The following is a 65,531-nucleotide window of genomic DNA, read 5'->3' on the forward strand; positions in this document are numbered from 1 at the left end:
ACCCTTTAATCCTAGCGCTAGGGGTCTGGGCACAAGGCTGGCCACTCGAGCTGGAGTACCTGCGCTCCCCCCACCCCATGTAAAAAGCCAAAAGCCACAGCAAACATCATAAACCCAGTACTCAGAAGGCTGAGATAGGAGAATCACTGTGAGTTCAAGGACAGCTTGGGTTAGAGTGACATCCTGCCTCAAAAACCAAAGACAGAGTGAAAGAGAGAGAAGAAATAAATATAAGTGTGTGATGGTTAAGTTTGTGTCAACTTGATCTGTTTAGGAATCCACAGACAGATATTCCTCATAAGTGGGTCTCTGAGGTTGCTTCCAGGAAGGATTAACTAAAGGAGGAATCCTTCCCCCAAGGTGAGCCCTTCCCTCAGAGTGGGCGGCTCCTCTCTGAGGGGAGGCTTTATCAAAAGAAGCTCTGACAAAATGTCAAATAGGCAAACTGAGTCAAGGTATTTGATCAGGTTACAAACTCCTCACATAAGACAAGCATCAGGCTTACTTAATGTGTATATCAGGGTAAGGGCCCTTTCATTGAAATATTTAATTGGATTAAATCTAATGTTTACCTGATGCCAAGGTTTTAATCAGTGGAGAAACTGAGTCTTATGATAAGGCCTCAGTCATTAACAGGTCACTGATGCTAATTTGTTATAACTTAAGGGTTATAAAATTGGCTTTAAAACTCTCTTAGTAAAGTAAATTTGGTTCCTCTTATCATCAAGGTTTTAACTATTCTTAAGATAAAGGCTCACATAGAAGTGGTTAATTTCCAGAGGTGAAGTACTCATACCTAAAGACCTTGTGACTTTAAAGATAGCTTCTGTCTTATTTATGCTAATTCTATTGAATGGTCATAACTAGGTTTAATCACTTAGGTTTAGGTGATTTAATTTCAGTAATGATAATCTTTATCTTCCTGGGATATGTTGGGATAGCTTGCTTAAGCTTTACCAATTTAAGTCATGGATAAAACCTAAAATTGTTTTATGTTAGTAAAAATTTCTGTGGTACTAAAATCAATAGCTATCAAGTTTAAGCCAAACTCATGGGTTGTCAAATAATGTTTTTTTTTTTTCTTTCAAAAAGATTTATCAAGGGTTATATTAGAATTTACTGAGGTGTTTTGGTTTAAAATAAAAATTCAAGCTCTGTGGAAAAAAAAAAAAAAAAGAAGCTCTGGGAAGAAAGGTATTCTCCTCTCCTCCCTAGTGCTGCTTGCTGTTTGCTGTTTTGCTGCTTTCCAGTGTGGACAGAAGAGCAGCGTCTCTCCAGGATGTCTCTGGGCCTTCAGTGCCAGATTGGGATGGCTGAGGCATCCAGCCTCTTGGACTGAGCAGCTGCCAGGTTCCTTGACTCTCAGGCCTGTAATCTGCTATTGTGGACTCTCATAAACTAATCCAATAAAATTAAATAAATTTTAATACAATTCATTCTATGGTTCTGTTCCTCTAGAGAACCTAATAAAAAGTGCATGTCTGTAATCCTGGCAGTAGGTAGAAAAAAGCAGGAGGATTGACTGGAGTCAAATCCAGCTTGGGCTACACAGAGATCTTGTGGAGAGAAAGCGAGACCAAGACATGGTGGCACATGATACCCTATCATTTGTGAGATAGAGGCAGGAGGATCAGAAGTTTAAGATATCCTTGGCTATATAGACAGGTGGTTTTTTGTTTTGTTTTGGTTTTTGGTTTTTCAAGGCAGGGTCTCACTCTGGCTCAGGCTGACCTGGAATTCATATGTAGTCTCAGGGTGGCCTCGAACTCACAGCGATCCTCCTACCTCTGCCTCCTGAGTGCTGGGATTAAAGGCATGTGCCACCACGCCCGGCCTATTTTTTTTCTTTTATATTTTTTAAATATATTTTATTTATTTATTTACTTATTTGAGAGAGAAAGAGGCAGAGAGTGAGACAGAGGAAGAGAAAATGGGCACACCAGGGCCTCCAGCCATTGCAAATGAACCCCAGATGCATGTGCCGCCTTGTGCATCTGGCTTACGTGGGTCCTGGAGAATTGAACCCGGGATCCTTTGGCTTTGCAGGCTAACGCCTTAACCACTAAACCATCTCTCCAGCCCTTCATTTCTTTCTTTTTTTTTCTTCCTTTTTTTTTTTTTTTCGAAGTAGAGTCTCACTCTGGTCCACGCTGACCTGGAATTAACTATGTAGTCTCAGGGAGACCTCAAACTCTCAGCGATCCTCCTACCTCTGCCTCCCAACTGCTGGGATTAAAGGCATGCGCCACCATGCCCAGCTCCTTCTTTCCTTTTTAATGCAAGAAAGAGAATTGGTGTGCCAGGGCCTCCACCCACTATAATTGAACTCCAGATGTGTGTGCCATCTTGTGCACATGTGCAATCTTTTTTTCTTTTTTTTTTTTTTTTTTTGGTTTTTCGAGGTAGGGTCTGGTCCAGGCTGACCTGGAATTAACTCTGTCATCTCAGGGTGGCCTTGAACTCACGGCAATCCTCCCACCTCTGCCTCCTGAGTGCTGGGATTAAAGGAGTGTGCCACCACGCCCGGTTTACAATGTGCAATCTTGCATGCTTGTTTCACCTTGTGTGTCTGGCTTACATGGGACCTGGAGAGTGGAACCTGAGTCCTTAGGCTTTGCAGGAAAATGCTTTCACCGTAACACCGTAAGCCACCTCTCCTGCTCCTTTTTTTTTTTTTTTTTTTTTTTTTTTGAGATAGGCTCTCATTTAGCCCAGGTTGGCTTCAAACTTACTACATAGCTAAGAATTTTGAACTCCTAATCTTCCTGCCTCCACCTCCCCAGTTGAGGATAACAGACATATGCCATCATGGCTGGTTCATGCAGTTCTGGGGATGGGACCTAGGGCCTTGTGCATGCTAGGCAAGCACTCTACCCACTGAGCCACAAACCAACCCCCTAATATATCGTGTTTCTCTCAGAGGTTCTAGTATGCTCCAGGAATGGGATTTCATGAGGGAGAGGAAGGCTCTGAGTGGGTTTGCAGCAGGGCTATCCTTCTCTTGCCTGCTGCCCCTCAGGACAGAATTCTTCAGAGGAAAATCTGACCTCATTCATCCACAAGCACCTGAATAAAGTTTAGGTTAAACAGTAGCCAAGGAGTCTTGTCAGTTCCAAATACTGTGGAAACCAAGTCCTCAGAAGGGAGAGGAGATGGGGGCCCCGATTGCCTGCCATCAAGAGACCCTGTTGAAGCCGAGCGTGGTGGCACACGCCTTTAACCCCAGCACTCGGGAGGCAGAGGTAGGAGGATCGCCATGAGTTCGAGACCACCCTGAAACTACATAGTGAATTCCAGGTCAGCCTGAGCCACAGTGAGACCCTACCTCGAAAAACCAAAAAAAAAAAAAAGAGACCCTGTTGAATTCCTTCCCTTCCAGGATGGAGATTTGGAATTCTGTAGCCAGCCCCTCCTCCTGCCCCCCTTTCCCTCTCACACTTACGACATTCATTTCACAGGCTAGGTAGGAAAGAACAGCGAAGCAGAGAGCTTGGATCAGCACAACAAAGGCCTGGAAGCTGGAAAGAATATGAGTCACTGACATCAGGTCAGCTTGACATGAGCTTGGTAAGGGAAACAGAGAAACTGCGGTGGGAGGTGGGGTAAGAGCCAGTTCTGGTGGGGCTTTGAATGCCAGGCCCGGGCAGTCAGTCTAGCCACCTCTTTCTTATAGCGCTCTGAGTAGTTGTGACCATTGATGTAAAAAGTTGCCAGTGGGCTGGAGAGATGGCTTAGTGGTTAAGGTGCTGGTCTGCGAAGCCTGAGGACCCATGTTCCATTCCCTAGGACTCACATAAAACTTGATAAACAGGGTGGCACATGTTTGGAGATCCTTTGCAGTGGCTAGAGGCCCTGGCTTGCCTATTCTCTGTCTCTCTCCCAAATAAATAAATAAAGTTTTGCTTTTTTTTTTCCAAAGAGAACATTTATTAAAATTTTAACTGATAACATTGAAATTGTACATTAATGTGACACCTTGATACTTCAATACATGTATCATACAGTTATTATATTATATATATTATATGCAATGTTAATCAGGTTAAAAATATCTCCTGAAACTTGCTGTGCATAGTGTCAGCCTGGGCTAGTATGAAACCCTACCTTGAAAACCAACACAAAACAAACAAAAAAGAGAGAGAGAGAGGTAGAGAGAGAGAATGGGCATGACAGGGCCTTTCAGCTGCTATGAACAAATTGAACAAACTGCGTGTACCCTCTTGTGGGCATGCACAACTCTGTATGCTTGTGTCACTGTTGCCTCTGGCTTACATGGGTCCTAAGGAATCAAACCTAAGGTGCTTTGCAGGCAAGCACCTTAACCGATATGCAATCTCTCCAGCCCAAGTTGTCTTTTAAGTAAAACAGGGTTGGTGCCGGGTATGGTGGCTCATGCCTTCAATCCCAGCACTTGGGAGATAGTGGTAGGAGGATTGCCATGAGTTCGAGGCCACCCTGAGACTCCATAGTTAATTCCAGGTCAGCCTGGGCCAGAGTGAGACCCTACCTCGAAAAACCAACAACAACAACAACAAAAAAAACCAGGGTTGGTGATGTTAGCTTAATGGTAGAGCACTTTGTAACTTTGTACAAGGCCATGGGTTCAATCCCCAGTACTGGGGAGAAAAGGTTAACATTGATGATGACTGCACATGAAAATACTTGGAGCTGCTGAGGCCATCGGTTTTCCACCAGGAATAAGATGGTAAGACCCCATTGCTGAAGACTCCACATGCGTGGGCTGAGAATAAATAAAGTTTTTTTGTTGCTTGTTTGTTTGTTTTAAGTTGCCAGAAGGTCAGGCATGGTGGTGCACATCTTTAATCCCAGCACTCGGGAGGTAGAGGTAGGAGGATCACCATGAGTTCAAAGCCACCCTGAGATTACAGAGTGAATTCCAGAGTGAGACCTTACTTGAAGGAAAAAAAAAAAAAAAAGTTGCCAATATCCAGTTCTGTAGGTGTCAGTCAGTATTCACACAGTTGTAGAAATCACCACAATCCATGTTATGATGTGTCCATCATCCCAATCTAAGTACTCAGTATTTTCACTTTTCTTCTCCCCTCATCCAAGCCTCTGGGAACCTCTCATGGACTTGCTTATTTTCAGCCCTTCATTTTCTTTGTGCAATGCTTGGATGGAACCCAGGTCCTCACACATACTAGGCGAGCACCACTGTAGAGCTACATTGCACATGCAACAGGTTGAGTACCTCTCTCTCTCTCTCTAAAATTTGAGAGTGAAAGAGAGAGAGAGGCAGAGAGAGAGAGAAACAGATAGAGAATGGGCACGCCAGGGTCTCCAGCCACTGCAAACGAACTCTAGACGCATGCAACACCTTGTGCATCTGGTTTACATGGGTCTTGGGGAATCAAATCTAGATCCTTTGGCTTTCCAAACAAATGCCTTAACTGCTAAGCCATCTCTCCAGCCTGACTACCTCTCATTTGAAATGCTTGACCTATGCAGTGTTTCAGATTCAGCATTAATTTTTAAATTGGGGAGGTATTTTATTTATTTATTTATTTTTGTTTTATTTTTATTTTTTCTCAATCTTTATTAAAATTTTCCATGATTACAAAAAATATCCCATGGTAATACCCTCCCTCCCCACACTTTCCCCTTTGAAATTCCATTCTCCATCATATCCCCTCCCCATCTCAATCAGTCTCTCTTTTATTTTGATGTCATGATCTTTTCCTCCTATTATGATGGTCTTGTGTAGGTAGTGTCAGGCACTGTGAGGTCATGGATATCCAGGTCATTTTGTGTCTGGAGGGAGCACATTGTAAGGAGTCCTACCCTTCCTTTGGCTCTTACAATCTTTCTGCCACCTCTTCCACATCAGACCCTAAGCCTTGGAAGGTGTGATCAAGGTATTATTCAGCACTCCAGTCACTTCTTTCCATCACTATGATACCTTCTGAGTCATCCCAAGGTCACTGCCATCTGAAAAGAGAAGATTCTCTACCCAAAGTGAGAGTAGCATTAATATAAGGGTATGAATATTAAGAAAAGTGCTTACTGGGCTGGAGAGATAGCTTAGTGATTAAGTGCTTGCCTGTGAAGGCTAAGGACCCCAGTTCGAGACTTAGTTCCCCAGGACCCACGTTAGCCAGATGCATAAGAGGGCACACATTTGCAGTGTCTGGAGACCCTGGTATGCCCATTCTCTCTCTCTCTCTCTCTCTCTCTCTGCCTCTATCTCTGTCTGTCACTCTCAAATGAATATATTAAAAAAAATTTTTTAAGTGCTTACTGAGCAGTTTGATAAGCATAGTATATACATTTATCCTAGGGCTCATGACTACCCCTGTTTTAAGTTTTCAGTATCAGGGATGTATTCCTTCCCATGGAGCAGACCTTCTGTCCAATTAGAGGGCAGTTGGTTTCCACCATGACAGATGTGCCACTATTGCAACTGTTGGCTCATTTGGCCTGACTGGCCAAATATAAGGCTTGCAGTGTCCACTGTTGAGTATCTTCACTGGTGATTTCTCTCTCTCCCATTGAACTGCATGTAGAATGGCTTCTTCCAGCTTTCTGTCAGCAATTTTTAAATTTTTGAATATTTGATATGCATGATGAAATATTTTGGGGAATGACACTGTCATAGTCAGCTTCATGTTGCTGGGATAAATCTCCAAACCAGACACAGTTTATGGGAGAAAGGAATTTATTTGAAGCTTATAGATCCAAGGGAAGTTCCATAATGGCAGAAGCTGGCCCCCTTATACAGATCCATGCAGAGAGAGAAGAAACCGGCACCAGCACCACCAGAAGCAAGCACCAACTCAGCAGCAGGGAGCCCCAGGCAGAGCTCCGCAGGCTGCACACCTGAGGCTGGAATTCAGATCCACCCCCAGTAAACCTTAGGGCTGGACTCATAGTGATACCTCTTCTAGCCAAGTGGCTGGAAATCCAAGTTATGCTTAATAACACATTTGAGCCTATTAGGGGACATAAATTCAAACTACCACATTCTGTCCCTGGCCCCTAATAGACTCATAACCATCTCACATTATTAACTGTATTCAGTCCAAGTTTAAGGGTCCTATAGTCTTTACCAACTTAAGATAGTTCTAAAGTCCCAAGTCTCATATGGGATCTAAGACTGTTTCTTAACTGTGAGTCCTGTAAAATCAAAACAAGTTAATACTTCCAATATATAATGACACAGAACAGACATTTTCAAGTGCTATAAGGTATAGCAAGGAGAGACTGGACCAGTGCAAAATCAATAGCCATTAGGCAAACATCTGCATGCACTTCAAGTCTCATATGTGTAACAAGGGATTAGTGACGACTCTCTGAATTTTCCAATTCTGCCCCTCAGCTGAACTGAGTAGCCAGGGAATACTTCCCTTCTGAGCCAACAGCACTCCATGGTAGCCGCTGCACAGTCCTGGTCTATCCAAAACATCTTTGAGTCTCCACACAAACCATGGCCCATCCTCCAGTGGCTTCACTGGCCTCTTTATCAGAGTCATCATGGTCATCATACTCGGCCTCATGCCACTCCTCAGCAGTGGCTCCTGGAAGTATGTGCACTTCATGCTCCACTCCATGCATTTCTTTTTAATGCTTCTGAAACCAATACCAGGTGTGCAGGACACAGACATGTTGTTAATTCTGGGACAAAATAAATTGTGACCTTGAAGAGCAGGTTTCTTCTTTTCTGCGAGTTTGCATTCCTATCATTCAGTCTTTCCCCCAGCCATTGTTTCAATATAAAAGTATTTGTGTGTGCCGGGCGTGGTGGCGCATGCCTTTAATCCCAGCACTTGGGAGGCAGAGGTAGGAGGATTGTCGTGAGTTCGAAGCCACCTGAGACTACATAGTGAATTCCAGGTCAGCCTGGGCTAGAGTGAGACTCTACCTCAAAAAAAAAAAAAAAAGTATTTGTGTGGGCTGGAGAGATGGCTTAGCAGTTAAGGTGCCTGTGAAGCCTAAGGACGTTGGTTTGATTCTCCAGGTCCTACGTAAGCCAGATACACTTTGTGGCACATGCATCTGGAGTTCGTTTGCAGTGGCTAGAGGCCCTGGCATGCCCATTCTCACTCTCTCTCTCCCTCTCTCTGTCTCAAATAATAAATAAAAATAAAATCTTAAAAAAAAAAAAGAGAGAAGCTTCTATAACCAAAAGTTATAGGTTAAAAAAGTAGTTGTGTCATCTTCCTTAAGATTTCTAAGGTGGGGCTGGAGAGATGGCTTAGTGGTTAAGGTGTTTGCCTGTGAAGCCTAAGGACCCAGTTTGACTCCCCAGAGCCCACATAAGCTACATACACAAGGTGACACATACACACAAGGTCATTTATGTGCACTAGGTGGCTCACATGTCTAGAGTTCTTCACTTTCAGTAGCTAGAGGCCCCAGCACACCAATTGTTTCTCTTACTCTCTCATTAAAAGAAATTTAAAAAGTCAACCTCTGGCAAAAGGGTTGAAGAAATAAAATAAAACATTGCTAATGTGTTTGACAATAGCAACTTCAGTAACCTAAAACCAGTCTCTGTGCCTGTTAATTTTAAAACTTGTTTGAATTTCTCCAATTTTAAATCTTAAATTTCTCAGTCCTGTATCTTTAGCCAAGCACATCAGTCCATTACAAACTTAACCTTGATCACACTCTCTGGACATGGGCAGCAGAACGCAGACAGCCCATATGCCAGTAGCCTAGTTTAACAAAATTCTCTTCAGTCTTTCCTTTCCTTTAGAAATTTCATAAGCAAAGTCTACAAATACAATTCTCTCTGCACTTAGCATTTTCAAACTGTCATCAGAATAGCCCATAAACCTTGGTTTACCACTCTGGAAGTTGTCTTCAGTTGCAAGTACAAAGTCCATGCCCATTCCTCCAAAACAAAAATTCCAAAAGACCAAACTCCACATGGTCAGATTAATCATGCAGTAACACCCCACTTCTGATACTAATTTCTGTTATAGTCAGCTTCACATTGCTAGGATGAACCTCCAGACAAGACATAGCTCATGGGAGGATGGGAATTTATTTGACGCTTACAGATCCAGAGGAAGTTCCATAACAGAGGTAGCTGACCTCCTTTTGTAGATCCATGCAGGTAGAGAAGGAACCACCAGCAGCACCACAAACAAGAACACTCTGGGAGCCCAGGCCGAGCTCAAGCACCCTGCATGTGTTTAGGCTGGAACTCAGATCCACTCCTAATAATGCTTTAGGGCTGGTCGCAGGGATCTGCCCATAATGATACCTCTTCCAGCCAGGTAACTGGAAATTCAAGATACGGCTTTCATAAAACATTTCAGAACTGGGTGTGGTGGTGCATGCACTCGGGTGGCAGAGGTAGGAGGATTGCTATGAGTTCAAGGCCACCCTGAGACTACATAGTAAATTCCAGGTCAGCCTGATTAGAGCAAGACACCAGGTACTGGGGAATTGAACCTAGGTTGTTAGGCTTTGCAGGCAAGCACCTTAACCTCTGAGCCATCTCTTTAGCTCCGTTGAGACTTTATATTCTCTCTCTATTTCTCACTTCTTCCTCCAAACTAATGTATTCTTGTGGCACTAGCTTCAGGCTGCTGCATGTTTTCCCTACCATACCAGACTCCACCTTCTGGAACAATAAGCTGAAGTAAACTCCTTCATCTGCTGAACTGCTTCTGGGTAAGTATTTGTCCCAATAACAAGCAACTAACTGATACATCTTATTTACTTGTTTATTTATCTTTATAACTTTATTTATTTATTTGCAAGCCAAGAGAAAGGGGGAGATGCAGAGAGAAAAAGAAAGAGAGCACACATGGGGCTGGAGAGATGGTTTAGTGGTTAAGGCACTTGACTGCAAAGCCAAAGGATCCTGGTTGGACTCTCTACGACCCATATAAGCCAGATGTACAAGAGGGCTCATGGCTGGAGGCCCTGGCACACACATTCTCTCTCTCTCTTTCAGCCTCTTTTTCTCTCTCAAATAAATAAATAAAATATATTTTAAAAAAGAAGAAAGAGAGTCGGGTATGGTGGTACACACTCCCAGCACTTGGGAGGTAGAGGAAGGAGGATCGCTGTGAGTTTAAGGCCAGCCTGAGACTGCAGAGTGAATTCCAGGTCAGCCTGAGCTAGAGTGGAATCCTACCTCGAAAAAAAAAAAAAAAGAAGAAGAAGAAAGAAAGCACACAAATGGGTACCGCAGGGCCTCCAGCCATTGCAAATGAGCTCCAGAAACATGCACCATGTTGCTCATGTGTTTTTACACGGGTACTGGGGAATTGAACCTGGGCTGTTGGGCTTTGCAAGCAAGTGCCTTTAACCTCTGAGCCATCTCTCCAGCCCTACTTACTTAGTTTTTTAAAATATTTTAATTTTTTGCTAGGCATTGTGGTTCATGCCTTTAATCCCAGCACTCTTGAGGCAGAGGTAGGAGGATCACAGTGAGTTCGAGGCCAACCTGAGATTACAGAGTGAATTCCAGGTCAGCCTGGGCTAGAGCAAGACCCTATCTCCAAAAAAAAAAACAAAAATGAAATTATTTTTATTTATTTATTTGAGAAAGGGAGGGAAAGAGGCAGATAGAGAGAATGGACGTACCAGGGCTTCCAGCCACTGCAAAACAACTCCAGACGCATGTGCCACCTTATGCATCTGGCCTACATGGGTCCTGGAGAATCAAGCCTAGGTCATTTGACTTTGCAAGCAAGTGCCTTAACACTAAGCCATCTTTTTTTTTTTCAAGGAAGGATTTCACTCTAGCCCAGGCTGACCTAGAATTCACTATGTAGTCTCAGGGTGGCCTTGAACTCACGGCAATCCTCCTACGTCTGCCTCCCGAGTGCTGGGATTAAAGGTGTATGCTATGATGCCCACCTCTATTTACTTATTTTTTTAAGATTGTATTTATTTGTTTGACAGAGAGAGAGAGAAAGAAAGAAACAGATAGATAGAATGGGCATGTCAGGGCCTCTAGCCACTGCAAACAAACTCCAGATGCATGTGCCACCTTGTGCATCTGGCTTACGTGGGTACTGGGGAATTGAACCTAGGTCCTTAAGCTTCGCAGTCAAGTACCTTAACTGCTAAGCCATCTCTCCAAGCTCTACTTACTTATTTTTGAGACAGGGTTTCACTCTGTAGCCCAAGATGTCCTGAACTCATTATGTAGCTCAGGCTGGCCTTAAACTCATAGTGATCAATTTACCTCAGACTCCCAAGTGCTGGTATTACAAGAGTGGCCATCACAGCTATTTTTTTATACCATTTTACTTAATTAAGCCATTCACAAGAGTGAGCCACCACACCTGGCCCGCTATGTCTTTTTATCTAATTAAGCCATCTAAAACTTTTTTTTTTTGTTGTTTGTTTTTTTTTCGAGGTAGGGTCTCACTCTGGTCCAGGCTGACCTGGAATTAACTCTGTAGTCTCAGGTGGCCTTGAACTCACGGCGATCCTCCTACCTCTGCCTCCCGAGTGCTGGGATTAAAGGCGTGCACCACCACGCCCGGCTAAAACTTTTTTAATCTATTTATTTATGAGAGAAAGAGGAGGGAGAGTTGATATGGCCATACCAGGGCCTCCTGTCACTTCAAATGAACTCCAGGTACAGAAGCCACTTTGTGCATTTGGATTTATGTGAGTAGTGGGGAACTGAACCCAGGCTGGCAGGTGTAGCACACAAGTACCTTTAGCCACTGAGCCCCCTCCCCAGCCCTTAATTAAGCCATTTTGAGACAAGGTGTTTTTATGTAAACTTGAGTGGCTTGGAACTCACTAAGTAGCCAAGACCTGATCCTCCTGCCTCTGTCTCCAGTTAAGTCATGAAATAGCACCATCAGAGCTATTTTGCTTTAAGACATGGTCACTTCTCTCCTGCCCAGGCTTGAAGTTACAGCAGTTCTCCTACCTCAGCCTCCTGAATGATAAGATTGAAGATATTTGAAGATATGCACCACCATGCCTGGCTTAATTTTATTTTATTTTAAAATATTTTATTTATTTATTTGACACAGAGAGGAAGACACACACATGCGCACGCACACACACAGAAAGAGAGAGAGAGAGAGAAGAATGGGTGCTCCAGGGCCTCCAGCAACTGTAAATGAATTCCAGATGCATGCAACACCTTGTGCATCTGGCTTTACATGGGTATTGGGGCATCAAACCTGGGTCCTTAGGCTTCACAGACAAGGGCCTTAACTGCTAAGACATCTCTCAAGCCCTTATTTATTAATTTATTTAAGTTTTTTTTTGAGGTAGGGTCTCACTCTAGCTGAGGCTGAACTGGAATTCACTCTGTAGTCTCAGGGTGGCCTTGAACTCATGGCAATCCTCCTACTCTGCCTACCGAATGCTGTGATTAAAGGCATGAACCACCATGCCAAGCTCTATTTTTTTTTTGTTTGTTTTGTTTTTGTTTTTTTTTTTCCAGGTAGAGTCTCACTGTAGCCCCAGGCTGACATGGAACTTACTATGTAGTCTCAGGCTGTCCTCAAACTCATAGCAATCTTTCTACCTCTGCCTCCTGAGTGCTGGGATTAAAGGTGTGCGCCACCATGCTGGGCCAATTTTACTTTTGGTCTCTGTCTACATTACAGTCTGTCTATCCTTCTTTCTGTCCTTCCTCTGTCTACAACCTCCTCTCACACCATGGTTCCCCTCTGATAAGGTTCAAACAGCCCAGGCCGTTGACATCTGGCTCTTGTTCCCATCTCCAATACCACCAGGTCCTGCCTCCCAGTCTCTGAAGCTGGGAAGCAAGGAAGCTTTTCACCTTCAAGTAGGCAGCCTCAAGAGACACATAGGCAGGAGCTTGGCTCCTAATTGTTATGCTCTGGGCATCTTCCTATGTGGGCCTCAGTCTCAATAGTTAAAAGGGAATTGTAGAGCCTGACATGGTGGTGCATACCTTTAATCCCAACATTTGGGAGGCAGAGGTAGGAGAATCACCATGAGTTCAAGGCCACCCTGAGACTACATAGTGAATTCCAGGTCAGCCTGGACCAGAGAAAGGCCCAACCTTGAAAAACCAAGAGGAAAGAGCTGGAGAGATGGCTTAGTGGTTAAGGCACTTGCCTGCGAAGCCTAAGGACCCAAGTTTGATTTCCCAGTATCCACATAAACCAGATGCACAAGGTAGTGCATGCATCTGGAGTTCACTTGTAGTGGCTAGAGGTCCTGGCACATCCATTATCTTTCTATCTGCATCTTTCAGTCTCTCTCTCTCTCTCTCTCTCTCTCAAATAAATAAATGAATAAATAAAATTTATTTTTTTTTAAAGGGACTTTTTTTGTTTGGTTTGGTTTTTCGAGGTCTCATTCTAGCCCAGGCTGACCTGGAATTCAGTATTTACTTTCAGACTACCTTTGAACTCATTTCTTTTTTTTTTTTTTTTTTTAAATTTTTTATTTGTTTATTTGAGAGCGACAGACACAGAGAGAAAGACAGATAGAGGGAGAGAGAGAGAGAATGGGCGCGCCAGGGCTTCCAGCCTCTGCAAACAAACTCCAGATGCGTGCGCCCCCTTGTGCATCTGGCTAACGTGGGACCTGGGGAACCAAGCCTCGAACCGGGGTCCTTAGGCTTCACAGGCAAGCGCTTAACCGCTAAGCCATCTCTCCAGCCCCCTTTGAACTCATTTCAATCCTCTTACCTCTGCCTCCCAGTTGCTGGGATTCAAGGTATGCACCACCACACCCAGCAAAAAAAAAAAAAAAAAAAAAGGAATAAAGTCAGGCATGGTGGCAAATGCCTTGAATCCCAGCATGTGGGAAGCAGCAGTAGGAGGATTATCATGAGTTCAAAGCCACCCTGAGACTCTAGAGTAACTCTAGGTCAGTCTGGGCTAGAGTGAGACCCTATCTCAAAAAAAAAAATAAATAAATAAAAGCAAGAAAAAAGAAAGGTGGTAGAATTTAGGCATGCTGGTGCACACCTTTAGTCCCAGGACTTGGAAGGGAGGCTGAGGGAGGAGAATGGCTGTGAGTTGAAGGCCAGCCTACGCTATATAGTTAGTTCCAGGTTAGCCTTGGCTAGAGTGATACTCTGCCTTGGGGGGGGGGGAGAAAAAGAAAGAAAAAAGAGGTAAAAGATGGTGGACTCGAGAGCTGTTCATACTTCCCAATCATGGGCACCAAATATGTTGTCTGTGTCCAGATAACAAACAAGACTGGAAAGACTCAAGACCGTGATGTTCAAGAAAAGAAACCCAACTGCCTAGCATGAGAAAAATAATCGCTATCATATCTTCTAGGGAACCAGAGAAATCACAAAGGAAGTAGTAAACAAGTGCCGCTCTCACTGCTAGCCTGAGAACCTCTCCAGGAAGATGGTGGCAGACACTGAGGAGACTCAAAACCCATCACAGCAGAAAATCAGGGGCCACTGAGAGCTGAACACTAAAGGAGACTCATAACATGCCCTCCAAGTCTCAGGGAACACTGGGGAAAGGAGGCTGAAAAAACATTAAGAGCCACAGGGTGGGAAGGAGTATCCTGGGGCACTGCCCCCCCATAGAGATTGACTGGTGACTTCATGACCCCACAGGGAATACCCACAACACCACTGAGGAAGGTCTGCAGTGGAATGGGGTTGGGGAAGAGGGAACATGAGTATAATCTGATGGTAATATGACCAACATGCAATATTTGCAGACAATAAAGTTCTCAATTAAAAATAACGAGAGACTACATAGTGAATTCCAGGTCAGCCCGATCTAGAGCAAGACCCTACCTCGAAAACAATAAATAAATAAAAATAAAAAGAGGTGGTGGGGATAGGGATGTAGTGTAGTTGGTACACACATGAGAACACACAACATATCACACATATTATACATACATGCACACACAAGAACAAAAACACAAACAAAACACCCAAAATTAAATTCTGGACATGGTTGTGGAAACCTGTGATCCCAGCACTCTGGAGGCTGAGGCAGGAAGACTGAGTTCAAGGCTAGCCTTGATTCATAGACCCTGTCTCAAAAGAATGGAAAAGGTGCTGCATGCCTTTAAACCCAGCACTTGGGAGGCCAAGGAAGGAGGATCGCTGTGAGTTCAATACCACCCTGAGACTCCATAGTGAATTCCAGGTCAGCCTGGGTTACAGTGAGGCCCTACCTCGAAAAACCAAAAACAGAAAAAAAAAAGAAAAAGTCTTGGAGTTGTATCTTAAGGGTAAGAGTACCTGCTAGCACCAGAGGCCCTAGTTTCAATGCCAATTCCCCTCCTCCCGCTTTTTAAAATATTTTGTTTTTCCAGGTAGGGTCTCACTCTAGCTCAGGCTGACCTAGAATTCACTATGTAGTCACAGGCTGTTCTAGAATCCACAGCGATCTTCCTACCTCTGCCTCCCAAGGGCTGGGATTAAAGGCATGCACCGCCACGCCCAGCTAAAATATTGTTATTTATTTGCAGGTGGGGGCAGATGCATGTGCCCTGTGCATCCAGCTTCACGTGGGTACTGGGGAATCAAACCTCGGTGGCCCAGTTCATTAGGCTTTGCAGGCAAGTGCCTTACCCGCTAAGCCATCTCTCCAGCTCTCTAAATTCAATCTCTAGCATTAAAAAGGAAAGAGGGGAGGGAGAAAGGAAGAGGTCCAACTTCATCAGGGAATTATCCTCGAGCTTTCATTCTATCCGCTTCCTTTGAGCATCAAAGACTGCCAGTGTTACTATCGATCCCTCCTTCTCCTTCAGCAACCATGAGGAGAGACAGCTCCAGTGAGAAGTCCCAGTTTTGGCTTTCATTGGCCCAACACAGATCACATGCCATAGCCAACCAATCATCTGGCCTGGGGAAATGGGCTGCTCCGGTTGGCCAGACTGAAGCGGAGAAGCAGCGCTTCTCTAGGCTGGTCTGCAAACCCGGGTAGGTTGACATTCTGGCACGTGAGCTAGGAAGGCCCTAGGCAGCCGAAAGGTTAGAAGTTCAGTTTGGGGCTTGCTGGGTTTGAGATGCCTCCCAGCCATCACGTGGTGTCGCTGAGTCATGGGCTGGAAATGACACATGCACCCACTTGCTGGATTGGTGGCTCACAATCCTCTTACTGCTTTTATGAAAATGTAATCCCATTTCCCTTTGAAGAATACAATTGAGAATTGTCATTATTGTAAGGTACAATTTCTCCACCGGGAGCTAATTGCCTTATTTTCTTCTGCCTTTCCATAACTTACTTTGCATTTTTGGCAGTGCAGATATGTCAACTCAGCTTTTTTTTTTTTTTTTTTTTTTAATGTAGAGTCTCACTATCCCAGACTGACCTGGAACTCACTCTAGTTCTAGGCTGGCCTTGAACTCATGGTGATCCTCCTACTTGTGCCTCCTGAGTGCTGGATAAAGGTGTGTACCACCACATCCAGCTTCTATTTTTGTTGTTGTTGGTGGTGGTCTTTTTTTGTTTTGTTTTGTTTTACCAGGTACCTGGAGTTCACTTTGTAGTCTCAGGCTGGCCTTGAACTCACAGCAATCCTCCTACCTCTGCCTCCCAAGTGCTGGGATTAAAGGTGTGCAGCACCATATCCAGAGATCTTGAACTTCTAATCTTCCTGACTTCACTCAATAGGCCATATCTAAACTAGGAATATAGTCTATGAGTTTATAATTCATTTCATTAAAAAATATTTATTTATTTATTTGACAGAGAGAGAGAGAGAAAATGGGCACACCAGGGCCTCCAGCCACTGCAAATGAACTCCAGACCCATGTGCCACCTTGTGCATTTGACTAACGTGGGTGCTGGGGAATCTAACCTGGCCCCTTTAGCTTTGCAGGCAAATGCCTAAACCGCTAAGCCATACCTCCAGCCCAATTTATTTCATAAAAAAAAAATTTAATGACAACTTCCATAATTATAGACAATATACCATGGTAATCACTCCCCCCATGTTCCCCTTTGCAACTCCACTCTCCATCATATCTCCTTGCCCTCTCAAAAAGTCTAATTTCTCATATCCTACCATCAAGATCCAAAGAGAAGGCAAGTGTCTACCTACCACATCCATTGCTTTAGTACCAAATATGGTGTAGTGAGTGTAAGGAAAGTGTAAGAGAAAAGCAAGAAAGAACACCAAACTTGATTTCTACAGACAGACTGTTGATTGAGAGGTACAGCGAGGGGCAGCAGCCTGACCATGGGATGAGGCTGAAGCACTGAGCCAGGCTGGGTTCAAACTTATAAGGAGGATTCCAAGGCAAACAGACTGAATCAGCTGCAAGGGAAGCAGATAAGGCATCAAAGTTATTTGCTCAGAATAGGCCCTTTAGCAGAGCTGTCTAGGGAGGACTGATGTCTCCATTCTTTATGGCCTTCTCCTCTTAAGGTTAGTTATTAACTCTAGTTATTCCCTCCAGTTTTCAGAGAAGGCTATTAACCTTTCAGTGAGTAATATTTAACTAAACACTCAGGACACATGGATCAAATAGCTCTGGGACAATAAAAGACTATCAAAAGAGGCCTGAAGAGATGGCTTAGCAGTTAAGGTGCTTGGGAAGCCTAAGAACTCATGTTCGAATCTCCAAGTCCCACATAGCCAGACGCACAGTGACACAAGCTTGCAATGTCACACAGGTGCCACAGGGGGTGCACACATCTGGAGTTCTTTCACAGCTGCTGAAGGCCTTGGCCCACCATTTCTCTCTCTGTCTCTCTCTCCAAATAAATAATAAAAAATGACTATCTTTTTTTTTTTAATATAAAAAAAGACTATCAAAAGAAAAAGAAGATGGAAAGCCAGTGGCACATGCCTATAATCCCTACCCTTGGAGGGCTGAGGTTGGAGGATTACCATAAGTTTGAGGACAGCCTGGAACTACTGAGTGAGTTCCAGGTCAGCCTGGGCTAGGGTGAGACCTTACCTCAAAATAACAACAAAACAAAAGCAACCAAAGATGGGAAGGGATAGAGGAAGACAACCAACATCAACCTCTTGCCTTCACAAGCATGAACACATATGTGCACATGCCTCCCACACACACCAATTAAGAGTACGTTCTTTTAGTGAAAAGTTAGTGGTGGGCTGGAGCGATGGCTCAGCCGTTAAGCTTCTTGCCTACAAAGCCTAATGACATGGGCTCAATTCCCTAGTATCACTAAAGCCAGATGCATTAAGTGGTATACGCATATGGAGTTTGTTCGCAGCAGCAGGAGGCCCTGGCGCACCCACCTCTGTCTCTCTTCTCTCTCTGCTTGCAAATAAATAAATAAAAATATCCTTTAAAAAAAAGCTGCAGGGCTGGAGAGATGGCTTAGTGGTTACGGCTTTTGCCTGCAAAGCCAAAAGATTCCAGTTCAATTCTCCAGGACCCACGTAAACCAGATAGATGCACAGGGGGTGCATGCATCTAGAGTTTCTTTGCAGTGGCTGGAGGCCCTGGCACACCCATTCTTTCTCTCTCTCTCTCCTTCTCAAATAAATATGCTTTTTAAAAGTTGCAGAAGATGGGGCTGGAGATATGGCTTAGCGGTTAAGCGCTTGCCTGTGAAGCCTAAGGACCCCGGTTCGAAGCTCAATTCCCCAGGACCCACGTAAGCCAGATGCACAAAGTAGATCATGCATCAGGAGTTTGTTTTCAGTGGCTGGAGGCCCTGGCACACCCATTCTCTCCCTCTCTCTCTCTCTCTCTCTCTCTGTCCCACCTTGAAAAAAGAAAAAAAAAAGTTTGTGTTGAGGCTGGAGAGGTGGCTCAGTGGTTAAAAGTGCTTGCTTGCAAAGTCTGACAGCCGTAGTCTGTCCTTGGTACCCACATAAAGCCAGATCCAGATGCACACAGTGGCACATGTGTCTGGAGCTCATTTAGAGTGGCAAGAGGCCCAGGTATGCTCACATTTCTCTCTCCATTTCTCTCTCTCTAATTAAAAAAAAATTAAATTTAACAAGGTAGCTATAAATAGAGTCCATTTCTAGAACATTCTGTCATAGAACTCCGTGGTGTATTACTAATCGATTTTTCCCTTTTTAAAATATTTATTTATTTACTTGAAAGAGAGAGAGAATGGGCGTGCTAAGGCCTCTAGCCACTGCAAATGAACTCCAGATGCATGCGCCACATTGTGCATCTGGCTTATGTGGGTTCTGGGGAATTGAACCTGGGTCCTTAAGCTTCTCAAATGAGCTCCTTAACAGCCAAGGCATCTCTCCAGCCCTGATTTTTTTCCCTCACGTTTTTCTTCTCCTACCCTAACTCCTTTTATTTTCTCCCTTCTTTCTCCTCCCTCTCCCACAGCATCTCTCTCCCAAACCCAGGGACTCCTGGTGCATGGTGTAACAGAGGCATTAGAGGCAACACAGGGCAGCTCCGGAAAGCAAGGCGAGTTTGGCAAGGACAGTGATGTACACTAGAAAGTGTGTACTTCTGTCTTCTTTTAGACTGTTGAATTTATTCCAACAGCTGCTCAGTCTGGGAGGGTTTCCAGGGTGTGGGTTATTTCACCATGGGCCGTGGGAACTGGACAGAGACACAGAAAGATTTTGGAATGGTTGAGAGACTCTTCATCAACTTCATGAGCAGAAGCCATGAGGTTGTCACCACGAGAAAACCCTACCTTAAAAGAAAGCTCAGGAGGGTTATTCAGCTGGGACCCTAATGTTACCATGTGGATTTGTTTTTTCTTTTCTCTCTCTCTCCTTTTAAAAGGTATTTATTCATGAGAGAGAGAGAGAAAGAGGGATATAGAGAAAGAATGGGCATGCTAGATCCTCTAGCCACTGCCTGCGCCACCTTGTACATCTGGCCTTAATGAGTACCTGGGAACTGAACCCAATTCAAACCCTGGTTGTTAGGCTTTGCAGGCAAGTGTCTTAACTGCTGAAGCATGTCACCAGACTCCTTTCTCTCTCCCTCTCTATTTTTTATTTCATATTATTATTATTATTATTAATTAATTAATTTTTTTGGTTTTTGGAGGTAGGGTCTCAGTCTAGCCCAAGCTGACCTGGAATTCACTGTGTAGTCTCAGGGTGGCCTCAAACTCATGGCAATCCTCCTACCTCTGCTTCCCGAGTGTGCCACCACGCCCAGCTTTATTTTGATTTTTTGAGGTAAGGTCTCACTCTTGCACAGGCTGACCTGAATTCACTGTGTAGTCTCAGGGTGGCCTTGAACTCATGGCAATCCTCCTACCTCTGCCTCCCAAGTGATGAGATTAAAGGCATGCGTCACATGCCCGGCTTTTATCTTTCTGTCTGCCTGCAAACAATGGGCACTCCAGAGCCTCTAGGCACTGCAAATAAAATCCAGACATGTGCCCCTTGAGCATCTGGCTTACATGGGCCTGGGGAATCAAACTGTGGTCCTTTGGCTTCACAGGCAAATACGTTAACTACTAAGCCATTTCTCCAGCCCTTGTCTCTCTTTTCTAGAGAGCTGGAATGGAACGCAGGGCTTGTATATGCTCTATCACTTATGCTGGGCGTGGTGGAGCACACCAATAATCCCAGCACTTAGGACACTGAGGCAGAAGGATTGCTGTGAATTCAAAGCCAACCTGGGCTACACAGTGAAACCCTTTCTAAAAAAATCAATGGCCAGCTGGATGCACACCTTTAATTCCAGCACTGGGGAAACAGAGGTAGGAGGATCACTGTGAATTCAAGGCCAGCCTGGAAGTACAGAATGAGTTCCAGGTCAGCCTGGGACAGAGTGAGACCCTCAAAAAAAAAAAATAATAATAATAAATAAATAAATAAAACGGGACTGGAGGGGTAGCGGTTGAGGCACTAGCCTGCTAGCCTGCAAAGCCAAAGGACCCATGTTCAAGTTCCCAGGACCCACATAAGCCAGATGCACAGGGTGGCACATGCTTCTGGGATTCGTTTACAGTGGCTGAAGGCCCCGGTGTGCCCATTATCTCTGTCTGCCTCTTTCTCTCTCTCTCTCAAATAAATAAATAATTAATTTAACTTCATTAGCCAAACTTTAAAAACAGAAAAAAGAAGAAGCCAGGTGTGGTGGCACACACCTTTGATCCCAGCATTCTGGAGCCAGAGGTAGGAGGATCACTGTGAGTTCAAGGCTACCCTGAGACAACACAGTGAATTCCAAGTCTACCTGATGTACAGTGAAACCCCACCTCGAAAAAAATAAGAAGGAAGAAAGAAAGAAAGAGAGAGAGAGAGAGGGAGGAAGGGAGGGAAGGAGGAAGGAAGGAAGGAAGGAAGGAAGGAAGGAAGGAAGGAAGGAAGGAAGGAAAGAAAGAAGAAAGGAAGAAAGGAAGGAAGAAAGGAAGAAAGGAAGGAAGATAGAGAAAAATGTGTCACTAGTATCTGGCATTTGTTTGCAGTGGCAAGAAACTCTGGCTGCACCCCCCCCCCCCCGCCCATACAGACATAGAAATAGATGCTGCAATATCACAAACTACTCTTCAAGTTTTGAACTTCTTTGGCATTTGTATATAGTATTGGGGGGTGGTGTGTGTGGCATGTGTATTGGTGCACTTGTGTGTGCAGATGCTTGAGCCCATGTGCATGTGTGGGAGGCCAGAGTAGATTGTTGGGTGTCCTCCTCCATTACTCTTCTACAATCTCACACTGAACCTGAAGCTCTCCCCCCCCCCCCCCCCCCCCCGTCTCCCTCTCCCTCTCTCTCTCCAGCAAGCCCTAGTGTTTCTCCTATCTCCACTCTCCACAGGCCCGGGGTTACAGGCATGCTTGGTCATGACCAGCTTTTTATGTAGTTTCTGGGGACTGAACTCATGTCATCTCAGGCCCTCATAGTAAGTGTTCTTACACACTGAGTCATCTCCCCAGCCCCCAGCCTTTTTTGTGTATGTGTGTATATGTATGTGTGTGCATGGTGTGCATGCAGTGGTCAGAGGACAACCTTGGGGTGTCTGTCCTCATCTTAAACCTTGTCTGAGACAGGGTCTCTTTTGTTTTACCACTAAGAAGGCCAACCTAGCAGCCCCATGAGCTTTGGTATTCCCCTGACAATACCTCCCATTGTTTTAGGTGAGTTGGACAGGTATCTGCTTGCATTGGGTTTTATGTGGGTTCTGGGTGCTGGGGAAAAAGAAGCACAAAATGGAAGGAGAGAGAAGACTCTGCCCAACAGTAGGCAGGCTTTATTTCTGAAAGCCAGGGAGGGACTCAGAAGCCCTTCCCTTATAAAGTAGGGGCTACTTATGGGGTGTGGGGGCATTGGGATTCTGTGGTTGCAGGGAGGTCCACCTTGACCACTTATGGAGACAAGTGGCCTGGGTCACTTCTGGGAAACAGAGACTTACAATTGTATAATGACAGTCAGAGTTCACATATGAGTGCATTCTGGTTCTGACATTGGGGATCTGAACTCCAATCATCATGCCTGCTCAGCAAGCACTATTTTTAAAAAAAATTATTTTTATTTGAGACAGAGAGAGAGAGAGAAAAAAAAAAGGGCATGCCAGGGCCTTTAGCCACTGCAAATGAACTCCAGACACAAACACCACCTTCTGCATCTGGCTTACGTGGGACCCGGAGAATTGAACCTGGGTCCTTAGGCTTCACAGGCATGTGCCTGAACCACTAAACCAGCCCGTTTTTTATTTTGTTTTTTCGAGGTAGGGTCTCATTCTAGCCCAGGCTGACCTGGAACTCACTCTGTATTCACAGGGTGGCCTTGAACTCACAGCGATCCTACCTCTGCTTCCCAAGTGCTGGAATTAAAGGTGTGTGCCACCACACCCGGCTTCATTACATTTTTAAATTTCCTTTTCTTTTTATTTTATCTTTTACTTTTTTTTTTTTTTGGTGGGGTCTTGCTGAAGCCCAGGCTGACCTGGAATTCACTCTGTAGTCTCAGGCTGGCTATGAATTCACAGTGATCCTCCTACCTCTACTTCTTGAGTACTGGCATTAAAGGTGTGTGCCATCACACCCTGCTTTATTTTTATTTGCTTATTTACTGCTTTTATTTGTTTTGAGGCAAGGTGTCACTCTAATTCAGGCTGACCTAGAACTAACTCAGTATTTTCTGGCTGGTCTTAAACTCATGCTGACCTTTCCACCTCAGCCACCACAGCTGGCCTTTATCTTTATTTTATTATTATTTTTGTGATAGGGTCTCATTCTAGCCTAGGCTGACCTCCAATTCATTATGTAGTCTCAGGCTCTGCCTCCTGAGTGCTGGGATTAAAGGCGTGGGCCACTATGCCTGGCTCCTTTTTAAAATATTTTATTTAGTTATTTTCAAATGTACATAGAGAGGAGGAGAGAGAGAATAGGCATGCTAGGTCCTCCAGCCACTGCAAACTTACTCCATATGCATGTGCCACTCTGTGCATCTGGCTTTATGTGGGTACAGGGAAATCAAACCTGGATTGTTAGACTTTGCAGGCAAAGCAAATGCCTTAACCACTTATGTCACCAGTGTCTTTTTATTTGTACATATGTGTGGTATAGTAGACAGCTCCACAATGCTGAGATGAACAGCCAAACCAGTCAGTTTATGGAAGGAATAGGATTTATTTCAGGCTTACAGGTCCAGGGAAAGTATGGCGCTCCTTTCACAGGTCCAAGCACAGAGAATAACCACCAGCAGCCAGCAGACACACAAAAGAGCAGCAGGCAGGACCCACCAGAGCTCAGACCTCTCTGCACACCTTTGGGCTAGAATCCAGATTCGCTTCTAATGACACCTCCAGAGAGGCGGTTGGAGATCCAAGTTACAAATAAAACACCTGAGTCTATGGGGCGCATACATTCAAACTACCACAGGTGGGTTGGGAAAGGGAAATGCCAGGGCTTTTTGCCACTGCAAATGAAGACAGATGCTCAAGTCATCCGCTCTGTCTGGTTTATATGGATGGTTTGAGATCTAACCCAGGCAGGCAGGTTTTGCAAGCATGCACTTTTAACCCGTCTCCTCTTCTTTTGTAGTACTGGGGATTGCGCCCAGAGCTCCGTGTATGCTCAGCAGTGCTCTTAACACTGAGCTGTATCCACAGCACCTACTCCGATTTCTCCAACTCAGCTGGAGACATGGCTTAGCAGGTTCAATTCCCCAGGACCCACGTAAACTAGATGCACAAGGTGGCACATGTGTCTGGAGTTTGTTTGCAGTGGCTGGAGGCCCTAGTGCATTCACTCTCTTTCTCTCTCATTGCCTCTTTCTTTCTCTTTCTCAAAATAAATAAAATAGAAGACGGGCATGGTGATGCACCTGCCTTTTTTTTTTTTTTTTTTGTGGTAGTTTCACTCTAGTCCAGGCTGACCTGGAATTCATTATGTAGTTTCAGGTTGGCTTTGAACTGATGGCGATCCTCCTACCTCTGCCTCCCAAGTGCTGAGATTAAAGACGTGCGCCACCAAGCCAGGCCCCCTTTCGTATTTTGTGGCATGATCTCACTCCAGCCCAGGCTGACCTAGAACTACCTCAGCCTCTCAAAGTGATGGGATTTCAGGCTTAAGTCCTCATGTCCCGGTTGGCCACTAGAAGCCACCCTCCCAGGTTCACCTCAAAGTCACCATGGGGTTGGCTTTCACTAAATTCTAAATTCTCCTCAAGCATATTACTCAGCTAAGCTGATCTTATCCTTCAACACTCTTTTGTTTATTTTGTGTTTTTGTGATGTAGGGTCTCACTCTAGCTCAGGCTGTCCTAGAATTCACTATGTAGTCTCAGGGTGGCCTCGAATTCACAGTGATCCTCCTACCTCTGCCTCCCAAGTACTGGGATTAGCATTTTTATGAAAGGTATTTACATTCTCGGGCTGGAGAGATGGCTTAGCGGTTAAGTGCTTGTCTGTGAAGCCTAAGGACCCAGGTTTGAGGTTCGAATCCCCAGGACCTACTTTAGCCAGACACACAAGGGGGCACACGTCTGGACTTTGCAGTGGCTAGAGGCCCTCATACGCCCATTCTCACTCTATCTGCCGCTTTCTCTCTCTGTCACTCTCATTTTAAAAAAGCCGGGTGTGGTGGCACATGCCTTTAATCCCAGTACTTGGAAGGCAGAGGTAGGAGGATCACTATGAGTTCGAGGCCACCCTGAGACTACATATTGAATTAATTCCAGGTCAGCCTGGACTAGAGTGACACCCTACCTTGGAAAACCAAAATAAATAAATAATTTTTTTAAAAAGGTATTTACATTCTTACAGCTTTAAAACATGTCAAAAATCACCTTGTGCATCTAGTTTATTAGGGTCCTAGGAAATCAAACCTGGGTCTATTGGCTTTGTAGGCAAGTGCCTTAAGTGCTAATCCATCCCTCCAGCCCTTTTAGTTTTGTCTTGTTTCAGTTTTTGGAAACAGAGTTTTCCTATGCAGCCCAAGCCGGCCTCAAAGTCATGGAAATCTTCCTGCCTTAGCCTCCTGGACACCTGAATGACAAGTGTATGCCACTATGCCTGGTTTTACCACACACCTCTTTCTTTCTTCCCTCCCTCTATCTCTCACTTTCTTTTGTCCTTTATTTCTTTGAACCAGTGTCTGTAGTCCAAGATGGCCTCAAATTTAAGGTGATCCTTTTACCTCAGCCTCCTGAGTACTGGGATTAAAGGTATGTATCACCACACCCACTTCCATACGCATTTTAGGTGACAATCTGATGAGCTCTCATAGCTATGAAACCATCACCACAGTTTAGATACTGAACATGCCCGTGACCCTAACAGAATCTAAGGGATAGGCTGGGGGATGGCTCAGTAGATCAAGCTGTAGGATGAGTACCTGGGTTCAGACACTCGAACACTAACTCTGTAATCCCAACACACCAGAACAAGACAGGAGCCGCCCCTGGAATCTCGAAGCCTGGTGGACTCAGCAGTGACCAGTGAGACATCCTGCTTCAAATAAGGTGGAAGGCAAGGACTGACACCTGAGGTTGTCCTCTGACGTCTACGTGTGCACTGTGTCCTTCTTATACACAGGTTTCAAGTCTCACTATAACCCAGACTGACCTGGAACTCACTCTGTAGCACCAGGCTGACCTCAAACTTGCAGCAATCCTCCTACCTCAATCTCTTTGAGTGCTAGGACTAATGGTGCGCACCACCATCCCTAGATTTAGGCTTTTTTTTTTTTTTTTTTGCTTCTTTTAAATTTATTTTTTATTAATAACTTCTATGATTGTAAACAATATCCTATGGTAATACCCACCCTCCCCCCACTTTCCCCTTTAAAATTCCTCTCTCCATCATCCCCCCCCCCCCAAATCAGTCTTTCTTTTATTTTGATGTCATGGTCTTTTCCTTCTCTTATGATGGTCTTGTGTAGGTAGTGTCAGGCACTATAAGGTCATGGATATCCAGGCCATTTTGTGTCTGGAGGAGCATGTTGTAAGGAGTCCTACCCTTCCTTTGGCTCTTAGATTCTTTCTACCACCTCTTTCGCAAAACCCCGAGCCTTGGAAGGTGTGATAGAGACATTGCAGTGCTGAGCACTCCTGTCACTTCTTTCCAACACCATGATGCCTTCTGAGTCATCCCAAGGTCACTGCCATCTGAAAAGAAAAGGCTCTCTACCAAAAGTGAGAGTAGCATTAATATAAGGGTGTGAACATTAACAGAAGTACTTACTGGACAGTTTGATAAGCAAAGAATATATATTTATTGGCTTTTTTTTTTTTAAGTAGGGTCTCATTATTTAGCCCAGACTGAGGTAGAACTCATTCTGTAGCCTATGCTGGCCTTGAACTCATGGCAATCCTCCTACCTCAGCCTCCCTAGTGCTAGGATTAAAGGTGTGCATTACCACATTCAGTGCAAAGTGACCGTTTTTGATTTTTTTTATTGACAACTTCCATAATTTAGACAATAAACCATGGTAATTCCCTCCCCCCTTTCCATTTGCAACTCCACTCTCCATCATACCCTTTCCCCCTCTTTGTATTTATATGTACATACATATATATAATATATATTAATATCTTTATTTGCAAGCAGAGAGAGGAGAGAGAGAATGGGCATGCAAGGGCCTATAGCCACTGCAAATGAACCGCAGTACCACCATGTGCACTTGGCTTTATATGGGTACTAAGGAATTGAACCCAGGTCATTAGGCTTTGCAGGTAAGCGCCTTAACATCTGAGAGCCATCTCTCCAGCCCAAAGCGACTTTTTTTTTAAGGCCATAAATGAATCTTCATAGGGTTGATGAAAAGTCCAGGGAAAGAATCAACTTGGGCTGGGTGTGGTGGCTCCACAGTGACTGTTTAATGGTCTTTCCACTCTCCCCATTACCACTATCCAACCCAAATGAGGTTGTGTTTTCTCCAGGTTGATTTTTCTTTGCATACATGTGTGTGTCATGTGCATGTATGTTCATAGATATGGGGGGGCACATGCATTTTGAGACCAGAGGAAAACCCTGGGTGTAATTCCTCAAGTGCACTGGTTTTGGGACAGGGTCTCTCATTGATTGCTTGTCTATTACTAGAGGAAGTGCTTGGGAAGCCCCAGGGAGTCTCCTGTCCCCACCTCCCAGCACTTGGATTAGAGGTATGCCCTACTCTGCCTGGCATGAACTTGAGTACTAGGAATCAAATTCAAGTTCCTATGCTTGTGAAGCAAGCACTTTCCTTACTGAGCTATCTCCCCAGTTCCCCCATTTTCTCTAATTTTATATGATAAGGTCAAACCCTATGTTCTTTCCTCCTCCCCTTTCACTCCTCTTCCTCCAGGTTGGATTATTTTCTTTCTTTCTAGTTTTGTAAGGTATGGAGTCACTCTAGCTCAGGAAGGCTGACGGGTAATTCACTATGTAGTCTCAGAGTAGCCTCCTACCTCTGCCTCCCGGAGTGTTGAGATTAAAGGTGTCCACCACCATGACGGCTTTTAAACATTTTTATTTATTTGCAAGCAGAGTGTGAGTGAGAGAGGGAGGGACAGAGAATGGGCACACGGGGCCTCTAGCCAGTGCAAATAAACTCCAGATGCATGCACCACTTTGGGCATCTGGGGAATTGAACTGGGGTCGTTAGGGTCCCAACCAGTGAGCCATCTCTCCAGCCCGACAGGGTCTCTCTCCCTCTTTTTTTTTTTTTTTTTTGGTTTTTCGAGGTAGGGATTCACTCTAGCCTAGGCTGACCTGCAATTCAGTCTCAGGGTGGCCTCGAACTCACGGCGATCCACCTAGTCCTGCCTTCAGAGCGCTGGAATTAAAGGCGTGCGCCACTACGCCCGGCTTTTTGTTGTTTGTTTGCTTGTTTTGGTTTTTCAATATTTATTTATTTTTAGACACGATCTCACTCTAGCCCTAGGTCCAGGCTTACCTGGAATTCACAGTGACCCTCCTGCTTCCGCCGCCCGCGTGCAGGGACCCGAGTGCGCCCGGTCACCACGTTTGCTAGCGCTCTTGAGTGAACGCGAGCCCTGCTTGAGGAAACTGAGGCACGACTTGCGCAGGGCTGGCACGCAGGCGCGGCCCGTAAGGCGCTGGAAACGCCGGCCTCGGCCAGGCGCGGCGCCAAGCGGGATTCCTGCGCCTGCGCGGGGCGGGCCGGGGCGGGGCTGCGGGCTCTGCGGCCCAGAGCCCGGCGGGGCCGGCGCGCGCCTGCGCGGAGCGATAAGGAGGGCGCGGTGGGCGGTGCCCCGCGCCGGGCAGCGGTGAGCCGACCTGGGCGGGGGCGGGGCTGCGCCGGGCCACGCCCTCTACCTTCCGGGAGCCGCCAAGATGGCGCCCGCGGGGGGGTCGGCCGCCGCGCTGCGGAGCGCGGCCGCGGGGGCCGAGTAGCGCGTTCCGTGGACCCGCGTCGTGGGCGCGCGGCGGCCGCTGCCCGCGTCCCGCCACCTCCGTCCCGGCGCGTTCATGAACTCCGTGTCGCCGGCCGCCGCGCAGTACCGCAGCGGGAGCCCCGAGGACGCGCGCCGGCCCGAGGGCCGCAGGCCGAGGGGACAGCGCACCCCCGACCCCCACGGCCTTGGGCCTGCAGGAGCCAGCTCCGGAGAACCCGACGAAGTGGACAAGTTCAAGGCCAAGTTCCTGACAGCCTGGAACAACGTCAAGTATGGTGAGGAGGGGGCTTTGAGGTCAAGGTCAAGGAAACCCACACCCTGGCCTTGCAGTGTCCGTCTACACCAGCCTACTCTGTGGCCCCTGTGAGTGACCCGCTGACCTTCCACCTTCCCAGCTCAGGGTGGAGGACCTGGCGCAGGTCTGATAGGGAATGGTTTCAAGGCCCACTCCATTCATTGCCCTGGGCAGATTTCTTTGCCTCCTTCTGCCCCTGTGTAAAACGAGTGCTGTAGTCGGCCCGGCCCTACTCATCCTGACGCTCGCTTAGGCAGTTGTGACGAAAGCCCCACTTGGCTGGGGAGACGGTTCAGTGGTTAAAGGCGCTTTGCTCGGAAATCCTGTTAGCCTGAGTTTCTGCACCTAGGTAACGCAGGATGCAAAAGTGGCACAGGTGCTTGTAGTTCCAATGTACCTAAGGCTATAAGAGGCAGAATGCAGAAAAACCCAAGCTCACTGCTTCAGCTAGTCTAACCTTTCCAGTTACAAAATAAGGCAGATGGAGAGGAGGACCTCCCCATGAACTCTGTGACATACATGCACAAAACTAAAATATGAAAATAAAACGCCCCATCTGTCTGGGTTTCAAAGAACTGTTGCTCTTTTCACATGTGGGGCCACTCTCCTCTGTCCCCCTAGGTTGGGCAGTGAAAAGCCGGACCAGCTTTAGCAAGATCTCCAGTGTTCACCTCTGTGGTCGCCGTTATCGTTTTGAGGGCCAGGGTAAGAAGTTGTCTGGGACCAGCCAGGCTTGGTGAAGACACGGCCTAAGGCTGAACCTGGTGGCATGCTGACAGGTTGGCTCTTGTTGTAGGTGACATCCAACATTTCCAGAGGGACTTTGTGTCCAGACTGTGGCTCACATATCGCCGGGACTTCCCACCTCTAGCCGGGGGCAGCTTGACTTCAGACTGTGGCTGGGGATGTATGTTACGAAGTGGGCAGATGATGCTGGCCCAGGGCTTGCTTTTGCATTTCCTGTCCAGAGGTGAGCCCTTTAAGGGGAGTGCTAGAAGGGTACTGCCAAGTTCATGGGTCAACAGTGTGTTAGAATTGTTTGCAGACTGAGTTTAAAGATGTCTTTCAACTGTATATTTAGAGTTGGAGCTTGATGGTACTTGTCTAGTGTGGAATCCGGGCACTTGAGAGACAGGCAGGAGGATTGTGAATTGTAGGCAGTCTGGGACTACATAGGAAGTTGGAAGCCAGCCTGGAGTCCACAGCAAGTTCTAGGCCAGCAAGGGCTTAGTGGGACCCTGTCTCTGAATAATTACAAATTGAGGCCAGACATGGTGGGTCACACCTTTCATCCTACTACTAGGAAAAGGGAGGTAGAGGGAAGAATTCAGGAGTTCAAGGTCATTTTCCCTCAGATACATAGGCACATCCAGGCCAGCCTGGTCCCTGTCTTTAAGCCTGGCATAGTGGTGCATGCCTTTAATCCCAGCAGTCAGGAGGCAGAGGTAGGAGGAGCACTGTGGGTTCAAGGCCACCCTGAGACTACATAGTGAATTCCAGGTCAGCCTGGGCTAAAGCAAGACCCTACCTTGGGGGGTGGGGGTAGTGACCCTGTCTTGAGTTTCAGGCATGTCAAATTGATAGTTTCCTTTGGGGTTCTCAGGAGTATTATAAAAAATGTACAAAATGAGTAAGTGAGAACTATGTCCCCATATACACTGAAACTATTTTAACTGTGTACTTTGTCCCATCTGCAGACTGGAGGTGGGCAGAAGGCACAGGCCTGGCCCCCTCTGAGCTGTCAGGGTCCTCTTCCAGCCGGTACCGCATGCCTGCCTGCCGGGTGCCCCCATGCTGGGCTCAGGGTGCCTCTGAGCTAGAGCAGGATCAGTTGCACCGGCAGATTGTGTCCTGGTTCGCTGACCATCCTCAAGCCCCCTTTGGCCTGCACCGGCTGGTGGAGCTTGGGCAGAGCTCAGGCAAGAAGGCAGGGGACTGGTATGGGCCATCAGTGGTGGCACATATCCTCAGGTGAGTGTTGCTACAGGGAACATGGGAGCTGCCCAGGTACCCCAGGAACTCAGGCCTCCTTTCTTGCCCCCAGGAAAGCTGTGGAGAGCTGCTCTGAGGTCACCCGGCTGGTGGTATATGTGTCACAGGACTGTACAGGTAAGGGCTGGATCAAGGTAGACCTTGAAGCAATCTCAGCTTTAGCACCTTGCCTTCCTCAGAGGCTGAGACATTCTGTGGGAGAAGAATTTCTGGGAAGGATTCCTACCTAGAACACGGTCCCCTCCTCTGTGACTCCTTCCAGAACCTGTTTTATGAGGCCTTTTTTTTTTGGTGAGACTGGGGCTTATATAGCCCAGGCTGGCCTGGGGTTCATAATGTGTCTTAGGATGATGACCTTGAACCCCTTATGCTCTTGCTTCCACCTGCACAGTGTTGGGGTTATGGGCATTTATCACCATACCTAGTTTATTTTTTTCCAAGGTAGAGTTTTGCTGTAGCCCATGTTGACCTGGAATTTACTTTGCTGGCCACGAACTCAAACAGTTCTTCTACCTCTGCCTCCTAAGGGGTGGGATTAGAGGTGTGTGTCCAGTTATTTTTGTTTTTTTGAAAAGAGGTCCATCTGTGTAGCCCAACCTGCTTTAGTTTCCTGATTGCTGGGATTACAGATTACAGACCTATTCTACCCTGTCCTGTGTATGTAGTGCTTGGTGGAACCCAGGGCTTTATGCATGCTAGGCAAGCACTCTTCCCACTGAGCTAAAGCCCAGCCCACCCCCCTTTGTTTTTGTGTTTTTGAGGTAGGACTTCATGCTAGCTCAGGCTGACCTAGAATTCACTATGGAGTCTCAGGGTGGCCTCAGACTCATGTTGATCCTCCTACCTCTGCCTCCCAAGTGCTGGGATTAAAGGAGTGCACCACTATGCCCGGCTGTTTTTTTGTTTTTGTTTTGAAACAAGGTCTTGGTCTTAGCCTCGGCTTGTCTGGAGCTCCCAATCCTGCTTCAACCTGCAGAATTCTGGGAGAGTATGTAACAGCTAAACCCAGCACTCAGGTTGTAAAGGAAGGAGGATTGGGAGTTTAAAGTCATCTTTGGATCCATGGAGGCCATCCTACACCAGACTCTTCTTCAAAATAAAATAACTCCTCAGGACCTCAGTTGCCCCCTCTGGTAATTAAGGATACTCTGTTGCTGGGGGTCCCAGGATTATAGGGATTATAGTGCACTAGAAAGACATTCTTTGCTGAGGAGTGTTGCCTACTAAGAGGTTGCAGGAGCTAAGGTTGTGCTCCTAGGGTAAGAGGGCCACCCTACAGGGCTTGAAGTGTGGGTGAGAAGTGACCTCTTTTTTTTTTTTTGTTTTTTTTTTTTCAAGGTAGGGTCTTGCTCTAGCCCAGGCTGACCTGGAATTTACTGTGTCATCTCAGGCTGGCCTTGAACTCATAGCAATCCTCCTACCTTTGCCTCCCAAGTACTAGGATTAAAAATGGGAGCCACCATGCAGGCTTCTTTTTTTGTTTTTGTTTTAAATATATTTTTATTTGAGGGAGAAAGCGGCAGGCACAGAGGGTGAGTATGGGCCCACCAGGGCCCCCTGCTACTGCAAACAGACTCCAAATGCATGAGCTTGATATACATATATGCAAATGCTTGATATACATATCAAGGTGACCTGTTGCTGACCTGTCCTTCCAGTGTACAAGGCAGATGTGGCACGCCTGGTAGCCAGACCAGACCCCACAGCAGAATGGAAGTCTGTGATCATCCTTGTGCCTGTGCGACTGGGTGGTGAGACACTCAACCCTGTGTATGTTCCCTGTGTGAAGGTAGGTTCTGTGTGAATCCTGGGCTCCTCTACCAGGGAGTTCTAGTTCTAGTTCTACAGACTTGCAGCTTGGCTTAAGGTCATGCTTTTAGCTTGCTTGCTTTTTTTTTTTAGGTAGGGTCTTGCTCTACTTCAGGCTGACCTGGAATTCTCTATGTAGTCTTAGTCAGACTGACCTCAAACTCGCAGTAATCCTCCTACCCCTGACTCCCCAATTGCTGGGATTAAAAAGGTGTGCCCCACTACACCAGGCAGACAGAGAATAGGTGTACCAGGGTCTCTTGCCACTGCAAATTAACTCCAGACTCATGCACCACTTTGTGCATCTGGGTTTACTTGTATAGTAGGGAATCAAACTTGGGTTGTTAGGCATTTGCAGGCACATGGCTTAGCCACTGAGCTCTTGAGCCCCCCTTTGCTTTTTATTTATTATTATTTTTATTCATTAGAGACAGAGAGAGAGAGAGAGAGAATGGGCGCGCCAGGGCCTCCAGCCACTGCAAATGAACTCCAAATGCTTGCGTCACCTTGTGCTTATGTGGGTCCTGGAGAATTGAACCTGGGGCCTTTGGCTTTGCAGGAAAACACCTTAACCATTGAGCCATCCCTCCAGCCCTGGTTTTTTACTTTTTTGTTATATTTATTTGCAAGCAGAGGGGCAGAGAATGGGCATGCCAGAATTTTCAGCCACTGCCAACAAACTTCTGGTGTATGTGCCACCTTGCATATCAGGCTTTATGTGGGTACTGGGGGATTGAACTCAGGTCATTAGGCTTTACAGGCAAGCACCCTAACCACTAAGCAATCTCTCCAGTCTTGTTTGGTTTTTCCAAGGTAGGGTATTGCTCTAGCCCAGGCTGACTTGGAATTCACTATGTAGTAGCCTCAAACTCAGCTATCCTCCTACCTCTGCTGGGATTAAAGGCGTGTGCCAACATGCCCAGCTGTTTTGTGGGAGGAAGGGAGGGTCATGCAAGGCTGACTTGGAATTCACTGTGTACCCTCAGGCTGGCCTTGAATTTACAGTGATCCTCCTACCAAGGCCTCCCAAGTGCTGGGATTAAGGGCATGTGCAACCTCTGGCTTTAACATGGGTGCTGGGGATCCAAACTCAGGTCCTCATATTTGCAGCAAGCTTTTACCCATAGTGCCAACTCCCCAGCCCTTTCTGTCAACTCTCTTACTCACTGGTTACCCAACTGCAGCTGTGTGCCACTCTCTGCGTGGGGGGCAGGGACTCAGACACAACAAATCTAGTCAGAATTCTGACTGTAGTTAGAAGCACATGTTCTAACTGGGAGTAAGCTACAGTCAAATGGTTCTGACAGGCTGGGGTGTAACTCAGTGTTAGTGCACATACTTAGCATACCCTGCTCAGCACCAAAGTAACATTTTTATTCCTCCATGTGAGTGTGTATGTGGACAGAGATGCATGCATGCTAGGACATACATGTGGCAGTCAGAAAGCTTTGGGTGTCTATCCTCACCTCCCACCTTGTTTGAGGCAAGGTTTCTAGTTCCCACTTTGTTCATCACACCAGGCTAGCTGGCCAGAGAGGTTCCTGGAGACCTTTCTTACCGTAGGCGCACTGGAATTACAAATGGTTGCATTATAGCATCCTACTTTTTCTTTCTTTTTTTTGGCTCTTCTATGTAGGGTCTTGCTTTAGCTCAGGTTGTTGAGCCGGTGTCATACTTTTTACACAAATTTGATGATCCACTGATCCATCTTGCCAAACCCAAAACAAATTTATTTTTGACGTAGGATGTCACTGTAGCCCAGGGTATTCTGCTACTTCATAGCTCCAGGCTAGCCAGTGATCCTGCTACCTCAGTTTCCTCAAATGCTAGGATTAAAGGCATGTGCTACCATGTCTGGAAAAAAGGTGTTTTTTTGTTTTGTTTTGTTTTTAATTTTCGAGGTGGGGTCTCACTCTAGCCTAAACTGACCTGGAATTCACTGTGTAGTCTCAGTGTAGCTTGGAACTCAGTGATCCTCCTACCTCTGCCTGCCCAGTGCTGGGATTAAAGGCATGTGGGTTCAATTCCCCTTCCACCCATGTAAAGCAAGTAAAAATATGGCATTCTAAGCTGGACTTCAAATGACAGGAAAGTCCCCCAATACAGGGCATCAGGGGCTGCTGCAGAGCCACAGGACAGCCTCTTTTCAGCCAGAAGGCACAGCAAGAAGCTCCCAGCTGGAAAGCCCCATGTGTTTGTACTCGAAAAACTAAACCCCAAGGTGCTGAACTGTTTATTCCTGTCACCTCCTTGTCTTATTTTCCCAGCTCTGTCCAGCCACATGGGCCTCACTGTTTTCCTACCATTCCCACCTCTAGGCTTAGCATTTTGTTTCTCCCACTTCATGGAAGACTCACTAGACATGTACATGCCCCTGTGCCCTGGTCTTTTATGAGCTTTTCCTAACTTCCCTATTTATGTTTGCATCTTTTATTTATTTTGAGAAAGAGGCAGGTAGAAAATGGGTATGCCAGGTCCTCAAGCCACTGCAAAACTCCAGACACATGAGCCACCTTGTGTGTCTGGCTTATGGGGGTACTAGGGAATCTAACCTTGGTCCTTACACTTCACAGGCAAGCACCTTAACCACTAAGCCATCTCTCCAGCCCTATGTTGGATCTTATTTTGTGTGTGTGTGTATGTGTGTACTATGCATGTATGACTGTGTATGTGTGGGTATGTGGAGTCCAGAGGTAAGTGTTGGGTGTCTTCCTCAACCACTACCCACCCCCACCCCCGAGGTAGGGAGACTCACTCTAACCCAGGCTGACCTGGAATTCACTATGTAGTCTCAGTGTGACTTCAAATTCATGGCAATCCTCCTACCTCTGTCTCCAAAGTGCTCACTTCATTTTTTGAGCTAGGGTCTCTCATTGACCCAGAGCTCACTGACTGGGCTGGGCTATTGAGACAACCCCCAGGGATCATTCAGGATTATAGGCACATGCCAGCACACTCGACTTCCATGTTGGTGCTAGAGATAGGAACTCAGGTCCTTGTTGTTTGCATGACAAGTACTTCACCCATTGAGCCATCTTCCCAGCCCCTGGCTTTCCTATTTAAAATTGTAGCTAGGAGGTAGAGAGATGGCTTAGTGATTAAGACACTGTGAAGCCTAAGGACTCAGGTTCAATTCCCCAGTACCCACATAAGCCAAGTGCACAAAGGTGGTGCATAGATCTGGAGTTTGTAGTGGATAAAGGTCCTGGTGTGCCTATCCTCCCTCTCAATATGTATATATGTATGTAGATGTGTGTGTGTGTGTATGTATGTACGTGTATATATCTTTAAAAAAAAATTGTAGCCAGGCCCAGTTACTCACATCTGTAATCTCAGCACTTGAGAGACTGAGGTAGGAGGATCTTTGTGAGTTCGAGGCCAGCCTAGACTACATAGTAAATTTGAGGTCAGGCTGGGCTGTATTGAGATCTTGCCTCAAAAAAGGCTGAACATGGTTATGTATCCTTTAATCCTAGCACTCTGGAGGCCAAGGTAGGAGGATTGCTGTGAGTTCAAGGCCAGCCTGAGACTATGGTTGAATCCAAGTCAGCCTGGATAAATTGAGACCATACCTTGAAAAACCAAAAAAAAAAAAATCAAGTGTAATCTGGGGTATGGGTTGAGTACATGGTTCAGTGATAAGAGCACTTGCTTCACAAGCATGAGGGCTCAAGAAGACCTGAGTTTGATCCCTGGCACCCACATGGAAAGCCAGATATGGGCTGGAGACATGGCTTAGTGGTTAAGCGCTTGCCTGTCAAACCAAGGACCCCGATTCAAGGTTCAGTTCCCCAGGACCCACGTAAGCCAGATGCACAAGGGTGTCGCACGTATCTGGAGTTCGTTTGCAGTGGCTGGAGGCCCTGGTGTGCCCATTCTCTTTTGTTTGCTCTTAAAAAAATAAAAATTAAAAAAATTTTAAAAGCCAGGTATGACCACGTATTCCTGGAATCCAATCTCATGGGGGCAGGACAGGAGAATCACAGGCTAGCTGGTTAGCCTAAAAAGAGCAGCTCCAGGTTTAGTGACTCAAGAAAATGAAGTACAAGAGTGATAGAGCCTCTGCACATGGCATGCTCATGTCCATTGGTAATTCCTTCATTTCTGTACAGAACAGCAGCTCCGTGATCATGGGAGGTTTGTCTCAGTTCATATATAGTAGGTGCTTGCCTGCTCAGTGTTTGAGTAACTGTCTGATGCCACTTGCCTCGGCTTCTGTCCATTCTCCTCTCTTTAGGAGCTCCTGAGGTCAGAACTCTGCCTGGGCATCATGGGGGGCAAACCCCGACACTCACTTTACTTCGTAGGCTACCAGGGTAAGCCTTGCTTCCTATGTCCCCCACCAGCCTCTTGCCCAACCCCGCTCACTCCTGCCTGCCCCCTTCAGATGACTTCCTGCTCTACCTGGACCCTCATTACTGCCAGCCCACTGTGGATGTTAGCCAGGCCGACTTCCCCCTGGAGGTGAGTGGTATCCCCAGGTTTGGGCTACATACGTGGGCATGGATTTGAGATACCCCACAGCCTCCCTCTTCTGTTTACCCCAGTCCTTCCACTGTACCTCGCCCCGCAAAATGGCCTTTACCAAGATGGACCCAAGCTGTACTGTGGGATTCTATGCTGGAAACAGGAAGGAATTTGAGACTCTCTGCTCAGAGCTGACCAGGGTGAGCTGGAAGCATGGGTGGGAAGCGTGTTTAAATTGGAAAAAGTAAAGATGTACCTTGGGGTTGGTGAAGTGACCTAGCAACAGAGCTCTTGTCTAGAGGCCATAGTGAGGGGCTGAGGGGTGGCTTAGCACTACTGGCCTCGCATGTGTGAAGTACTGGGCTCCATCCCCAGCACCACAAATACAATATCCATCCACCCCTGAGAACACCAAGGGAGGATTCTGTCAGTTATTCCCAAGTGAGAAAACCTGGCTTAGAATGCTTGGGCCTATGGCTGCTTTGGGGACAGGGATATCTAGAGGTAGACTGCCATACCCTAAGGCATCTTGAGATGGCCATCACCCCAGCTGGGCACTCTTTATAGCAGTGACCCTGGGGCAGCCATGGGCTGGGGTAATGACTCTGTTACAGTCTTTTGAGCTGGCTCTCCCTTCTCCCCCAGATCCTCAGCTCCTCCTCAGCCACACAGCGCTACCCCATGTTCACTGTGGCCGAGGGCCATGCTCAGGACCACAGCCTGGATGACCTCTGCACACAGCTCTCCCAGCCCACGCTCCGGCTCCCTCGCACAGGACGACTCCTCAAAGCCAAAAGGCCCAGTTCTGAGGACTTTGTGTTTTTATAATGCTAGGGGATGGGGGAAAAGATGTGAAACTATTTATTTTTTTATTTATGTCATCTTAGATATGGGATGTAGGACTCTGTAGGTAGATTTCCTGACCTCACACCCCACAGAGCAGAGACCAGTCTAAGGCCTCAATCTGGGGCCAGCCCACAGGCTGCCAGCATCACTGTGATCCTCCTCAGGGTGGGCAGGCAGATTCCCGGGCATCCACTCAGGGCCTGATTGAAGTACTGTAGCTTGCACTGGACTGGCTGTGCTCCTCACTGCTCCCAAAGACCCTGTCCTGGAAAAACTGGCTGCTGGGGCTAATAAAGATGCTGGGACAAGAACATGGTTGGGGTGTGCTGAGCATTTCAGGGGTGGCTTCAGTTTCTACATCTGATAGAGGCCTGTGGGCAGATGATACAGACTGGCAGGACAGTCCTACCAGCTTCACTGTAGGTCCTGACTGGCTGTGTTCCTCAGGGACAGCTCTTACGTCCCTGCTGTTTTCTCTGTCTCCATCTCAGCTGGCGAAAGTGCAGACGTTTGGGATTGAGGCCAAAGGCCTGTAATCTTTGTCGGCTGAACTCATGGCCACCAAGTGTCACTGTGGGACCCAGCAGTCTTGCCTTCTTGCCCCTCTTCCGCCTCTGAGGTGCTGGCTTCTCTGTAGGTGCCTCCTCTTCCTGTGCAGGGGGACTCTCAGGGCGGGGCTGCTTCCCACGGGCTTCATCAGGCCCTGGCAGCTGTGCCTGGGGGCTGGCATTACCCTCTTGTGGATTTCCTGTGGCTTCTTTGGGTGTCTCCATCCTGAGGGTGAGAAGTTAGGGTTGTTGCTGACTTAAGGGTTTTCCTCCTTTTTTTTTTTTTTTTTAATTTTATTTGAGAGAGACAGACACAGAGAGAAAGACAGATAAAGGGAGAGAGAGAGAGAGAATGGGCGTGCCAGGGCTTCCAGCCTCTGCAAAGAACTCCAGACGCGTGCGCCCCCTTATGCATCTGGCTAACGTGGGACCTGGGGAACCAAGCCTCGAACCGGGGTCCTTAGGCTTCACAGGCAAGCGCTTAACCGCTAAGCCATCTCTCCAGCCCTTTTTTTGGTTTTTCAAGGTAGGGTCTGGCTCTAGCCCAGGCTGTCCTGAAATTCACTAAGTATCCTCCTACCACATCCTCCCTGGGAGTGTTGGGATTAAAGGTGTGCATCACCACACCCTCTTCAGTTGCTGCACAGGACCACACCAGGTTAGTAGCCTGGAATGTGCCCTGTGACCAAGGCCAGCCTCAAACTTGAGATCCTGCTCAGCCTCCTGAGTGCAGGAGTTACAAGGCAAGATTGTGATGTTGATAATTCTTGTTATTTGTGCCTGGGCCTATCTAAAGGCATTCACAGAAACCACCAGGGACAATACAACTCCTTTATAGTCTAGGAGATAACATAATGGCTAATAAACTTGTGGCACATTTTCTACATTTTAGTTTCTGGTGCTGGGGATGTAACCCAGAGTCTCATGCATGCTAAACCAACTACTGAGCCTGTCATGGTTATTAAATCCAGGCTGACACCTCTATGCTGGATTATAGGTGTGTGCCACCACACCTTGCTCCCCTGATACTTTAGCTTGAATATTTACACAAATTAACTCAGTCTTTAACCACCTGATGAGATCAGAACCATATAAGTCACCTCGTAAAACCAGGACCCAGCCATGAATGGGATCCAGGTCTTAAGAGATGGCAAACCCCAATCCCAAGGTTGGCGGGACAAGATGTCAAGCCAAACCAGAAGGTTACTGGGCCAGCCACCCACCCTGCCCATTGTGCTTACTCCTCCTGGCAAAGTGACTTGAAGATCTGCCTTTTTTTCCACGCATTCTGGGCCTTCTGGGTGTACGCCCGCTTCTCCTGCAGCTCTTCCTGCTCTGACCTGCAGGGGCCCAGCAACATAACATATCTGTCACTGGGTGCTCGCAGAGGTAATGAGCTCACTGCTCACAGCCCGCCTTGCCCATCACCTGTACATGCAGGTCTTCTTCAGGGAGCACCACCGGTTCAACTCCTTATCATCTGCAGCAAGGATCTGTGTAAAGGGGGAGGCCTGCAGTGTGGTTTCTGGGTTGATGGCCTTAATCACCTCATCAGCCTGTCACGTGGGTGCAGAACTCACTTGCCCTCCTACTCACCCACCCAACACACAGAGGTGAGGCTCAGAAGGGATCCTTGCTATGGGCCACATTCAATGCAAGTCCTCACCTGTGCACACAAAGGACTCAGCTGACAGCATTATTAATGATGGATGATGCCCAGGTTCCCAGTCCCAGCCTCTATGTCATGTATGAGTTAGGCATTACCTCTAAGTGTACCTACTCAGTGACCTTTCAGTATGCTGGGCTGGCAAGATGGTACATGTGTAGACAGGAGGACGAGAGTTGGGATCCCCAGTACCCATGAAAATGCTAGATGGGCGCTATGATCTAGCTGCAACCCCAGGACTCAGGAAGTAGAGTGGATAGGGATCCCCAAGGCAAACTGACTTGTCAAGTTGGTCAAATTGACAGGTCAAATTGGTGAGCTCTGGCTCAAGCAACAGACCCTGTTTTGCTAAATAAGGAGAAAGCAATCAAGGAAGACGGTTGACATCAACCTCTGACTTCCACACTCATGGATAAGCATACACACATGCCACAGACAAACAAAAAAGTTAAAAGTGCTTGCCTGCAAAGCCTAGGGACCCAGGTTCCATTCCCCAGTACCCACATACCAGATGCACAAGGTAGTGCATGTGTGTGGAGTTTATCTGTACTGGCTGCGGGCCCTGGCTTGCCAATTCTCTATCTGCCTCTTTCTCTCAAATATAATAAAATAAAATAAATAAAGGAATTGGGCCAGCAGTTAATGAGACCCTGTCACAAGTAAGTAAGATTTTGTTTTGAGGCAGGGTCTCACTCTAGCCCAGGCCTCAACCTCACAGTGCCTCAGCCTTTGCCAAAGTGCCCACCTAAGTAATTCTTTTTTAAATATTTGAGAGAGAAAGGTACACAAAATAGGTTTGCCAGGGCCTCTAGCCACTGCAAATGAACTCGCAGATACAATGTGCCACCTTGTGCACATGGAACCTTAGTGGTTAAGGTGCTTGCCTGCAAAGCTAAGGGTTCATGTTTGACTCTCCAGGTCCCACATGAGCCAGATGCATAAGGTGACATAAGCATGCAAACTCACATGCAGTGGCTAGAGGCCCTGGCATGTACATTTTCCCTCTCTCAACCCCCTCAAATATATAAAATACCCCCCCCAAAAGTTTTAGCTAGGGGAGGTAGCACAAACTTTTAATCCTAGCGCTTTGGAGGCTGAGGTTGGAGGATCCTTATGAGTTTGAGGTCAGCCTGGGCTGGAAGTGAAACCCTGCCTCAAAAACAAACCCTCCCAGCAAAACCCAAGGTGCTGAGAAAATGACTCAGCAGTTAAAGGCACTTGACTGCAAAACCAGGTTTGATTCTCCAGTACCCACATAATGCAGAAGTACAATATAGCACTTTTTTTTTTTTTTTTTTTTTGAGGAAGGGTCTTACTCTAGCTCAGGCTGACCTGGATTCACTACTTACTCTTAGGGTGGCCTCGAACTCACAGCCATCCTCCTCTCTACCTCCAGAGTGCTAGGATAAAGGTGTGTGCCACCATGCCCGGCTTTCATGTGTTTATTGGTTTTTTGAGGTAGTCTTGCTCTAGCCCAGGCTGACCTGGAATTCACTATGTAGTCTCAGGCTAGCCTCAAATTCATGGTGATCCTCCTACCTCCACCTCCTGAGTGCTGAGATTAAAGTTAAGGCATGTACCACCAAACCCAGCTCCTACTGTTCTATGAGACAGTCATGTATCCCAGGCTGGCCTTGAAATCCTAGTCTTCCTGCTGCCACGTCCTGAGTTCTATGGTAACAGGTGTGGGGCACCGTGCCCAATTTTCTTGCTCTCTCACTTTTCAATGAGAGAGAAAGTTGGTGCACCAGGGCCTTCAGCCAGTACAACTGAACTGTAGATGCATGCACTGACTTGTGCTTGTGCACAAGTCTGATTTATTAACATGGGTCCTTCACAGGCAAGTGCCTTAACCACTAAGTAATCTCTCCAGCCCCTCTCTTTCTTTCTTTTACTTACTTCTTTCTTCCCTTCCTTCTTCCTTTCCCTTTCCTTTCCTTCCTTCCTTTATGGTTTTTTGAGGCAGGTTCTTACTTTAGGCCAGGCTGACCTGGAATTCACTATGTAGTCTCAAGGTGCCCTCAAATTCACGGCGATCCTCTACCTCTGCCTCCAGAGTGCTGGGATTAAGTGCCTGCATCACCACACACGGCCCTTCTGTGTTTCTTCAAGACACACTTACTGTGCAGTACATGCTGCCCTTGAACGTTTAACAATCCTCTTGTCTCAGCCTCGCAAGTACTAGGGTTATAAGGCATGAGCTACCACACCTTACTTTACACTGTTATCCTGTTTAAAATAACATCTATCTTTATTTGTTTCTTTGACAGAGAAAGGGAGAGAGAGAGAATAAGCGTGCCAGGGCCTTCAGCCACTGCAGACAAACTCCAGATGCATGCACTCCCTTGTGCATCTGGCCAGCGTGGGCCCTGGTGAATCAAATCTGGCTCTTTTGGCTTTGCAGGCAAACGCCTTAAGCGCTAAGCCATTCCTCCAGCCCTTCTTTACTTATTTTTGCAACAGGCCCTCACCCAGACCAGCCTTGGACTCCTAATCCTCCAGCCTCAGACTCCCAGTGCCAGGACGACAGGTGTGCACCCAGCTGTACTGCTGTCATTGCAAAGAAAACTCCTTTTTACATCCCAGGTTTTCCTACCTCCTCTGTGCTGAGCCCAAAGTCACAGGGCACCACAGTGCGGTACTTAAAGCGACAGGGCAGGTCATCTATGATATCCTCATAGTCCAGCCTGTAATACTCATCCAGGTATTCCTCAAAGGTCTTGTCCCCTGCACATGATACAGACAATGCTGCCGAGGGTTCAAGGCCCTGGCAGTCCCCACAGCATCCCCCTTTGTCCCGGTTGGCCTCACCAGGGTCAAACACAGGCTTCTCTTGTCCCACCGCAGCTGCAAAGGGTGACTTGCGCTTCTTCTTGCCTGAAGAGGGGGCTTCCCGCTTCTTCTTTTGTCGCTGGCTGGGATCATAGTCTGCGTCCATCTGCCGGCACGTAAGGGTCATATGGAGCCAGTCCTCAAGGCACCTGGGGCCACCTAATGTCCCTACTGTCTCTACGTCTGGCACTTACATTAAAGTCAGGGTCCTCACAATGGGGCTCCTGCTGGCTCCAGGCTCCATTCTGCTCTGGACCGCCCCATGTATCCCAGTTCCAATCATCTAGTCCACAAAGAACAGGCAGGATTAGACCAGGAGCTAGGGATGCAGGAAGCAGCCCTGGTCCCCAACAGCCTAGTCATGGCTTTCACCTTCAAGCCCTTCCTCTTCCTCAAACTGGGGCTTCTCTTCCTCTGCAGTACCGTAGAACGCATCTCCGAAGCACTTCTGCAAGAACAAGGCAGGTTTGGTGGTCAGTAGTGCCCATGTGCTTGGCAAACAGCCTCCCATGACAGTACCTCCCTTTCCCTTTTTTCTTTTTCTTTGAGGTAGGGTCTCACTCTAGCCCAGGCTGACCTGTATGTAGTCTCAGGGTGGCCTCGAACTTACAGCAGACCTCCTACCTCTGCCTCCCGAGTGCTGAGATTAAAGGTATGCACCACCATGTCCAGACTTTTTTTTTTTTTTTTTGAGGTAGTGTCTTGATCTAGCCCAGGCTGACCTGGAATTCACTATGTAGTCTTAGGTTGGCCTTGAGCTCTGGGGGAATCCTACCATTGCCACCAAAGTACTAGGATTAAAGACGTGCACCACCACACCTGGCCTCTTTGTTTGTGTGCATGTGGTTTTTGGAGGTAGTACCTCACTCTAGCCCAGGCTGACCTAGAATTCACTATGCAGACTTGAACTGAAGGCAATCCTCTTGCCTCTGCCTCCTGAGTGCTGGGATAAAAGGCGTGCAACACCACACCCAGTTTAGGATCTATGGCTCTATGTCCAGCATTGGTGAGCCACACTTCCAACCCCTCACTGTGAATTTTAGGCAGGAGCTCTACAATTAATCAGTGTTCTAAGTTTTGTTTTTTTTTTTTTTCTTTCCCTGAAAAACCCAAAAGTGCCACCTTATGCATCTGGCTTATTTGGGTCCTGGACAATTGAACCTGGGTCCTTTGGCTTTGCCATCAAGCACCTTAACCACTAAGCCATCTCTCCAGCCCCCTCCCCTTTTTAAAAAATAATTATTTTTAGTAGAGTCTCACCCTGGCCCAGCCTGACCTGGAATTCACTATGTAGTCTCAAGGTGGCCTTTCACTTACAGTGATCCTCCTGTCTCTGCCTCCTGAGTACTGAGATTAGGGTGTGTGTCACCAAGTCTGTCTGAAACAGGTTTTTATGTAGCCCAGGCTGGCTTTGAACTCACTATATCCAAGACTGACCTTGAACTCCTGTTCCTCCTCCTTCCACTTCCTGTGTGCTAGGATCAGAGATGTATACCAGACAACTGGTTTATTTTGGTTTTTCAATGCAGGGTCTCACACTAGCCTAGGCTGACCTGGAATTCACTATGTAGCCTCAAGCTGGCCTTGAACTCATAGCAATCCTCCATGCCTGGCCCTAAGTGTTTTATTTTTTAGTATTTTATTTATTTATTTGAGAGATAGAGAATGGGTGCGCCAGGGCCTCCAACTGCTGCAAACTCCAGATGCATGCACCACCTTGTGCATCTGGCTTATGTGGGTCCTAGAGAATCAAACCTGACTCCTTAGGCTTTGCAGGCAAGCACCTTAACCACTAAGCAATCTCTCCAGTCCCAAGACCAGTGTTACTACAATTGAGCTACTCTACCAACCCTTCAAATACTTGTTTTTTGAGACAAGGTCTTATCCTAGGCTGTCCTCCAACTCACTTTTAGCCCAGGCAGGCCTTGAATTCATGATTCTCCTGCCTCAGTGGAAAAGACTATGCACAAACCAATGTTGCTTGAGCACTTACCTACTGAACCTTCTTGTTAATTCCTCCCCACTTGTTTCTACCACAGTGGTCTCATAAGCCTCCCTTTATAGGCAAGGCAAAAGGCCAGTCATTTCTGGGAGGCCACACAGACAGGAATGGATCCCTGATCCCACAGTGAAGTTCCCAAGGACTGGCAATCATGAGGGTACCATACCTGCATGAGCTGGTCATGCTGGGCAGGGTCAAAGTCGCCCTCAAGGTCCTGCTCTGCAAGACCCAGCGTCTCGTTGCCGGTGACCTGCCGCAGCTTCTCCAGCTTGGCCAGAATCTCCTTCCTCTTCAGATTCTTCAGCTGTTTAAGCTCCTCTTGTTTCTTGGCCTTCTCCTGTGGGCAGGAAAAGGCTGGTTGCTGTCCTGGCAGACCCAGAGCACTGCCCAGCCGTCCTCCCTCGACTCACAGTTGTTTCATTTCATTATATTATTTTATAACACTGTGTATGTGTGTGTATGCATGTTTGTAGGTGTGGATGCAGGTGTGTAAATGGAGGTCAAAGGTTAACATTGTCTTCCCTACTCTTCACCCTATTTACTGAGGCAGGTTCTCAAACTCCAACAGAGCTCAATGATTCAGCTGGCTCTCTAGTCAGCTTGCCCTGATGATCTTTTGTCTGCCTCCTGAGAACTGGGGTTCCAGGTGGGTCACCATGCCTACCCAGCATTTGTGTAGGTGCTGGGGATCCAAACCCTGGTCTTCACACTTGGGCAGCAAATGCTGTATCCACTGAGCCAGCTCCCCTTCCTTTGATACAAGGTCTTGCTCTAGCCCCAGCTAATCTGGACCTCACTCTGTATCCCAAGCTAACTGCAAACTCACATGGACACTCCTACATCATCCTCACAAGTTGGGATCAAGGATGAACTACTACAATGCTCAACTATTACTTTTTAAATTTTTTTTTTTTTTTTGAATTTATTTATTTATTTATACATTCAGGGGGAGACAGAACGGGCACACCAGGGCCTCCTGCTGCTGCAACAAAGTCCAGATGCGTGCACCACTTTGTACACTGCCTCCACGGGAAGACCTGAGAATCCAACCTTAGCCGTCAGGCTTCGCAAAGGAGTGCTTTTAACCGCCGCGCCATCCCTCCAGCACCCACTTTTTAAATTTTTATATGTTTATTTTTAGAGAGACAGGGAGATGCACCCCTTTGTGCATCTGGTTTACATGGCTCCTGGGGAATTGAACCTGGGTCCTTTGGCTTTGCAGACAAAGGCCTTAAGTGCTAAGCCATCCCTCCAGCCTCCGAGCTCTACTTTTTCCTTTCTTAGAGACATGTCTAATTATGTAGCCAAGGAGGCCTGAAACTCTGTGTAAACTATGCTTGTGGTGATCCCCCAGGCTCTGCCTGCCAAGTGCCAGGAGGACCAACATGGCCACTGGGCCTGGCCCCACTCACCTTCTTCTTTCGCTCCCTAGTCTCTTCCCGCTTCTCCTTCCTGCGCTCATCCTTTCGACGCACGGAGGAGGCAATGCTCCGTGGAAACGTCTTGACCTAGGGGCAGCAGAGGACCCCAGAATGTCACACTGATGATTTAGGGCTCTCCACGCTGGGGCCTGGGTGACCATGACCTCCCCCACCCTCCCTGACTGCACACCAAGGCTGAGTCTGGTTCCTCGAAGCGGAAGTTGTACTTGTGTTCAAAGTCTTCCTGTTTCTTCAAGAATAGCTCCCCTTCATCTGAGGAGTCATCCACAGCTAGCTGGACTGGAGGGCAGGGTACCCTGAGGGACAAGTTTGGGTGAGAACAGGAGGTCCAACTGAGCTCAGTTGAACCACTGGCTCCTGTGTGTCTTCGTACCAGATATATGAACTCACTGACTCCCCACTAGAACCCTACTCCCTTATACACAGGGAAAATGAGGCAGTGGAGGTAGCACACACCCAGGATTGGAACTGATGCCATCTGATTCTAGAACCCACAAGTGGTTCTGGTTTTTCTATCCTGTATAGAAACAACCACAGGGCTGAAGAGAGCTCACCTCAATTGGTAAAGTGCTTGCCTTGCAGACGTAAGAACCTGAATCCAGCTGTGCATTGTGGCGCACGCCCTTAATCCAGCACTCTTAATCCAGCACTCAGGAGGCAGAGGCAGGAGGATCACCTTGAGTCTGAGGCCAGCCTGAGACTACACAGTGAATTCCAGGTCAGTCTAGACTAGAGTGGGACCCATGTAAAGCCAGATGCACAAAGTGGCAAAGCATCTGGAGTGCCTTCACAGAGGCTAGAGGCCCTGGAGCTCTCTCTCTCTCTGCTTACAAATAAATGAAAATATTATTTTTAAAAAAGTAACCTGGGCTGGAGGGATGACTCAGCAGTTAAGGCATTTGCCTGCAAAGCCAAAGGTCCCATGTTCAATTCCCCAGGACCCACATAAGCCAGATTCACAACATGATGCATGAATCTGGAGTTTGTTTGCAGTGGCTGGAGCCCTGGCATGCCCATTCTCTCTCCCTCTCTCTCTCTCTCTCTCTCTCTCTCTCTCTCTCTCTCTATCTATCTCTATCTCTATCTCTGTCTCTCTCTCTCTCTCTGTCAAATAAATAAATAAAAATATTTAGAAAGAAAAAAGAGGAACCTGACTGAGCTAAAGCCCCAGAGCCCACATAAAATAATGGACATAGTGGCATATGTCTTGAATCCCAGTGCTGGGGATGTGGACACAGGACATGTTGGCTAGCTAGATGAGCCAAACTGGCAAGCTATGGGTTAAGTGAGCGACCCTGTCTCAAAAATAAGAGGGGTTGGAGCCGGGCGTGGGGGGGGCACGCCTTTAATCCCAGCACTTGGGAGGCAGAGGTAGGAGGATCTCCATGAGTTCAAGACCACCCTGAGATGACAGTTAATTCCAGGTAAGCCTGGACCAGAGTGAGACCCTACCTCGAAAAACCAAAACTAAATAAATAAAATAAGAGGGGTTGTGTGTTGTGGTACACGCCTTTAATCCCAGCACTTAGGAGGGAGAGGTAGGAGGATTGCTGTGAGTCCCAGGCCACCCTGAAAGTACATAGTGAATTCCAGGTCAGCATGGGCTAGTGAGACCCTACCTCGAAAAAGAGAGATAGCTTAGTCATTAAGGGGCTTGCTTACAAAGCCAAAGGACCTAGGTTTGTTTAGGACCCACATAAGCCAGATGCACAAGGTGGTGCATGCGTCTGGAGTTTATTTGCAGCAGCTAGAGGCCCTGTTGCACCCATTCTCTATCTGCTTCCCTCTCCCTCTCAAATAAATACATAATTTTAAAAAAGAGAGAGAGAGAGAGATTAGAAAGATGGCTCAGCAGTTAAAGGTGTTTTCTTTCTTTCTTTTTTTTTTTTTGAGGTAGGGTCTCACTCTGGCCCAGGCTGACCTGGAATTCACTCTGTAGTCTCAGCGTGGCCTCAAACTCATGGCGATCCTCCTTCCTCTGACTCCCAAATGTTGGGATTAAAAGTACGCGCCACCATGGCTGTTTTAATTTTATTTTTTTCTATTTATTTGAGAAAGAGGAAGATGCTGGGGGTGGGGAGGGATGCATGTCAGGGCCTATAGCCACTACAAACGAACCCCAGATGAATGTGCCACCATGTGCATCTGGCTTACGCAGGTCCTGGGGAATCAAATCTGGGTCCTTTGGCTTTGTAAGCAAGCACCTTAACTGCTACGCCATCTCTCCAGCCCTAAAAGCACTTTTTTTTTTGGAGGTAGGGTTTCACTCTACCCCAGGCTGACCTGGAATTCACTATGTAGTCTCAGGGTGGCCTCAAACTCACAACAGTCCCACTACCTCTGCTTCCTGAGTACTGGAATTAAAGGCATGCGCCACCATGACCAGCTAAAGGCACTCTCTTGCAGACTGATGGCCCAGGTTTAATTCCCCAGTAAATAAATCCAGTTGCACATAGTTACACATTTGTATTTTGTATGCTGTGGCAGGCGGTTCTGGTGCACCCATTTTTTCTCTCTCTTTCAAAACTAAATTAAGAAAAAAAAAGTGATTGAGGAAGACACCTGAGTGTGTCTTCTCCTGGTCTTTCCACATATCAGCACACACATGTACCTATCTACATATGGACATGAATACATACACCAAAACAAAATTAAAAGGTAGACAGCATTCCTAAGAAAGGACATTTGAATTCCTATGTCCTCTGTCCTCTACACATGCACCTGTCCACATATATGTACAAATATACACAGAAAAAAAGTAGCTAGTACTGTCTGGCTCTTGACCAACACTTTGAAAGGCAAGGTGGCTTACCCTTCCTCCTCCTCGGATTCCTCCTCATAGCGTTTGTTGAGGATGTAGTCCCGCAGGAATTGCTCCCCCTCATCCAGCTCTGGGTTGCTCCAGTATTCCTTTAGGTGCACCTAGGGGTAACAGATCCAGGCCCCCATGACTGACTGGCTGATTCACACAGGATCTCATGTGGCCTTGAACTCACAGCGTAGCCAAGATGATCTTGAACACCTCACCCTCCTGCCTCTACCTCCCAAGTGTTGGCCTGACACGCTTGCACCACCACACCCAGTTTATGAAATGCTCTACCTACTGAGCAACATCGGCAGCCCTTTTACTTTGTTTGTGTGTGTGTGTGTGGTGTGTGCAAATGCAAGTCTCCTCTACTGCCCACCCACTGTATTTCCTTGAGACAGGGTCTCTCACTGAACCTGAAGCCATCTCACAAGCCTAGCTATTTTTGTCTGTTTGCTTTCTTCCTTTTTTGTTTTTGTTTTTTTTTCTGAGGTAGGGTCTCACTCTAGCCCAGGCTGACCTGGAATTCACTATGTATTCTCCGGGTGGCCTTGAACTCACAGTGATCCTCCTACTTCTGCCTCCAGAGTGCTGGGATTAAAGGCATGCACCACCATGCCCAGCTCTTTCTTCTTAAATATTTTATTCACTTAACTAGTTGACAGAGAGAAAGAATGTGTGGGTGTGCCAGGGCCTCTAGCCACTGCAAATAAACTCCAGATGCATGCACCACTTTGTGTGGCTTTACATGGGTACTAGGGAATCAAAGCCTAAGAACTCATGTTCAAATCTCCAAGTCCCATGTAGTCAGACAAACAGTGATGCAAGTGCACAATGCCACATGTGCACACAAGGAGGTACAAGTGTCTCAAGTTTTTTCACAGCAGGCTGAAGGTCCTGGCACGCCCATTTTCTCCCTCCTCACCTTCTTTCTCTCAAAATAATAATAGGCCAGGCTTGGTGGCACATGCCTTTAATCCCAGCACTTGGGAAGCAGAGGTAGGTGGATCACTGTGAGGCCAAGGCCACCCTGAAACTACACAGTGAATTCCAAGTCAGCCTGGGCTACAGCAATATCTCAAAAAAAAAAAAAAAAAAAAAGCCGGGTGTGGTGGTTTAATCCCAGCACTCAGGAGGCAGAGGCAGGAGGATCGCCATGAGTTCAAGGCTACCCTGAGACTACACAGTGAATTCCAGGTCAGCCTGAGCCAGAGTGAGACCCTACCTTGAAAAACTGAAAAAAAAAATATATATATAGTGATAATAGCAATAATAAATGGAATAAATCCAAGACAATCCTCTTGCCTTAGCCTCATGAGTACTGGTATTATTATTATTAGCAGTGTGGGTTAGCACACCTAGATTTTATTACCCCCATTTTATACAGTGTGATCTACAGCCCAGAGACGGGTACCCTCATCATGAGAATGTGCCTTTTCCTTTTGGTGCTGAGGATGGAGCCAGGGACCTATGCATACCAGGCAAGCTCCAGTCCCAGCCACACAGGTGCCCTTGAATCCTGACTTTCCAGAAAAAGGTCAGATGGAGGTGGCACAGGCAACATAGTCATCAGCAATTTTCCCTGAGAACTTACCAGTTCCCTCAGTGACTCAGGGTTCTGAATATCCTTCTGTCCCTTCAGCCACTCAACATAGTCAGCCTCCTCCTGGACCTGGGGAAGGACAGCACTGAGCATCGTCTATAGGCATCCCAGCCACCAACAACCCCCGGCATGGGAGGCTCAGCAGGGCCCCAGCACCCACCTTCTCCTCTCTGGTTTTCACATGTTTCTGCAGCAACCCTGAGCCTCCTTCCTCAGCGCTGTCCTCACCACTGCTATCTTCCACAAATGCTCGGAAGCTGTCCATACCAGAAAATCAACCTCAGCGTGGGTGGGTTAGCCACAGTCAAGCCCCAAGGTTAGCCCCAAGCTCCCCTCACACTAAGCTCAGAGCAGGTCTGTAATGTGAACTTTGTTTAGCAACAGAGCTTGCTTTAACCTCAGGCCCCCTGCCCCAAACTCCACCTCCTCTCCTTTTCATGAAGTGGGAACCCCAGCCCAGGCTCACCTTTCCTTCAGTTGTTTCTGTTCTTCAACATAACTTTGCGACGAGGTATGCTATAGAGAAGGAACCGACGTAGGCCTCAGGCCAGCCCCAGTCCCTCATCCCCCCATAGCCTAGCCACCACTACCCACCTTGAGTCTCTGATCAAAGGTCTCCCCATCTGAGTTCTCCTCATCAATGTATTTGCTGTTAAGGAAGAAGGATGGCTTTAAAACAGAGTGCCTGATTCACAGGAATTCAACTTACTATATATACTTTTTTTTTAAGGTATCTTTTTAAAGTTTCTTTTGTTTATTTTTATTTATTTATTTGAAAGTGATAGACAAAGCGAGAAAGAGGTAGTTAGAGAGGAGAGAGAACGGGCGCACCAGGGCCTCCAGCTACTGCAAACGAACTCCAGATGTGTACGCTCCCTTGTGCATCTGGCTAACGTGGGTCCTGGGGAATCAAGCCTCAAACCGGGATCCTTAGGCTTCACAGGCAAGCACTTAACCGCTAAGCCATCTCTCCAGCCCAACTTACTATATTTTTTTTAACTTGTTTTTAACAACAACAAAAAAACAAAAACAGTATTTTCCCTTTTCTGATGGTTTGATTTGCAATACTGGGGGATCAAACACAAGGCTTTGAACATATTAGGCAAGCACCCTACCACTGAACTACATCCCTGGCCCTTGGGTTTTTAGAGACCAGTGTGTTACTATGTAGCCCAGACTGACCTTGAACTTCTAAGCCTCCTATTTCCGTCTTGTGTCTTGGGATTGGAGGCACATGACACCATGCTTGCCCTCAAATGATGCCCACTCCTATTTACAGTGGGCTTATTAGTGTGCACCAACATGTACATGTTCTCTATGTCTGTTCCCCATGCGGTGAGTCATTGCCATAAGCTCCTCGTGGAGATGGGGAAGGGATGTGAGTGGTGGGGAAGGGGTATGGGACATGGTAGTTTGAATGTGGAATGCCCCCACAGCCTCATGTGTTTGGACTACCATATTCCAGCTGGAAGCAGTCTGGGAGACAGAGCTTTGCTGGAGGAAGGTGTATCAGTGGGGAGGCAAACCGTGAGGTTTATTAGCCAGTGCAATGCTTTGAATGTATGTCCCCTATTAACTCAGGTGTTAAAATTAAGCTTGTGCCAGGCACGGTGGTGCATGCCTTTAATCCCAGCACTTGGGAGGCAGAGGCAGGAGGATTGCCATGAGTTCAGGAACAGCTGGAGACTACTAGTGAATTCCAGTTCAGCCTGGGCTAAAGTAAAACCCTACCTCAACCACCCTCCCCCAAAAAAGGGCCTCCAGCCACCTGGCTGGAGGAGGTGTCACTGGGGGTAGATCCTGGGATTCAGACCAAAGGTGTTGTTTGGGAGTGGATCAGATTCCAACCAAAAGGTAGGCAGAGCAGCCTGTGCTGTGGTGGGGTTTCATGCCTGCTGCGCCACGGTGTTGGCTGGCAGGTGGCAGTTTCTGCCTCTGCTTGGATTTATGAGTGGGAGCCAGCTTCTTCCTCCACTGATGGAACTTCCCTTGAACCTGTAAACCTGAAATAAACCCATTCCTCCCCTAAACTGTGTCTGGTTTGGAGGTTCACTCCAGCACGGTGAAACTGTTTATAACACCATGCTTCCCAGTGTTCGGAGCTCAGCTCACTCTCTTGCTGCTTCCTTGCTGTTCTTGCGGCAAGAAATGATGCCAGCCTCTGCTCTCCCATCTTGTCCCTTCTAGATGAAGCTTTCTCTCGAGACTACCAGCCACAAGAAACCTGTTCCTCCCATGGGGTGCTTGTGGCGGAGTGGTCTATGAGAGGTGACAAGGGGTCACCGAGGCTCTGTTCTCAGACATTCTCCTCACTGTGTACCATCTACCTCTAAGTTCACCAATGTCCCAGAAAAGCTGTAGGCTGAAGTCTGGCAACACATGCCATCTCTTACCCTTCTTTCTCCAAGATGACCTTCCTCTCATAGTCTTTCAAGTACATGGGCCGCACTTTCTTGGGCTTCTCAAAGGCTGATGGCTCCTCATTCTCTGAGGATGACTCTGAGGATGCACAAAAAGACATCTGTAATCCTAGTGCTAAGGAGCTGGAGGCATCAAGATCAGGAGTTCAAGGCCACCCTCCACATATATAATGAGTTCAAGGCCAGCCTGGGCCATGTAAGGCATACCCCAAGAAGAAAAAAAAAATCATTTCTCAGCAGGCACGGTGGCACACGACTTTAATCCCACCACTCAGAAGGCAGGGTAGGAGGATCACCATGAGTTCAATGCTAGTCTGAGGCTACAGAGTGAGTTCTAGGTCAACCTGAGCTAGAGTGAGATCCTTCCTTAAAACAACAAAATGCATTTCTGATCTACAATGTGTTTATCATCACACCAGGACCAGGTAATACTGCATGTATGTGTGGGGAATATGGGCATGTTTTTGTATACAGAACTGCATGTGCACATGGGGCTGAAGGTTGACAGCAAGTGTCTTTCTTGGTTGCTCTCTAATTTTTTTTAATTTTTATTTATTTATTTATTTGAGAGTGACAGACACAGAGAGAAAGACAGATAGAGGAAGAGAGAGAGAATGGGAGCGCCAGGGCAAACGGACACCAGACGCGTGCGCCCCCTTGTGCATCTGGCTAACGTGGGACCTGGGGAACCGAGCCTCGAACCGGGGTCCTTAGGCTTCACAGGCAAGCGCTTAACCGCTAAGCCATCTTTCCAGCCCAACTCTCTAATTTTTTTATGACAAGCTCTCATACAGTTCAGGCTGTCTCAAACTCACTATGTAGCTGAGGCTGTCCTTGAACTCTTTTTTTTGTTAATCTTTTTATTTATTTATTTGAGAGCGACAGAGGGATAGAGGCAGAGAGAGAGAGAATGGGCACTCCAGGGCCTCCAGCCACTGCAAACAAACTCCAGATGTGTGTGCCCCCTTGTGCATCTGGCTAACGTGGGTCCTGGGGAGTCAAGCCTTGAACCAGGGTCCTTAGGCTTCACAGGCAAGCGCTTAACCGCTAAGCCATCTCTCCAGCCCTGTCCTTGAATTCTTGATCCTCCTGCCTCCACCTCTCAAGTGCTCAGATTATAGGCATGTGTCACCATGCCCAGCTCTTCACTTTATTTTTTTGTCACAGAATCTCTTGATGAACCTGGAGCTCAGATTCCATTAGACAAGCCAGCAGGAAAACTCCAGGAATCCTCCAGTCACTTCCTTACTGGTGCTGAGATTGTGAGCACAGACTACCACCCCCAGCATTTTACATGGCTACTCGGGATCTGAACTCAGGTCCTCCTGCTTGTGTGACAAGCACTCTACCCACTGAGCCATAGCCTCATCCTCCCCACCCTTTTTGAGGCTGGTTCTATGTGGGCTGACCTGGCCAAGAAGCCTGGATCAGCAGCTTTCTGAATGTTGGGATTATAGGTGTGCAACACCACGCCAGGATCTAAAGTGTGGTACTTTGTATGCAAAACAATGTACTTAATAGTAACATAACTGCTAAGATCTTCCAGACAAAAAAAAAAAATCTTGTGCCGGACGTGGTGACGCACACCTTTAATCCCAGCACTCAGGAGGCAGAGGTAGAAGGATTGCTGTTAGAGGCCACCCTGAGACTCCATAGTGAATTCCAGGTCAGCCTAGGCTAGAGTGCAACCCTACCTTGAAAAACCAAAATAATAATAATAATAGTAGTAATAATAATAATAGTTGTAATAATAATAATTCCCCATCCAGACCTTTTCTGTGGTAGAAGGTGGCATCTTTCTGGTAAATGCGAGGGTCCTTCTTCTTCAACAAGGACAGTGTCCTATAAAAGTCTCGCTCTTGCTGAGGGTCAAATTCCTAGGAAAAGAGTGTGGGACTGACTTCAGTAGGGAGGCAAGACAGAATGCAAAACGGACAGGTGGCCCAGAGGGTATGGGGATTAGGTGTCTGAGGGTGTGATATAGGGAAGGACAGGGCACTCAGCTGGAGAGAAGCAATTAGGTAGCTGGGACTGAGGGTGGCTGGTTAGATAGAGGGCAGGAGTCACAGAGGATGTGTTAAAGGAGGGGAGGCAGGAGGTACTTCCTGAAATTGTGAAAGGACACGCAAGGAAACTGATGGACTGCGAGAGCATTTGGGGGATAGTGGGGAAGGGCAAGCTGCATCATGAGGCCAAAATCAGAGTTAATCTGGAATGATACTGGGCACCCCCACATATTCTAGGGAATAGTAAAGAAAACATTAAGAGTGCTGGGTACGGTGGGTCATATCTGTAATCCCAGCACTCACTCCAGAGGTAGAGGCCGGCCTAGGCCACCGAGTTCCACGTAAACCTGGCCTATATAGCCAGATGCTAAAGACTACCTTTAAACAAAAGAAAAGACCAGGCGTGGTGGTCTTTAATCTCAGCACTCGGGGGGCAGAGGTGGGAAGATCGCTGTGAGTTCATCGTGAATTCCAGGTCAGCCTGGGCTACAGTGATACCTTACCTCGAAATCCCCCCCTAAAGAATGGGGATAAAGTCAGATTGTTGGGGTTAAGGAATTGGAAAAGGAGGTTTCCGGGGTACAGAGGAGTCGCAGAACTCATAGGGATGAGTTTTGCGAGCCCTAGGGTTGGTGAGAGTGCCTCCTGTCAATCCAGGGCTTCGGGGCGGGTCTTGCAGACCCCCTTAGGGAGTCACAGGGCTGGTTGGCGGCAAGGAACTCCGGTGCCCGGAAGCGTACCACGCGCTCGTCGCTGGAGCCACTCTCGGAGCTGGAGTCGCCGTCGTCGTCGCCGTCGCGGTCCCCGTAGCGGTCCTTCACTGTGGAGCCACACGGGGTTCCCCCCAGCGCACGACCATCAGCTTGGGGGACCCAGTGAGACCCCAGTTTCCCCACCACCCTTCTTCCTACGCAGGCACCCCTCACTCACGCCGCTGCAGCTCTTCGCGCTCCCGGTAGCGATTGTAGCGAGCCGCGAAGGCCGCGTTCACCCGCAACGGCGACGACGCGCGCGGCTCCGGCATGGCTGCCTCCGGGCCACTGCGCACGCGCGGCAAGCTCCGCCCCCGACGCCTGTGGTCCCGCCCGCCGCGGCGTGACCCTTCCGGGATCCCCCTGCGTCTGTAGGTTGCTGTCCACGCCCATGGGTCACGCCCCTGCGCGGAGAGGCCACAGCCACCGCCCACCCACCCCACCCTCCTGGGCTCCGGGCACACAGCTGACATCTGGGGGCCCCTTCTCCACTTGTGGTTTCCTGCTTCCCTTCGGTTGCGAAAGCGCAGATCGCTGCCCCACCCAGCTTTTCGCAGTATAGCACCCTGGGAATAGGACCACTATCCCCCTCTCTTACAGCAGCGACCCTGCCCCACAACCTGGAAGCGCCATGCCCGTCCCAGATTCATAAACCAGAAGCCACTCCACGCTGCGATCATTCATAAGTTTTAATTTAATGGGTCAAAACATTAAGTTATCACACACAATTTTTTCCAAAAAGCTTAATAAATAGATTTTTTTTCAAACGCTATATACGAGACTGGAAAACAAGCTTCGGAGAAAACTGAACTGATGCTGTTTTATTATTTCAAACACTTCCCCTCCCGCTTCCCATGCACAAAGCATGCGTGCACACTTCAGGGCTCTCTTAGCACAGCCAGCCAAGGTCACCAGGTTCCAGGAGCCCAGGGAAGATGATGACCTCACTCTGAGGCTAGGGTTTTAAATACTCTGCACTAAAGTCTTGTCTTGTAGCCCCAGCTAAGGTGCAGAGGAAACTGAACCGTTTAGATGGCTGATGCCTGTAAGGAGCCCCTTCTTCTTCAACACTCCAAAAGGGGTGGAAAAAAAAAAAAAAGAAACTTTCCTCAAACACATTCACTCCAGAAATCAACACCAATAAGTCACAAACTTGGCCCTCCCACTGCAGTGAGCAGGAAGGAGGAGAGTTTCTTCCTCTGTTGACATGTAACCCAGGGAGGGTCTCTTGCTGGACACAGTGGTTCTGGGTCACAGAGGGATCACCATGTTTCCCTGCAGGATTTCCATGAGGTCCTGAGCTCCTCTCTGCTGGGCTAGCTCCAGGGGTGTGAGTCCCCTGGTGTCTCTATGATGGAGGTTGGACTCAGGAGCCAAGAAGCTGACCACACTGCCGTGGCCTTCTTGAACTGCCAGGTGGATAGGGAGCGCTCCAGTGACATCAGGGACATTGATGTCAGCTCCATGTTCCACGAGGACTTTCAGAGTATCCAGGAATCCAGTGCGGGCTGCATCATGGACTGGACTAGTACCCGAAGCATCCTGGACATTGGGGCTGGCGCCTTGCTTCAGGAGTTCAAGGGCGATGGTGGGGCTACCAAACATCATAACCTATTTAGGGGTGGAGACAGAGTTTCAGAAGATCTCCCAAGGGAGGGGGACCCAGAAGAAAAGAGGTCACTGGGGAGAGAAAGGTCTTTCAAGAATAAAATACAAGATAAGGGATCCTTTAGAGAACAGTTTTTTTTTTTTTTTCGTTTTCGTTTTTGTTTTTTTGAGGTAGGGTCTCACTCTGGCTCAGGCTGGAATTCACTATGTAGTCTCAGGGTGACCTCGAACTCACAGCAAGCCTCCTACCACTGCCTCCCAACTGCTGGGATTGAAGGCATATGCTACCACGCCCGGCAAGAACAAGTTTTTTGAGACCGCAGAGAACTAGATTTTTGGAAACAGAGACCCTCACAAAAAAGATCATCAGGGCTGGAGAGATGGCTTAGCAGTTAAGGGACTTGCTGAAAGGACACAGGTTTGATTTTCCCATATAAACCAGATGCACATGGTGGAGCATACATCTGGAGGTTGTCTGCAGTGACTAGGGGCTCTGGCACTCCCATTCTCCCTTTCTCTCTTTCTCTATCTCTAATAAATACAAAGATAAAAAGGTAAAAAAAAAAAAAAAAAAAAAAAAAAAAAAAAAAAAAAAAAAAAAAAAAGATCATCACTCCCTTTAGAAAGCGATGAGACTAAAAAAAGTGGCACCCAATGAAAATATTCAAGGGGCTGGATGTGAAAGTTCACTCCTGTAATCTTAGTACTTGGGAAGCTGAGACAGGAGGGTTGTCAGGAGTTTGAAGGCAAGCCTAAACTTCAGAATGAGATTCTATGTCAAGCAGGTGTGGTGGTGCACGACTTTAATCCCAGCACTTGAGAGGCAGATGTAAGAGGTCCAGGCCACCGTGAGAATACATAGTGAATGCCAGGTCAGACTGGGCTAGAGCAATACCCTATCTCGAAAAACCAAAAGTAAAATAATAATAAAAAAAAAGCGCAATCTCATGTCAAAGCAGTGAGGGGGTGGGGGTGTGGGAGAGATGGGAGAGGAGAGAAACAAAGAGGAAAAAAAAGCATTCATGAAACTAAGAATCTCGCTCATGGATAGAGCACTCCCAAACAGGAAATCGGTAGTGTTGGATCCAAATCAGGGCTGAACCAACTAGAGCTGTTTTTATTTTTATTTATTTATTTATTTATTTATTTATTGGTTGTTGCTTTGTTTTTTGAGGCAGGGTCTTGCTCTAGCCCAGGATGACCTAGAATAATTTACCATGTAGTTTCAGGCTGGCCTCAAACTCACAGCGACCCTCTTGTTTCTGCCTCCCAAGTGCTGGGACTAAAGGGAGGCGCCACCGCGCCCCGCCAGGCAGCAGGGAAGGACTGTCAGCCCCTTTCCGCAGGTTTGAAGCTGCCCAGAAGCAGCTGAGCTGGATATTTATTTAAATATTTATTATTATTTATTTATTTATTTGAGAGCGACAGACAGAGAGAGAAAGACAAGTAGAGGGAGAGAGAGAAAACGGGCGGCCCTGCAAACGAACTCCAGACGCGTGCGCCCCCTTGTGCATATGGCTAACGTGGGACCTGGGGAATCGAGCCTCGAACCGGGGTCCTTAGGCTTCACAGGCAAGCGCTTAACCGCTAAGCCATCTCTCCAGCCCTGGATATTTAAAAGGAAGGGACCAGTGGGGCAGAGAACGGGGAAGGGAGAGGGAAAAGGGATGTAACAGGGTCATTTCTTCTTGACTTGTTTTCCCAGGTAGGACTGTTTGGTTTTGCTAGTTCTTTGATGATAGCGGGTTTGCATGCCTCCAGTGTCACTGTGACCTTATCAGGTCGTGGTTTGGGAAGTTATTTACAACCCAAACAATTTTCTCGGTGCTAAAGCCTGTTCCAGGGCCAGAGTGTCCCAGTAATTGCTGTGACTCTAATGATTGCTGGGACCCCAGACTTATTAACCCTTACAAGTAGGAAATTCTAAACCTCATATTTAGAACTATCCCTAAAGAATTTGAACATTTCCTCAAGAAAAAAGCGATGCCTAGAGAATCTGGAACCCACTTCTCCAGGAAAAAGCCCCCCGTAAATGTCCCCACAAGTTATTGGAACCTCAAGCCATGACACTTTTTCTAACCCAGTCGATACGCCAATCCACACCATCCCCAGGAATAAAGACTCTCCCGCCCCGACATATCAGGTACCTTTGAGAGGGCCCCTCCAGAAAATGGGGATCTCCCTAAGAAGTACATATAGCCTTCCAGAGACCGAATCTCTGCTAGAATCCCCGATAGACCTTAGCTGACTCCAGGAGCTGGAATTCAACAAAACAGAATCTCCCCCACATTCCCAGCCAGCGGGATACGAACGTCTGTCTGCAGGGAAAGTGAATCCGTCAACCTCGGAGGCTACCAAGAAATTCTCCGTCAAGATGAAAACGACCTCCCCTCCCCCACCCCACCATCGCGCACCCAACACCACCAACTCAAACAAGGACTGGTCCCTAGGGGCGACCACTAGGCGGGATAGGAGACCGGCGGGCTGGGGTTCTGGAGTCTCCATGCTAGTCTGGTTCTCTCGCTCCACCTGTGCCCAGAGCAGGCCAGGCCTCACCTGCAACGCCGTCTTGCCAAAGCGATTCAGGGCATCGGGGTGCACGAGCTCGCGATGCAGAAGGCGGCGCACCTCCCGCACGTCGCCGCGGGCTGCAGCGCCACTCAGCCGGTCCCCCGCGCTGACCTCTTCCAGAAGCATGTTGACCCGGCAGATCTGCAAAGTCCCCCGCCACCCCCAGTTCGGTGAGTGCAGGGGAACCAGCACGGTGCTGGACGCCCTCCAGGAAAGCAGTCCTCACCCGGGCCTCGGTTTACGAGGGACCCTGGTGGCTCTCCTAAACCCAGCCTAGGATCCTCCGTCCCGGGCTCCCGTGCGACCCCCGCTTTTGCAGCCAGCTCCTCCCCTCTGTCAACCCGAACGGGCTACGAGGGACATCCCAGCCCAGCCCAGGGCCGCCCAGAGGGCCCACCGGCGCCCGCCCCTTAGGGGCCGGGTCTTCGCCTCCAAACTCACCCTCCCTGCTCCTCCTCCACGGGCGGGGTCTGTTCTGAGCCTGCGCCGCCGCTGCAGCTGGGGCAGTCGGCGGTGGGCGGAGCCGGCGGGCCGCCGACCACGCCCCCGAACGCCCAGGATTTGTTTTCTTACAAACTTGCTACATAGTTGCAGAGCCGCGTTGCCCAGCGCCCGGCCTCACGGAGCACCGCCCATTCTGCCCTCGCAGCCAATGAACGTGCGTTGTCGGGGAGGTTTCGAACGTCGGGGTGAGCGGTGCGGCTTCTGATTGGCCGGACCGCGGCAACCGGCGGACCGGGGGCAATGGCGGGGTTTTCGGTTTTCAAACGTGTCAGTCAGGCGGGAAAGACAACCGGTTTAACTGACCCAGGGCAGAGAGGTCAGTGACAGGATAGCGCGGGCTGCTTCAGCCTTCAGCGACTCCGGAAGGAAGGGAGGCAGGACCGGGAGCGCCCCAGAACTTCATTCATATGCCGGAGTATTTATTAATCATTACCGTGCACTGGGAGGGTTATTTCACTCATTCAGCTGCTGTTAGAGGAACCGCCCCGGGTGCTTAAGAGCACCCCTTCTTCTGAGGATTAATTTTTGTTTCGAAACATGGCCCAGGCTGACCTTAAACTTCTGATCTTCCTGGCTCCACTTTCCAAGTGCCAGGATTATGGGCTTGCACTACCTTGCCAGGATTAATTGTGGATAACATTAAGCATCACAAAACACACACACACAAATTGAAGAGATGGGATGGGTGAGAAAAAAAAATCGCATCTTGGCTACGTATGTCACTCTACCCAAAGCAGAAAGTTGGCCTAACAGCTGCCACAAGGGAGAGGCTGGTAGGGAAGGCCACAGGAGGCTGTCACTAAGGAGCCTATTCAAATCTTTACTAATGAGGCGGCCAACGCCCTATCATTTGGTCTCTCTTCCCTGTAATCCCAGGACCTGGGAAGTTGAGGCTGGAAGATTAACAAACTCCAAACCAGTCTGGGTTCCATGACACCTCTCAAAAGTCTAAAATATAACAAAAAAATTAAAAAACAAAAAATAAAGGGCTGGAGAGATGGCTTAGCTTCTAAGTGCTAGCCTGTGAAGCCTATAGACCCCGGCTCGAGGCTTGATTCCCTAGGTCCAACATAAGCCAGATGCACAAGGGGGCGCATGCATCTGGAGTTCGTTTGCAGTGGCTGGAGGCCCTGGTGCACCCACTCTCTATCTGCTTCTTTCTCTCTCTGTCTGTTGCTCTCAAATAAAAAAATAAAAATAAAACAAAAATATGAGCCAGGCATGGTGGCACACACCTTTAATCCTCAGGGGGCAGAGGTAGGAGAATCACTGTGAGTTCCAGGTCAGCCTCGGCTAGAGACAGACCCTACTTTGTGGTAAAGAAAAATGAAATTTGAAATTACGAAATTTACACAGGCCCAGAAAGCCAAGCACCGCATGTTCTCTCTCATATGTGGATCCTAGCTACAAATGTTTGGACTTCTCTGTGAGCTGGAATAAAAGTAGCAGAGGCCAGTAAGCTAGAAAGGGTCTAGGGAAGGAGGAGAGGCAAGGACTTAAAGGAATGGTATTATATATATGTAAGCTGGATAGATTACTGGGAGTGGAAAGGCCTAAGTGAGGTCGAGGAAGAGATTGGGTAAAGGAAAGGTGGGGGGAGGATTAATCAAAATCTAACGGGTATGAATAACTCATATGGAAAAACCTACTTCTTTGGACAAGGACAAATCCGGAAGCCATAGATGGTTACTAGAAAATATTCAGTGCCAGGGACAAGATACCTTCCAGTGAATTGTTGGCTAGGGAGGTCCCTGATACCTCCAAAACATTACAGGCCATTTCTGAGGCTCTCAGTTAGGAATAGATGGTAAGATCCTATTGCTGAAGACTTCACACACTTGGGCTGCAAGGTCACTGAGAAATCTTGTTGGAGATGAGCTGAAAACCTTATCTGTGTTGACCAGCTGACAGAAAGCTGGAAAAATCTACACTGCATACAGCTCCATGGGAAAGAGAAAAGTCTTCAGTGGAGATAAACATGGGCCAGCCAGGCCAAATAAGCCAATGGTACAATAGTGGCATTTCTGCTATGGGGGAAACCAACTGATCTCTAATGGGACTAGAGGCCTGCTCCATGGGAAGGAATACATTCCTGATACTGAAAGCCTATGACAGGGGAAGTCATGAGCCTTAGGGGTTTAACACCTGCTAGTGTCTGGGTAAATGCATATATATTATGCTCATCAAACTGCCCAGTAAGCATTTTCCTTAATATTCATATCCATATATTAATGTTACTCTCACTTTTGGTTAGAGAAGCTTCTCTTTTCAGATGGTGGTGACCTCTGGGATGACTCAAAAGACACCACAGTGCTGAGAAGTGACAGAGGAGTGCTCAGCACTGGAACATTTCTATCACACCTTCCAAGGCTCAGGGTCCATTGTGGAACAGGTGGTAGAAAGAAGCTAAGAGCCAAAGAAAAGGTATGACAATCTGCAATGCACTCTTCCAGACACAGAGTGGCCTGGATTTCCATGACCTTGCAGTGCTTGGCAATATCTACACAGGACCGTCATAAGTGGGAGAAAAATGATATCAAAATAAAAGAGTAATAGAGGGAAGGGATACAATGGAGAGTGGATTTGTGAAGGGGAAAGTGGAGGAGGGAATTGTTATGGTTTATTGTCTATGTTTATGGAGGTTGTTAATAATAAAAGTAAATACATAAAAAAGGAAAACTAAAATAATATAAAATCTTTCTTTGTTGTTGTTTTTGTTCTTTGAGTTAGGGTCTCACTCTAGCTTAGGCTGACCTAGAATTAATTAAAGCCAACATTGGTGGCACACATCTTTAATCCCAGCACTTGGGAGGCAGAGGTAGGAGGATCACTGTGACTTTGAGGCTACCCTTCACTACATAGTGAATTCCAGGTCATCCTGGGCTAGAGTGAAACACTACTTAAAAAAAAAAAAAAAAGTCTGATATGGTGATCTACAACATAATCCCAGCACTCTGGAGGTGAAAGCAGGAGGACCAAGGGTTCTAGGCAGCCTGGGATATAAGAAATCCAGTTTCTGTTAATAAAAATTGAGAAAAAAAAATCCAGTTTCAAAAAACAAAACCATAGCCGGATGTGGTGGCACATGCCTTTAATCCCAGCATTCAGGAGGCAGAGGTAGGAGGATCACTCTGAGTTCAAGGCCACCCTGAGATGACAGTGAATTACAGGTCAGCCTGGACTAGTGTGAGATCCTACCTCAAAAAAAAAACAAAAAACACACACACACACACACACACAAACACATAAACCAGCTGACAGAAAGCTGGAAGAAGCCATTTTGCATGCAGTTCAATGGGAGAAAGATACTCAACAGTGGACACTCCAAGCCTTATCTTTGGCCAGCCATATCAAATGAGCCAATGGGTGCAATAGTGGCATGTCTGTCATGGTAGAAACCAACTGCCCTCTAATTGGACTGGAGGCCCGCTCCATGGGAGGGAATACATCCCTGATACTGAAAACTTAAAACAGGGGTAGTCATGTAACGTCTGCTGCTATCTGGCTAAATGTATATACTATGCTTATCAAACTGCTCAGTAAGCACTTCCCTTAATGTTCATACCCTTATATTAATGCTACTCTCACTTTTGGTAGAGAATCCTCTCTTTTCAGATGGCAGTGACCTTGGGATGACTCAGAAGGCATCATGGTGCTGGAAAGAAGTGATTGGAGTGCTCAGTACTGTGATAATATCTCTATCATACCTTCCAAGGCTCAGGCTCTGTTGTGGAAGAGGTGGTGGAAAGAATGTAAGAGCCAAAGAAAGGGTAGGACTCCTTACAACGTGCTCCTCCAGACACAAAATGGCCTGGATATCTATGACCTCACAGTGTCTGACACTACCTACACAAGACCATCATAACAGGCAGAAAAGATGATGGCATCAAAATAAAAGAGAGACTGATTGCAATTGGAGAATGGAATTTCAAAGGGGAAAGTGGGGGGAGGGAGAGTATTACCATGGGATTTTTTTTTTTTTTATAATCATGGAAGTTGTTAATAAAAAATGTTTTTGAAAAGAGAAAAAGAAAAACAGGACTAGGGAGATGGCTTAGTGGTTAAGGCACTTGCCTGCAAAGCCAAAGGACTGAGATTCAATTCCCCAGGACCCATGTAAGCCAGATGCACAAGGTGGCACATGCATCTGGAGTTAGTTTGCAGTGGTTGGAGGTCCTGGTGTGCCCATTCTCTCTCCATCTGGCGCACGTGCACTGTCTCTCTCTCTCTCTCTCTCTCTCTCTCTCTCTCTCTCTGTTAAATAAATAAATAAATATTTTTTTAAACAGGTGAAGCCGGACGTGGTGGTGCACGCCTTTAATTCCAACACTTGGGAGGCAGAGGTAGGAGGACTGCCGTGAGTTCGAGGCCACCCTGAGAATACAGAGTTAATTCCAGGTCAACCTGAGCTAGAGTGAGACCCTACCTTGAAAAAACAAAACAAAACCAAAAAAAAAAAAAAAAAAAAAAAAAAAAGGTGAGTTATAATGACTACCTCCCAGATAAAGTGACATTTGATTTGAGATCTAAGATATGAGGCAACAATATAATTATCTGGGGACAAGCATGCTAAATGGAAGGGCACTTAAACTGCAAAAGGCCTGGGTGGGAGTGTGTTTGGAATGATATATAAAGGGAACGAGGAAAATGGGAAGAAGGCAAGTATATTGGGGGGGGGAGGAAAGATATGCAGATCAGGTCTATGGGCTGCAGTGGCCTTTAACATGGAAAGCACAGCAGT

At 47.3% G+C, this 65,531-nt stretch overlaps 3 protein-coding genes across 3 annotated transcripts; 1 reads left to right on the plus strand and 2 right to left on the minus strand.

Moving 5' to 3' along the window:
• Positions 1–28,694: 28,694 nt before the first annotated feature.
• Positions 28,695–38,341, plus strand: Atg4d (autophagy related 4D cysteine peptidase). Its single transcript, XM_012950908.2, has 10 exons — positions 28,695–28,896; positions 29,538–29,621; positions 29,713–29,886; positions 30,614–30,887; positions 30,961–31,025; positions 32,567–32,697; positions 36,955–37,033; positions 37,105–37,181; positions 37,265–37,384; positions 37,830–38,341. Exons 1-10 carry the CDS (start codon positions 28,695–28,697, stop codon positions 38,010–38,012), a joined length of 1,389 nt encoding a protein of 462 aa, XP_012806362.2. The 3' UTR covers positions 38,013–38,341.
• Kri1 (KRI1 homolog) lies at positions 38,023–56,385 on the minus strand. The gene is made up of 19 exons (XM_045142973.1): positions 56,286–56,385; positions 56,096–56,175; positions 55,121–55,226; positions 53,323–53,428; positions 51,524–51,578; positions 51,396–51,445; positions 51,090–51,186; positions 50,921–50,998; positions 49,333–49,442; positions 46,690–46,816; positions 46,491–46,586; positions 45,245–45,415; positions 43,449–43,524; positions 43,271–43,359; positions 43,056–43,182; positions 42,841–42,971; positions 40,007–40,071; positions 39,820–39,918; positions 38,023–38,804 (listed from the first exon to the last, which is right to left on the minus strand). The coding sequence occupies exons 1-19, from the start codon at positions 56,377–56,379 to the stop codon at positions 38,474–38,476; spliced, it is 2,088 nt and encodes a 695-aa protein (XP_044998908.1). The 5' UTR covers positions 56,380–56,385; the 3' UTR covers positions 38,023–38,473.
• Positions 56,386–56,778: 393 nt separating this feature from the next.
• Positions 56,779–60,741, minus strand: Cdkn2d (cyclin dependent kinase inhibitor 2D). The gene is made up of 3 exons (XM_004667454.2): positions 60,728–60,741; positions 60,272–60,427; positions 56,779–57,718 (listed from the first exon to the last, which is right to left on the minus strand). Exons 2-3 carry the CDS (start codon positions 60,410–60,412, stop codon positions 57,359–57,361), a joined length of 501 nt encoding a protein of 166 aa, XP_004667511.1. The 5' UTR covers positions 60,413–60,427; positions 60,728–60,741; the 3' UTR covers positions 56,779–57,358.
• Between the last annotated feature and the right edge of the window lie 4,790 nt (positions 60,742–65,531).

The sequence above is a fragment of the Jaculus jaculus genome, chromosome 2 (assembly GCF_020740685.1).
Source record: "Jaculus jaculus isolate mJacJac1 chromosome 2, mJacJac1.mat.Y.cur, whole genome shotgun sequence".
Classification (NCBI taxonomy): Eukaryota; Metazoa; Chordata; class Mammalia; order Rodentia; family Dipodidae; genus Jaculus; species Jaculus jaculus.

Coding starts and splice junctions, on each gene's coding strand:
- Cdkn2d (XM_004667454.2), bottom strand. CDS start 60,412: ATGCTTCTGGAAGAGGTCAGCGCGGGGGACCGGCTGAGTGGCGCTGCA. Junction 57,719..60,271: donor TTGGCAAGACGGCGTTGCAG/GTGAGGCCTGGC, acceptor ACCCCTAAATAG/GTTATGATGTTTGGTAGCCC.
- Kri1 (XM_045142973.1), bottom strand. CDS start 56,379: ATGCCGGAGCCGCGCGCGTCGTCGCCGTTGCGGGTGAACGCGGCCTTC. Junction 43,525..45,244: donor AGCATGACCAGCTCATGCAG/GTATGGTACCCT, acceptor TTGTTCTTGCAG/AAGTGCTTCGGAGATGCGTT. Junction 43,183..43,270: donor GTGAGGACCCTGACTTTAAT/GTAAGTGCCAGA, acceptor ACGTGCCGGCAG/ATGGACGCAGACTATGATCC.
- Atg4d (XM_012950908.2), top strand. CDS start 28,695: ATGAACTCCGTGTCGCCGGCCGCCGCGCAGTACCGCAGCGGGAGCCCC. Junction 28,897..29,537: donor CTGGAACAACGTCAAGTATG/GTGAGGAGGGGG, acceptor CTGTCCCCCTAG/GTTGGGCAGTGAAAAGCCGG. Junction 29,622..29,712: donor TTATCGTTTTGAGGGCCAGG/GTAAGAAGTTGT, acceptor CTCTTGTTGTAG/GTGACATCCAACATTTCCAG.